Source organism: Melozone crissalis, unplaced genomic scaffold, assembly GCF_028551555.1.
Source record: "Melozone crissalis strain CALT ecotype California unplaced genomic scaffold, PUWL_Pcris_2 ptg000014l_1, whole genome shotgun sequence".
Lineage (NCBI taxonomy): Eukaryota > Metazoa > Chordata > Aves > Passeriformes > Passerellidae > Melozone > Melozone crissalis.
The window spans coordinates 13128388-13199964 of record NW_026535792.1 but is presented as its reverse complement, the minus strand read 5'-3'; the positions used below and the strand labels follow the sequence as shown (position 1 = coordinate 13199964).

Genomic DNA, 71577 nt, shown 5'->3' with positions numbered 1-71577 from the left:
GGTTTCCCAGGATCCAAAATTGTATTTAATCTGTTCACAGAGCTACATATATAATTTGAATGAGAAAGAGGGAAATGAAAGTGCCCATATCTACATGAGCTGGTAGCTGTTCACAGGAAGCAGCAATTACTGTCTAGCCTTCTTCCCCGGCAAAGCCCTCCCGACTGCTTCCTGTGCCATGGAGCTGCGCCGTGCATGGCCACACAAAATAGCAAATAAAGCACCAGAGAGCAAGAAAAACCCCTTTGGGGGGGGTCGATTAATAAGAATGACAATAATTCCCACATGAAGAGGCCGGAAGCTAATTTCAGTTGCAGTTGTCAAACCCAGCTAAGCTGGCAAGGGAAGGAATGTGTGTTTGTAATCAGTAGCTGTGCACTTGCAGTGGAGCAGGGACTTGGGCATAGCACACTTGGCCAGTCTCAGCTCTTCCAAATTTGCCCAGCCTGTACAGTATCCTGCATTTTCCCTCTTTGCTTTGTTTGGTCCCAGCTCACAGATGTGTGAATCATCCAAGGGGAAAGTTTGAGAGATGCTGTGTGTCAGGTCAGTCCAGGTTCATTCACTGTTTATCCTTAGAAAGCCAGAAACACTGGTGTGTAAACAAGGGGGGAGGGGAAAGGAAGGTTTAATAAGACAATCAGGGTTAATCTTTTCTTTCAATATTGCATGTAATTTGGCTTTCTGATTATACACTAAACAACAGTTGTATTTTCTTTAATTCAGTTATACAAACACAGCAGCCAATTAATATTCCTGCACACTCTGTGTTGTGAAGAGTGTGCAGAGAAAACCTTTGTTATTTTTTTAGTGCTAAATCTGTCCATGTTAAACCATATTCCTCTACACAGCAACAGCAAAGTAAATGACAGCATCAATTCAATCCAGAATGCTTGATAAATTGAGAGGGGTTGTTTACCTAGTGTATGAAAGAGTCCCTTGGGGATGGGTTTTATTGCAATCTGCATAGTCATCCATATTCCTGTACTGTCTGTGCTCATGTTTGTGAGTTAAACATATACAGTAATTTAGCATTCAGATAATCCCATGGCTATAATCCAGACAGATTTAGCTCAAATTTCTCTGGGATTTCTATTATCTAGATTTAGCAATGTGGTGTTGGACTGGATATTTTAAACTGCTGCAAATGCTTTTTTTTTTTTTTTGCAATAAACAACATATTTTGATGTTCTCATAATTGAAGCTGTAGATTCTTTCTGGCATTAACCACATATAAAAATGTATCTTTGTGAGGACAGTGATTACACAGCTGGAGCATGCTTTTAATGGATTCCAGCTATTTGACTACATACCACATAAGATCATACAATGTTTATATGAAAACCAGGATAACATATGTGAAAATATTAATAACAATTATCTGAGGAATGTTCATCTCCACACATTGTCTCCTTGAAAATGAACTCAGCTGCTTCAATTTTAATCATGTTTTATTACAATATATTCAGCAATATAGTAATACAGAGCCTGGCTCTCCTACAGCACCTTTCTTAAGTAGACCAGAGCATTTATGGTTTTCAGTTTCCTCAGATTGAACTTCTAGTCTTTCTCACTCAGCAGTTTTGAGGAAAAGAGGGAATCTAGGGGGAAGAAAAAGCATCATTATCCCATGAAATGAGGGGGTATTAAGCCCAAGTGCACTGGGTACCTTTCACAGCAGACCACCCTTTGTCATATGTTGCTCTGATTAAGTGCAAATGTATTCAATGGAGCAGAGCAGACACTGTAAAGAGGGTCCAAATGATCTTGTACCAAAAATGCCAGCCCTCCCACACGTGCTAGCATTGGTGGGAGTAAGAATTACTGCAGGAGTAAGAATGCTTGTGTGGGAGACTTTTAGGAGGGAAGTGTACTGTGGGAAAAATTGTAAAGCTTCTTCTTCTGCTAGAGTAGCTGGAGTGAGAGTGTCTGAATTGAGGCAAACAGGGAGCAGGGCAATGCATGCTCTGTGCTCTGCCTTGTAATTGTGTTGCAAATGCACCAAGTACATTATTCTCCCCCAGGCCAGATCTTCTGGGAAGAGGCTTGTGCACACTTGGCAATAATTTGATGCTAAGATTGTGTCATCCAGAAGTGTCCCAGAAATTCAAAATAAGCAAGCCACTTAGAAATATTTGGAAAACAAACTATTTGGAACTATTTATGGGATTTAGCAGCTGTGTGTCATATTTTAGTTCTCCAAACTGGAGGATTGAGACACCAGTTCGGTAAGTGAGTTCAGGTATGCTGCCCCTTAAAGCATCCCCATCATGCTGTATTCCAAGTGCCTTCTCTGACTGTGCATTACTGCCAGCCTCAGTAACTGTAAAAATCTTGAGAGGTATCTTCAATGTGAAAAAAGAAAGAGGATGTTCTTTAATTCAGTTGTGATAAAATTGTTCCACATATAAAATTTATTTGCTTAGTCCCCAAGCAGCAGGTTCACAAGAATGCTGAAAAAAAAAAAAACCAACATGAAAAAGCATTATGAGAAAGACTTTTATAGCTATCAACCATAATTCTGGGCAAAAACCCTCTGAAAGAAATATGCTGTGTCTGTGTGGCAGCACTTCTGGTTTCAGGCTTGCTCTGAGTTACTCTTTGCAGCACTACAGCAGCTGGGTTTCAGCAGCAGCAGAGCTCACGTTCTTGCCATGAAAAGGAGACTGTGTGTTCACTGTCCTTGCTTCAGTGCCCTGCTAAAGCAGTGGGCCTGCTCCTCTTGCACTAAAAGCTGCTCTGAGAAGTTCTATTTATGCCCAGATAGCTATCAATATCTGTGTTTGATCCCTAATAAGTCAGAACTATGAAGCTGCAATGCCAGTGAGATGGAAAAGCCATCTGATAGCTCTTAAACTGCTCTTCTTCCAGACTGTGCCTCTGGCACCAGCTGTTGGAGCTGGGAGTTTTCAAGGCCCAATTCTTTTCTTTCTCAGAAGAATTTCTTCAGGCCCCTAAAGAGTGATGTCAAAACCCCAGATGAGCAGAAGAGTTTAAAATGGACCTGACATAACTCTGTATTTGCTGCATCTTATTTGAAAAGAGGTATAAATCAATTTCAGGTTTTACAGTCAGTGTCTGAGGAAGTTGTCAGTGCACCCACAGGCCTTCTCATTGCTGCACAGAGCAGCTCCACTCACCAGACTCACCAGTTGGGTTCTGACCACCTGCCTTATTTTCTTTTGCATTTTTTTTTCATCCTATTATAGCTTGACCTCTCGTCCAGCAATTATTTTGAATCATGCTGAGGACACTTTTCCTCTCCCTCTTTGGATTCCCTCCAAATTTGAGATGCAAGTGCATCTAAAAAAACCATCTTCCAAAGTTATTACATCCAGAGCTTGGTGATGTGTACTGGGCTTAGCTGAAGTATCAGACCAGCAAAGAAAGAGCAAGAAATGAAAGAGCACCATGTAAATATTGACAGATTGTTTTTATGAGTAAGCTATGATTATCCTTCATTAATTTGTCTATGCTTTCAGAAAGAGAGGAAATTGCTCAAAAGCAGAATAGTATTTTTTGCAACAGACAACTGTGTGCTCAGATTGTTAAAATTTCTATTCAAGAAATCCCTCAAAATGAAAGAAAAGTAAGAAAATAACCCACTCTCTTACAGAGAGGCAGGTCTGCATGTTTAAAAGTAACAGCAGTGTGTTCTATATCTGTGTCTGTAATTTGAGATTAAATACACTGTGGATAAGGTTAAAAACATAATCTTTTCTAACCACCTACCAGGCATTTATGCAGTATATTGTTTCCTTTCTGACAGTTAAATTACTGGTAATGAAGCTCTGTAACTGTGCCAGGACAGTGTTTGTCCTCTAACATGGCTGTGCAACTGCTTCACCTGCTCTGAGCTGCACCAGCACTGTGAGGGCAGAATCTGGGCCTGTAACATTTCTGTGATCAAACTGTGTTCCAGCAGCAGAGCTGATACCTTTCTACCCCCTCTCTTACCTTGGTGCTGGAGGAATAAAGCAACTCAAACGAGTCAATTGCTGCAATTCTGAAAACAGATTTTCTGTGCACAAACTTGCCATCTGCACAATCATCCTTTTCCTCTTCAAGCAGCAAACAGCCAGAAGGTACTGAGCCCCCTCTCTGTGCTGCAGAGGGAAGAATCCCAGACATGGCTTTGGTGGCTGAGACCTGCTGGCTTTTTTAACCCATTGAAGTATTTTCTAAAGATGCTCTTCTTTCCATGTGCTTGGCTGGTGTTATGGTGACCATGAGTGAATATATCGAGTTACTGGTATGGGAGTAGCCCTGCCAGGAAGCAGAGGGCACGGTCAGTGCTGACTGTTTTTAGATGCCTGAACAGGCACAGCTCTAAGTTGGGTGCCTGCTAAGTTAATAAAAGGACTAAACATTATTTCTCCTACCTCCTGTGTGTGGACAGAACACAGCCTGTATCTGAGGCAAGCCTTACTCCTGGGCTAATTGGCCTTAAAACATTGTGTAAATAGCAATATTCTAAAACTACAGTTAGAATTTTTGAGTCTGAGTTCTGCAAGAATTTGAGGAGAGGACTTTAGAAAAACGGAAAGGGGAGAAACTAAGAAAAGAAGCAAACAGAGAAATGCCCCAACATGAAAAAAATTATGAACAAAATGTGATCAGTTAATTCTCAAAGTTAAAGCAAATGAGCAGAGAGAAGCTGCCCCTGCTTCCTTTCTTCTTAATGCTGAAAGAGCTCTGTTCCTTGCTTCATGAAGGAAAGAAAATTATTTGAGTCAGGAAAATCAAGTTAGGAAGGTGATCTGCCAATTTATTTATTTTACTTTTTGCATGGTGGTAGAAAAAATCCAGCTGCAAAGTGTACTGGTTTGTAAACTGAGCCACTCCACTAGAAATTGTTCAGATGAAAAATGCTGAAAAATTTTGAGCACCATCCCAAATAGTGAAGTCCAGCATTTTATTAATTATAAGCCCCATGCCTTCCTCCTATTCCCAGATCATATAAGTCATAAAGTGGTAGCTTTTAGGTAAATTTCCATCATTTCACACATAATATTTATTTAAAAGGTATTTAAATACATGAGTCATCTCTTAGGTTCACTTAAAAACAGCAGAGGACATGAAGTGGTCTCTTGTATTAAAATTTATACTTTTTTTCTTTTCTCTTTTGAATTGTTAGAGCAATGTTAGAAACCTGATAGTGTAGTAACAGCTGTTTCTTGGCTCTATGTGGTATTGATTTGTGAGAGTGGTGATACAGAATTGTTCAGCTAATTAAGACATTGATAAAGTATCTTGATAAAGGATGCCATTCTTCTCTTATCTGAACTGATTTGATACTGGGTTTCTTGCTGAGCACAGTTAGGACCAGGGGTACTGAGAGCATCAGCAGCACCACTGCCCCATTCAGTGCTGTGCTCACTGACCCAGGAGCTGCTCCCCAGCCCTTTCCTCCCACCCCATTCACAGGCTGGTGTCTGCCCAGGGCCCGGGTTCACTCACCAGCTCTCTGCTTCATCCCCATCTCACTGGTACCTCTCTCAATAGCCTAATTTTGGCTCTGAGCTACATCTAGTGCTTAGATAGGATAAGATTTCAGCCAGATGGATGATGAACAACAATTTCTTTTCAATGTTCTTGGCTCCAACCCCACAGAAGTTTGCTTTAGCCCAACAGAATAAAGTCGTGTCCTTCAGACAGCTGAGCCAGTTGCCTTTAGCACCAAGCGTAGCTGTTTTTCATGTTTCACAGAAGGCATTCCACTCACAGCTTCAGTTTTGCACCTGGAATCTGAATGTGCTGCTGACATCAGGACACCACAGTGCCTTATAAAGGCAGATGAAGGCATTAAGAATCTGGACCTTTGTACAGTATCCTAAATAAACCATCTTTCATTTCTTATATTTCATCCTGATAAGAGAATATAATGTCTGTGCTCCACTGAGCTCTATGCTGGTGAATAAAACTTAGTGTGAAGCTTATAAATTCATGCAAACAGATAATATGACTTTTCACCACCTTGATTCAGATTATAAATCAATGAGATTTAGTCCATCATTCCTCATGAGTAATTCTGCAGTCACATACTCATGCTGAGGAAAACTTTTCAGTGAGATTTTTTTCAAGATAAGTCTTTGCCAGCTTTTGGAAGTATAATCATTGCAGAGCCACTAACGTTTTCCTGCTCCATATCAAATGCATCACAAATTTTGCCCAGTATCTTTGTCAATCATTTAGAGTGTAGCAGACAAAAATAATATTCTTAGAATTATTATTGGAAGAATTTATGGTCTCTTACGAAGTGAAAGTGATTTTGATATATGAACAGCATTGGGAGGAACTGCCAGTTTGAAAACTCACAGCAGACCTGTGTGTGTAATATTCTTGTCTTGCAGGAAGTAGTGGGAGTAATATGTGAAAAAGAGTTCTTCACAAGTCAGAATCCTTAGGAGCTCTCTAGATGACTCTTCCTGCATTTTGTGATATTCTGCTAAAAGAAAGTTCCTCCTTCCCCTTCTTGAGCCTTTTTATGTCACAAACTGTGCACACAAAGGCATGTGTGTAACAGCTCACACTGGTTGCTCAGCACAGGATGTAGAGTAGGATCAGGTACAAAACAAAGGTTCCACTCATGATGGTGGTTACAACTACAAATCTCAGTGCAAAATAATGATAACTATTAAAAGAAAGATGTTCATAAAAGTGTCTCTGTTGTTAAAAGCTGATTTATCTTTCCACACTATAAGGAGATGAAGACCAGACAGGGCTTTGCATTGCCTTCACTCACAGCTTAACTGGAATCACAAACAGTTTTCATAATGAAGTATAGAGCCTGCAAAAAATTTGTATTCCAAGTGTGTGCATGGGCCCTGTTGTTCCAGACAGTACTTCTTTCCCAAAGTGTGCACTGACAAGCTCTTCAGTGTGTTTATTACTGTCCAACACTGTAAGCCAACTGATGTTTATTATTGGCTGTGCAATAGGTCAATGCAGTTTCACCACAACAAGGTACATCCTGGTACAGGCTGTGCATGAAGGGCGCTATCCCTTCTGGATCAGCATCATGGGGAGAGGAACCTGCATCTCAGTAGGGATGTGCTGAGCACCCGCCTCAGCCTCAGGGCAGAGCAGTTAAAGTAGCAAGTCCTGTCCTTGTAGTCTCCCAACACGACCATTCTTGATTTTTACCTGGCCTTTTTCCAGGCCTCTGTGGTGGAGGAAATCCTCCTCATGTCCTGCCTCACTCCATATAGCTGCACTAAGGCCAACTGCAATTCCTGGTATGTGTATTATGCAGACTAATTACATCTATGTAACATAATAAATACATGTGTATTGTACCTGTTATGTTCTTAGAGCAAAAATGCAGCCATAAAAATATGCACCAGACTGCTCTGTACAAAGAAGACAGATGGTATTTATTCCATATTAATTAATATTTCATGCAGAATTTCCTCCCTCTTTAAATATCTTGAACATCCGTTTTCAAAATTTAAATGTACACATACAGATTCTTTTTGTTTTGACAGCTGACTTGTATTTTTTCTCCATTCAACATAGGTGGCCTTGGTTTGTTCTTACAAGTGCTATCTTGTTTATCTTCAGTCTACCTGTCATTATTCTAGTTCTCCTTTCTACCTAAATCAAGTTAATCAACTGATTTAATTAATATAAAGATGGAAAGAAAACAACAGTGCAAACCCTCCTAAAATTTGGAGAATCAATAAATTAGGTTTGACAGGTTTGTGTCTGCAGGTTTTGTCTTCATTGGCCATGACCTTATTTAATAGTTTGCTTTTTCTCAGTCACATGTTTCAGAATAACATTACACATAAGGATGAAATGCAGCCACTGCTAAATTTTATTGTTCAGTGTAACTTATTCACAAATGCTCCTGGAGACACGTGGTCTTTGTCTGCCCTTGTAGTTTTACACTGGAACATTTCTGCCTTACAACTAGAGCCACACATAGACATGGCTAAAAACAAAAAAGCAATGGCACTATCATGGATATTCCAACCCCATTGCTTTAAGGGATACTTTAAAGGAAAGTAGGCCAAAAACTTGACCTATTTTAAAAGACATGGCAATCTGTTCTTTTAAAAAATCTTTCACACTTCATTGAGTCCTTCTCTGTCTCCTATACCATGAAAAATATTGTACAGTAGCAAGATTCAGAATTCTTCTCTACTGTTACCCATACCCATACAAACAAATATTGCAAGCTGAAATCTGCAGTTTAACAAATATATTTTTTTGCATCATTGATCTTGAAAAAGAAACCATCTTAGAAATTACCAAATGCATACATTGAACTAATTAGGTGTAACTAACTAGAATTGCTACATCACTGCACTTTCTCCAGTGTTAGTTGCAGTAGATCCATTTGGCAACCAAGAAATCTTAAGATCCATGAAGGATTTTTGCTTCTAGGAACTTCAGTGTTTTGAATTCAAAAACCAGAAGCAGTGAGCCATATTTCTCAGTTATTTTGCTGTTTGAAATCTGGCTGTGAAACTCTGTTTACTTTGTGTTGGACGGCCGCCAGAGGAGGCCTGGTTTTAGCAGATGGTCGTGGAGCGGAGGCCAGACGCTTCCTGCTGCGTCCTGACGAGGCACTGATAGCAGCGCTCCCAGGCGAGGCACTGCTGCCTTCAGCAGCCACCCAGGCTGGAGAGCAGGCTCTGCTGACACAGAGCTTGGAAGAGTCCATGAAGCTGCCCCTGGGGCAAAAGACTTTGTGGAAAAGAGGGTCCTGAAATGGTACTCAGAAGTGGTGGAGCTGTCACACAGAACATGAGCAGGGGAAGAGCTGGAGTTTTGACCAAGAGGAACTGAGTGTTAAGACCAGATGGGCATGAACCAGTACTGAGGAGATGTGATTGCTTTGATCTTTGACAGGACACTCCTCTGCCTTGTCAAGAAGAGACTTGAAAGAAGAAGGTTCAAATGGAGGCTTTACTGTGGTGAGGGTTTACCTGTCTGCTCTACAGTCACCATGTGCAGGGAGCATTTTCCTTTCCCCCATTTCTAGGGGTCAACTTCTCTCAGAACAAATATCCTTAATATGTCCTCAGGCTGGGTTTGATCTTTCAAGATGCTGCCTGCTCTCAAGATGGGGAATCAAAGGGCAATGCCATAATAGCAAGCACTTGAGTATCGCTGGATTGCTGCCTTGGCAATTTGCGTACAGGAGAAAATGCAAACAAATTTCTCAGGAGGCTGTATGACTTGGAAATCTTCCAGAAATCCTTCAGGCATCAGTAAGATTAAGGACATCCATAGTTTATCTGGGGATTCGGATCTTGAACCAATGTAGCTAAAATTCCCAGTTCCCATGCCATATGGCTCTGTGTTTGGGGATTTGGTGCTCTCCCATTCCCTGCTATCAGATACCTAGAACCACTGCATTAGTGTGTCAGGCTAATTTGGGTGATGATTTTGTGCAGGTGGCAAGGCCCCTGTGAACTGCAGCTGATCCCTTCCTTGCACTCCAGCCAATCTGCAGGTAGGCAGTGTTGGATTTTGAATGCTTGTGCCTTTCCAGTTTCCTTCTCAAAAGGAAAGAAATCCCAGAAGACTCATGTGTTGATTGCTTTGTTACATGTCACTTGCATATGTTTCTCCCTCCTTGGCCATTATTCACTCAGAATCTCCCTAAAACTGATTCTCAGTATAAGAGAAAACTGACAAGATCAGGCATCTGCATAGGGACCTGACTAAAAAAAATTTTCCCTGAGCTTCTACCTGCAGAGCATCAACAATCAACAATCCCAAAAATGGTTTAAAACCTCATTCAGCCAAGTACCAAACTTTGGTATTTCTTTCAGTGAGAGCCCTTCCTTCCTACTTATCAGTCTTGTACAGGACAGTCTGAATCACCATTTCATGATCCACTGTCCTCTTCTATGTAGTTTTCTTAGGCTATAGGAGTTGCTGACTTTTTCTACCTTATTGACTTCTTCCAATTTGAAGTCAAGAATGCAGTATCTAGGAACACCACACTCCATTTTTAACAGCTCAGCAGCTGAGCCCATTTGACATTACACTGAGACAAAGATTTATTGTACTGTACAGAGAAGACAATCTACAGAAATGAAGTTTCAAAGTATCTGTATCATCAAAGAACATGGATAGACCTTGGGAATTTCATCTGGTTATCATCACTTATGGTATGCAAGTGATCTCTGTCTTACCCAAGATGCAGAATGCCACATCCTCCTCTGAGCAGCCCTGGTGAGCCATAGCCAGGCTGGGAGCCTGCGCCTTGCTGTCTTGCACCTCATGATTGTCCACATTCACACAGAGGAAGGGCTCACATCCTGTTCATTAGCGCCCAAAGGTGCCATGCAGAGGTCTGAAGCCCGTTTCCATCACTAGGCAGAGGGGTGGTTAATGCTCTTCCTTTGCTAGAGAAGGACTCATGATCATGGGACCTACCTCAGACTTCCCCAGCACGTTTTTAACGTTTCCTGTTATTTGCCAAGTGGCCATACTGTGCACCACACAAAGCTTACTCCCACTCTGAACAGATGCTGCAAGACCCAGCAAAACTTAGAAAATTTCTGGTCAAGCAGGCTTTCATTGTAATTAAAGTAGCCCCCTTTTCACTGCCTGATTTGAACACAAACCGTTTTCTTCTGTCAGCTGGGATGCTGTAAATCTGAAGCTGGGCTAACTAGCTTTTTTTTCCTTGCCTTTTTTTTTTTAATTGTCTTTTTTTTTTCTTTTTTTTCTTGCTTTTTCTTGGTTTTTTTCCTTTAATAATTGAAACCACAAAAGCTGAAATTTTCATTAAAATTTGTTAGGTGAATTACTAGTTATTGCACTCTGATTTTACAGATACTACACATGAATGGAGATAAGAAAATAAACAGAACCAGAGCAAAATGTCTTGGGCATAGCTCAGGATACACAGGCGTCCCTGGGGAAGGAGAGTTGCAAAAAGGCATCAAAATGGAGTTCACTGAACTGGTGTTTAAAGCTTTTGGGAAGTGTCTTTTTTTAGCAAACCTTTAAAGTCAATTATCCTCAGAGAATGTGCTTCATGTTTGTATTGAGGATAAAGATAGTGAGATTTCATAATTTATCTGGCTAGTCCCTCTGAGCGTGCAGGTCTCTGGCCCTGTGCTAGACAGGAGGTGACAGATTCCGCTCTATGGACAGGAGAGTGGGAAAAGCGCCTTCTCTCAGTGCTGGCTGCGAGCTGGAGAAAGGGCAGCGAGGCATTCCTCCCTAGAAGTGAGAGACACTGTATTCCCCAACTGTCAGACACAATCCATTATGGAAAAAAAACAAAACAAAACCACACTGAGCTACAGCAGAGAAAATCCTGGAAAATAGGTTGAACAGTACTTAAGCACAACTTTTCCCCACGGAGAGAGAATCTGAAGCTCCAGAAATGGAGGGAAAATAAACAGAGCTTTTGGAATTAACCTGGCAAAATGGAGTTGGCTCCCACCTGTGTCAGGACAGCACAGTGGAGATCATCCTCCAGCAGACAGCCAGCTCTTTCTCCAGAGATGATCTTCTCTATTGAAGATCATTCTCAGACGAATATGTCTGTCCAGCACAGGAGACTGGCAGTGCTCTTGAGTTAGAAAAGACATGAATTTTAGCACCAGTACAGCAACATCAGTTTTCTAGACAAGTGAACTCTGCCTGCAGAAGGAGAGAGGAAGCCCTCACCCACTCACAGTCCAGCTGCTGTGCTCTTCCACAAGGACAGATGTTTGGAAAATGGGGAAGAACAGGTCCTGCCAACACTAGTCTGGTTTCTGACATGCTTAAACTTTCACACGTCTTTCTTTACAGTAAGGGGACTTAAAATTAACTCATATGTATTACTTTTGGTGTGTTTCTTATGCAGTGCTGACCAGGAGCTAAATGTCTGCATCAAATTACGGTTCTCAGAACCATTAGGCACAAGAACTCCTGCAGATGGTTGTACTGGTCCTTGGTGGATAATCCCTGGAGATGTCCAGTCAGACCATCTCATAGCTGCTCATCTCCTAGCAGTTAAATAATTCCTTCAGCATCTTCAAGTTAATTCTGTCAGCATGAGCTCTTTGGCAACCCAGTAATTCTGGATCTGTTTGTTCTTTGCTGCAGTTACACATGGCCACATAAAGTGTGTATGAGCCGCCACCATCTTTGCCCATTTTGCACAGGTGCATGAGCCTGTAGGAAACACGAGGCAAATTCAGCTGGTTGTGTGGGAGGCAGCTGAAATGGCCCCCATTTATGAACCTGTGAGTGTGTAAAGGGCAGGACTCTCCAACTGGTGTGGAAACAGGCACGTAACAGACCTGTGCCAATGCCAGGACAGCACCCAGGGGAATTACTCCTGACAGGAAAAGGCTTGTGGAGAGCAGGGAGTGAGCTTCTCTTCTGTACTTATACACAGCACAGTCCCATTGTGAAAACAAGTTAGTTTTTAATTTACTGCTAGGCCTGAGAAGGAAATCTCTTCTTTACACAAAACAGGACCCTGATCTCAGTTTGGGCTTTTGTGGAATCTTGTTTTGGGCCTGATGCTCAAACCCAGCAATAACAGGCTTATACTTGGAAGGCTTCACACCAAAGGCACAGAAAAAAAAAGGAAGTATTTTCTCTAGAACAATTGATTGATAGTGAGATATGGGAGCATAAACATAGCATTGGAAGCCCATGGACCATTTGACTACCAAGATGCAACCTGGGAGTGTGGCTCACTTGTTTAATCTCTGTGCCAGTTTAATCTCATTCTGCCCTAAAACACCTGGTGTAATTTCAGGGTGGCACTGGTGGCCTTTGGGTGCCAGCCTGGCATGGTATTGCAGATTTTGCATAAGATAAGTGACTCTTTTTTTTTTTTTTTTTTTTGGGTCACATGATGCCCATGCAGCTGTAAATAAACATGATTAAAAGGACATGTCTGGGACCTAAATGAATGAGGAACTAAATAATAAAGTTGTCTTTCAGCTGCTGGCTTAGACTGAAGGCAACACTGAAATGATGTGTATTTTTTAGAATTTATTGTAATGGTCTGTGCTCCTGCAAACATGATGCACATCTGTTGAACCTTATTCTGAGGTGTAGGGCCATCAGTTTCAATCTGGGACAGTATATTGGTGTTGGCCAGAATGATTTTGTGGCTTGGATCCTTGTGGGCTAAATTCTGATCAGGCAGATGTGGCTGAGTCCAACAAAAGATCTCAACAGAAGCAACCCTGGCTGCGTTGATACAGTTGCTATTAAGTGGAAATTGCCACAAAACTAAAAAATATCACCAAGGACATCACCCTTGTCTTCCTGTGCCAGTTTACCTGCATACTGATGTAGTTGTCTTGCAAAAAGCATAGCAATTAGGATTTAAAATTGATTACTTTTCTGTTTACTTCTGATTTAAAATTTACTTTTTTTCCCTTGTTTTTAAATGACCTTCAGAAATGTTCAATTATCATTAAAAACATTTTTAATTAGAGGCAGGAACAAGAAAGCTTAGGTTTTTTGATTCTGAAGAAAGGTTTTTTAAGGGGAAGATCACCATCATTGTCATAGCCATTAATGTTATGATTTTGGAGCAGTGGAGACGTAAGCAAATATTTATTTTTGAAAGGCCTTTGCTTCAGTTGATGACAAAATGCTCATCTCCTAAATTTAGCAATGCTGTGTCTCCATGTGTATATTTATATTATTAGTCACCTTTAAGCCCACATTTTCTGTGATCAGCACAAGCTAGGGAGTCACTGCATCCTTGTGTCAGAGAGGGTACCTGCATGTCCATGCCCCTGCCAAGTGGGCTGGGTGTGCCAGTTGTGAATTCCAGTGGGAACAGACCAGAGCTGGAGTGGCTGGGAAAAGAGGGGCAACAGGGGGGCAGCTTGAGCAGGCTTTGTTACCTTAACCCTCGAGGGAAGAGAAACAATAACCATGGAATACCCAGAGTTGGAAGGGACCCACATGGGTCACCGAGTCCAACTCCTAATAATGACTTTAATAATGGTCACCTTGTATCATCGTCCTTAAATTTAGGTATTTACCCGTCCACTATCCCAGGCTGTGCAGTTCCTCTGGCTTTTTTCATTAAAAGCCATGACCCAGAGGAGCAGAAATATGGCTTGTGCCTGTAGCTCAGAGAAAGCAGTTGTGGTAGCTGCTCAATTTAAATTTTGGGAAAATGTTTTCGCAGAAAGGTTGTGGGTAAAGGCCGCTGGGACTAATGGCAGCCCGGCCCCGTTTTTGTCTGGGGGACACGCACAGGAAGCCTGAGGGCGAGCAGTGGCCCGGCCTAGCGCCGCCCGTGCCGGTGTCTGGCTTCCTGAGCGCCATGTGAGCACGGCGGCACTTGTTATTTTGTTACGAGCCGCGGCGGAGGGCGGGCCGGGCGCGGGGGCTGCGGGGCGCACCCGGCCGCGGTGCCGCAGCTGATGTAATGCTGCTGCCGCCGCAGCGCCTTCACGTGTCTGCGGCGCGCCGGCCAGCGGGGCAGGAGCGTGTGCCGCACGGTGTGTGCGCCGTGACACACGGGGACACACACGCACGCACTCACACACGTGTTACTGGCGCCGCCGGGCCGCTCCGGGCGCACCCCGCCCCCGCCCCACCGCGCCGGGGGTCCCGCGGCTGACGGAGGAGCCGCCCCCCGGCTCGGGCTGCGCTCGCCGCCCCCGGCCCCAGTCGCGGCCCCGGCCCCGGCCCCCTCCCCGGCGGCGGCGGCGGCGCGGGGCGGCCCGTGTGTCGGGCACGCCGAGCCTGCGCACTCGGCGGCCGGGCGGGCACGGCGGCCGCGGGGCGAGGAGCGGCGCGGGGCGGGCCGGGCCGGGCCAGGTGCTGCTGCGGGGCGGGGGAGCGCGGAGCGACCCTGCGCGGGGGCGGCGGGGGCCGGGCGCCATGCGCCGAGCCGCGGGCCGGGCTCGCCATCCTGCGGCGTAGCGGCGGGACGGGTTCCGCCCGTGATGTCCCCCGGGCAGCGGGGGAAGGCGACTCACTCGAGCGCTGCGGCAGAGGCCTAGTGCGGCCAGCGCCGCTCGCGTCCCATGGCCGAGGAGCAGCAGCCGGAGGGGGGGCAGCCGCCGCGGCGGCTCGCCGGCACCCCCGCGCCCGGCGGGGCCCTGCCGGCCCTGGTGCCGGGGCTGCAGGGCGGCGAGGCCAGCGCGCTGCAGCACAAGATCCGCAGCTCCATCTGGTAAGGGCCGGGCCCCGGGCCGGGGCAGCGGGGGAAGGGCCGGGGGGCTGCGCGGGCGCGGGGGGGGCGCGGCCCCTTTGTGCGGGCAGCGCGGAGCACACGCGTGTTGGCGGGCGGGGGTCGCGGGCGGGCCGTGCCCGCGGTCGGTGCCGGTGCCGCACGGGCAGGACCAGCCCCGTGTGCGGGCGGGCGGCGGCGCTGCCCGGCTGCGGTGGGCGGTGGGCTCGGGTCACCTGCCGCAGGCGCTGCTGCAGCCCCGCGCATCTTGCGCGGCCCGCGGCGCCCCGGCCGTGCTCGTAGCGCGCACATGAGCGCCCAGCACGGCGCTGGCGCAGCGGGGGATGCGGAGCTGGGCACGAAGGGTGCGATTGTCCAGCCTCCCGTAAACCTCTGCTCTTCTGAGGTCCCACTCAGGCAGTTCAGATGTAGTTGTGGCTGGAGCTTACGATGATTTTCAAGTTTCTGCATAGGAATTCAGGTTATTTTTTGTTGATTTTTTCCCCTAAAATTCAATTTCTAAGTAAACCAGCATTTTAGTTGAGGGTTTTATTTTATGTCTATTGGGGGAACGAGGTGAACCTAGTTTAGGTTGGTGCAAATAGAACACTTTGTTGTTCTTATTTTTTGGTTTTTTTTTTTTTAGTATCTGCAAGAGGCTGTCACCTGCAGCATTTGTATTTTATGTACATTTTTAAAAGCTGCTTTTGGCTGAGGACACTGGTAAAGAGTACTGAAAGTTGGGAGTTGTAAATACAGGTTACTCATGTAATGTTTTCCTTTATATACACGCACACACCATGTGTATTTTATACATAAACTCATCCCAATAAACACATACTGATCAAGCTTGCATATTACGTCATATTACAGTTAGATTGTGTGGTTTGAATGGATGTCTCTAGAAAATAAAGAGCATCTAAATATAATTTTGCCTTCAGATTTTTTTATTGTATGGCATACTGAAATAGCTTTTATTATTAGGATGGTGGTTATTTTGTTTTTATTTATTTAAACAGCAAATAATAGTTCATTCTCCTTCATCCACACATGCTACCTTTTGTTTTGGTCTTCTGCAATGTGACCTAGAGAAGGAATATGATCTGCAGAATTTTCTGTCTTTTTGGATCATGAAATCTTCACACCCTCCTAATTTATTATGGTATTTAGTGATGGTCTTTTCATGTTTCCTTCCCTTTGCATGAACGTGCTGTTTGGAAATGAGCCTCGGAGAGCATGTTTACATTGCATTCAGATTAAGAGGTATCATGTCCAAGTTGAAGACAAAATGGCTACTAAGTAAAACCTCTGCTTTTATTGTGGCTTTCCATTTTCAAGGAAAAACAGCACGTATGTTAGCTTCTGAAATGAAAGCTTCTTGTTTGATTCAGGTGAACTTGGTGAATAGCCCAGCCCATGTTTGGTACAAAGGAATGAAGCGTTTTGCCCGGGGTCAGTGGCTTGCCTGTGGCTGGCAGAGGTTTCCCAGCACCTTGCAGCCCTGTCCCCTGGTACTTCCCAGGCGCTCCTCACCTTCACAGTGTTCCTCCTGGGTACCTGCTTCTGCACGGGCTTCAACTTCCCTGCTGCTCTCAGGCAGCATCCATTCCCTGCACGTTGTGCTGTTGAAATGCAGTATTATAATAAAGGTTATTTTTTATAAGAAAACCTTTTCTTTTGATGTTTTTAAATCTTACATTTCTCTGTTGTGATCAAGCAGTCTTCCTTTGAGGTTGGAGTTTAATGTGGATTTGCATCTTGCTGGACCTGTGGTGGTTGTTTGAGTGCAGCAGGGATGAGGAGCACTGCCAGGGGTGTTGTGCACCCCAATAAACAGTGGAAAGTCTCCTTCTGAACTGGCAGCAAACTGGGGCTTGCTCCCTGTTCAGTGGGTGCTGGTGATGGATAAACAGCAGCAGAGGTTGTGGAAGGCTGGGGTGGAAATGGCAGTGCACTGCTGTTAACAGAATGAGGTGTAATGTGCACAGCAGAGCTTCTACCTCTTTTCTCCTTCCCTCCTCTTCCTCCCCTCTCCCCTTGCCGTGCAGTTGCATGTGCTGGCAGGTTGGTGCATTCAGTTCCCCCTTTGCTTCCCTGCAGGTTTAGCACATCCAGCTCAGTGCTCTTCTCTGTTGTGTTCCCCCCACCTCCTTTTTTCCTACACGTGTTTGTACATAGTGGATGGAGGCTTTTAGTTGGTTGTGTTTGTTACAGGTTTTGTTTGGTTGGTTGGGTTTTTAAAAGGTTTCAGTCTTCAGATTGTATTGTCAGTGAAAATAGTATAGCAAAATATAGCGGCTACGTAAATACTGGACTTGAGGATCACAAACAAGTCTGTGCTTGTCCCTCCACTTCACAGACAAATATAAATATAGAGACTGATGCAGGCCACGAGTGGGACAATGAGCTGTTAATTATCTCAACTCGCACTTATTTTATTCTGTTTATTAAATTAAAATGTAGTTTGACAAAAACATATTAAATAATTGTGTACATGTGGAGTCCCTTAAATTGAAACAATAGTTTAAGCCCTGCTGGTTACATTTGCAGGCATGGTCGGTATAGATACTGAAGACTTAAAAATATGCTTTTTTAGATGTTCAGTCTAAACTGTTGGTGTTTGGGCTTTTTTTCTTGGGGTGTTTTTTGGCATATAAGGTGACCACTAGTTTGAGCTGAAGAGGGGAAGATAAGAGTGACTTAGCTGTGCTTAAAAACAAATCAGGAAGTATTCATTTGCATTACAACATCGTAGACAGGTATTTAAGTGCTGTTTGGTTACAGTGATTGAAGCTCATCACTGTCTATGTGTATTTGTGTCCTGGCTGCCCCACATGCAGCAGAGTGGTGTCTGGTTTTGTTCCCTGCTGTGTGTGTGAGGTGCTGAGGCGGTTGGATGTGTTCTTACGGTGTGGGTGAAGCGGGCAGAAATAACACTGGATGTCTTTTCCCATTGACGGATTAGAAGTCTAGACAGAGAGAACTCGTCTTTGGGAGCCCAGCCTGGCTGATTAGCGTCAGCATGGGCGGGTTTGTAAATTGCCCTGGTCTTCGCTGGACACTGGGCCTTAATCTGCCTGTTTTTATTTCTCTTTAGATTGGTTAAAGCTTTCATATTTATTAATAGCTTTTTGTCCAGACGTTGGAGCCCGAGGCGGGAAAACCTCCCTAGTCAGCTGTCTGAGCATATAGACTAATGGGATTTCACTTATTTCTTTGGGTGAGGGTACTGTATTACCAAATGTGTGTTGTTTGTATATGATGTTTCTGTACCCAAACATATGGTGGTGAAGACAGAGTCTACTCAGTATCACGTTGACTTGCCAAGGAATATCTTACTGAAGACAGCCAGTGAAGTAGGGATGTAAAAGCAGCGTGGCACGAGGATTGAGATGCAGAGATGGCCAAGGGAGGATGGTGTCAGTTGAGGGTCTGTCATTGCTGGCATAAAAGAAAAAGACCAACAGTTTTAGGCAATTTAATCCCTTTGCTCACTGTAACAATCCAAAATCCGGTAGCTGTGAACACTGAAGGAGCAGACAGGTTTGTTTTCTTGTTCACTGTTGGAAATAACTGGTGATGGTTCTGCAATGAGCACTTGTTTACCCTTGTAAATAGTAATCTGGTGCTTGCATCTGTGCATGGGTTGGCCCCGGATTCTTTCACCTTGCCTGCATCTCAGCTCTTTTTGTCCTAAAGGCATCTTTTAGGATTTGAATATAGGCATCTTATAGGATTTGATTAATTTCTCTCCTTCTCTGCCCCAGTGTCTCATGTGTAAACCAAGCTGAGGACCAGGCAGTGTGGAGTGGCAAACACGAGGCACTGCATTTGCAGCCATTTCAGCCTGGACGTGGCTGTGGGTTTCAGACCCATAATTTTTGTCCTCCAATAGCTCTTCTAGCTACAAGTTGTATTGGAAAACCACATGAGTGAGTCTGGGCAGTGCTGAAATTGTGTCCTAATGCCCAGTTGTCTCATGCTGAAGAAGGAGTAGGAGGTGAATTGTGCCCTTGTTACTTTTGGACTCTTGTTATTGTGTTAGAAAACCAGATTAACACCAATGGGTTCTAATATTTGGAAGGCTCCTTTCTTTTTTATGACTTAAAACATTCCTGCTCCCTCCTGCAGTTGCATCCATCACTCCTCATTAGGCATTGTCAGCAAGCGTGGCTCATCACTTAGCTGTTGGCAGAGCAAATGTTCTGCAACTTGGGAAATGCCATTGAGGTTTTTCATAATAGGAATTGCTACTTATTTGTATAGTTAGGTCAACAGAAAAATTGATTGACTTGATATTTTTAATAAAAAGCCTGGCAATGAAGAGGGAAACTTGGGGGGTATGTGTTTCAGGCTTTTCGCAAATGCAGATGGATATACCTTTTTGGTAGTTTTCTTTTGCAGTTGCAATGTCTGTATGTATTTTTTTAAAACAAGTATTTCTTGAGTCAGGTTGGATTAATGTGTAAGCCAATCTATCTGCATTTTCTCTCGTTCTTGTAGCTTGGGAGAGGGAGACAGGAAGTAAGAGAAAAAAAACTCTACCATAACCTATTTTGTTAAGTAGCCTGTCAAAACTGGGGAAACTCCAAATTTCCTCTGATTACAGAGTACTTGTGGTTATTCTGTGCCCCCAGCCCAAAATGCAGTGGCCATCATTCCCTCCTTCATCCTAATTAATTCATTGTTGGAGGTGGGAAACACAGGTTATCATTCTTCAGTTACAGATTACTGACTTCTGTGAGGAAAATCAAATAATTGCCATTGACAGGTGTACAGGCTGCACTTCACTAATCTATGCAACATCAGAAGTGTGTTTACCTGCTTTGAAAAAGTACCTTGAGCCCCTTAGCTGAGAGATGATGGGAGTGTAAAACTGCAAAGATTTCTTGTCACTGACTCAGTTTTCCGTGGCTTCTTGGTTCCAGTCATTCCAGGTGTTGGTAAGGTTTGCCTGTCCTGAGTGTGTTTCCTGATATGGTGTGTAAGCAGTCAAATACATAGGAAAAAATTTGAACTGTGGACCATATGTTAGAGTAGTTCCTGGGGATTTCAGGGAAGGTCACCCCTCCTTGGGCAAAGCCTTTAGCAGCTTGTCATTCTCCTTCACACTCTGCTTCCCCAAATGGATAGGAACAGAAAGTGGAATTTATTTCATTTCACTCCACCTGGTTCTGTATAAGTTCCCATGTAGTTATTGTGGAGGAAAAAAGGGCATTTCTGAGGTGAGGGCTAACTCCTAGGAAAGATGTTTCCATAAAACAATCCATCCCATCCCTTCATGTGCCGAATTCTCTGACTGCAAACAAATTTCAGTCCAGGGTGTGGTGCAGAACTCATGAATTAGGCAAAATAAATCCTACACCGTTTGTCCCTTGGCTTCTCCTGGAGATGGCCTCCATGGGTTGTTCAGAGAGTTTCCACTCCTCTGCACAAGGACCAGGTGCACCCTTTATCTGTCACTACACATTCCTGTGTGTGGAGAATGTGGGGAAGCCCCCCAGAAGGATTCCTGCTCCCCAGGGAGGGTTGAGGAGCTCTGGCTGTCCCTGCTGCAGTGCATCCCTGTGCTGAGGGGAAGCCCCAGTGCCAGGAGCGGGCAGTCAGTGGCAGGAGGAGCAGCTTCCCAAAACGGGGCACGGCCACCACTGTGGGGAGATTCTAGGTCAGCAGGTGTGGAGGCCAATTTGGTCTGCAGGCGTTTTTACAAGGTTAGAAAATAAACCTGAGTAAAACGAATGGTGACCTTTATGTAACCTTTGGAGAGCAGAGCTGAGGTTTTATTGAATATCCTGGCTCTGAGTTGGAGGGAATAGCTTTGCAGAAAAAAGGTCTTTATAAACCTGCTTTTAGGAAGAGTACATTTTTTGCTTTTGTTTGTGGGTTTTGTTTGTATTTGTTTCTTGAAACAATAGAATCTAAAACACTATATGGGAGGAAAGCACTATTCAAGTAATAAAAGATTTGGATAAGTTTTACTGTTGTTCATTTGGAATTCATTGGAGTGCATGCAATTGTTGACTTCACAGCATCAAACATACGCAATTCCTTGTTTCATAAACATTTTACTTTCCACTGCAGGAGTTTCTTCACTGAAGCAAGTCAGATGGTGTGACATTGTGGTTCAGTGCAGCAGTTCTAATGAGTCCTTAATAAGCACAGAATTGCAGGGTTGTCATCCCGGGCCTCTGTAGCTGGGTTGTTTGCCTTTTAGGAGAGTTCTGTGTTATTTACATGTGTCTGTATGCCACTGGCAAGTAGGAATCCAGATCTCTACCTGGAAAGAATACTTGGAACCTCCCCCTAAAAGTTTCTGGATAGTGTATAAATTAATCAGAAAAAGTCATTTAATTGAGTGAGATGGCAAGTACTGCTCAGGTTGGGGTGATCAGACTTATACTGAAGCACTGATAAGTCTTTTAATTAATTGGAGCTTGGGGTGGTTTTGTTAGTCTTTTCTGTGTGTTTGTGTAGTTTTGAGAGCAGGGGTTGAGCTTAATGTTTTTATACAGATCCCATAAGTTATGTATGTTGCCTTCTCTTGTTACTCTACTCAGCTGCTTGCCAAACAGAAGTATTTGGAGAAGGGCCAGAGCTGCAAAATTCAGATCAGGATCCAAATTTGGATTTTTGGTTTAAGCCTTTCTAATATCTAATATTACAAAACCTTATATATAAATAAGGAGCTCTTTATTTTTAAACTGTGGCCACGAGGACAGGGTGGTGGCTTCCTGTCCCTCTGAAGCAGTCCAGGTAGAATGCTGGACTGTGTGTTACCAAGCTGTCAGCAGGTGATTCAAAAGGTAAATTGAATAGGTGAAAAAGCAATGAGTGCACTGTCACCCAGAAAGAGCCTGAGCAAAAGGCCAGCACAAATGGATGCTTTCAAGCCAGTGAGAAGAACCCCCTAAATCTAAAAATTCTGGAAGTGGTGGGATGTTTTGTGGTGTTTCATTAGATCTTTGGGAATTTTGAGGGTTTGTTTTGTTTTGTTCTAAATGCAGTTAGCCGCTATCTCAATTTTAATGCTTTCTTGATTTAATGGAAAAAGGATTATCTCTCACCAAGTAGGATGCTTGTTATCAGCTGCTGTGCCATCAACAGGCTTTCAGTAAGCTGCCCAGTGTTTTGTGTTGTTGAACATTTAGTCATTAAGACAGTGAAAAAAAAATATTCACAACTTCCCAAATATTTTCCTTGTGGCTTCTTTTAAATTGTTTGTGGTTGCTGTGGTGGCACTGTACCTGTCAGAGGGTGGGGAGGCCGGGTGTTGCTGCAGGGATGGGGATGGGGTGGCTCTGGCTGGTGGCACCTGCACCCGGTGAGTGGCATTGTCCTCATGGCTGTGTGAGCAGCAGGCCAGGACGTGTGTCTGTGTGTCCGGGGGTGTACCTGTGTTCCTCCACTGCCATGAGTCCCACTCAGCTTTTCCCTGGAGCTGCCTGGGAGTGCTATCTCTTACCCATTGGCAGGTACTTCAAGTTTGGGAAGAAAATCTTGTTCCTGGGGAGAACTTGTTTATTAAATGAGGCATATTTGTATCTTCCTCGAGAGGAAGTTTGTGGTTAAATGTCAAGGTCTGTGATGGATGGCTGTCCTTTCTGATGGGTGGCCTCACAGGCATGCAGGCAAGCTGTATTTCTCAGTCAGAAATTCCTAGGTGCCATTATAAGGTTGTTGGGACACCTGTGGGTGAAAAAGATTGCGCTGGACAGTAGAAATTACAGTTTGTGGCTTTGCATATAAAGCAGTGGATTGTATTGTTTTTAAAGTGGTCAGCAGTACAAACTGTTGGAACTTTTCCTCAGTATGAACGAGGTTGCCTTGTAAGTATCAACACAAGCACCCTTTAGACAAACAAAAATTAGTGTGTAAGAAAAATGTGCTGGACAATAGGATGGGCAGTTTGTTCTCCTGTGTTTGCCTTGGCTCCTTCTTGCCCTTGTTCAGAAATCCCTTGAAAATACCTGGAGTAGTCTTTGTGACTTCAGTGGAAATATTCCTGGGAGCCTTCTCCCTTCCTCTTCAGAACCACTGCTACATTCAAATACAGACTGGAAAGGCAGTTAGTTAGTGCCACAAGTGGTAACTCTTGGAAGGCCTCTAAATTGAAAAGCTTTAACATTTATTAATATTTTTATGGATGGAATTTTAGCTTGGTTTTTAATCTGCTCTGAAAAAAATGTGACACCTCCTTCTTTCAGAACCACGTTAGTTTTATTGCTACTTCAGTGGAGGAAAGTACTTGAGAGGCTTGGGTGCTTGTTAAATCAGGAGGAGAATTCTGCAGGAGGATTCTGGATGCTGTGTGAATGTGGTGTCTGGAAGCAGTCTGAAATTGAAACTCAAGGTGTGTGCTGCAGGGCTGGACATCCCTGGCAGCAGCAGCTTGTTGTGTGTGCTGAGGGTGTGTGGGCAGCAGTTTCCTGGGAAGAGCACACAGGGGCCCTGCCCAGGAGAGCACCCTGTGCTCGTCGTGCTCGGCATCATCGCTCCCAGCTGGGTTCAGGTGCTTTCTGCAAGGTCCTGATTGCTCTGTGCTCCTTGTGCTGCTGCTGTGGAACCTGGGAGCTGTGGGTGAGGCACCTGTGAGGCCAGCCAGCCCTTGCTGAGAGCTGCAGCTCCTTCTGCTCTGATGGGACTGTCTGAAGAAAAGGCTAAAAATAATTTTGAACTATTTTTGCAGGAGTCAGGCTGTGCCACATAACTTTTTATCCAAGCTCTGACAAAGTGTGACAAAATTCCTTTCATTAAGAGTATATAAAAATGTGGTCAATTTTCTTTATGATTTGATTTTCTTTCTGTATTAAGCCTTTTGACATGATAAATGATGAGGGCTTACAGTTGCTATTAGTGGCCATATAAACTAAATTAATTAGTTGATATTTAAAAGACAGTCAAGTTACTCACTGGCAGTAATTAGAAGCTGCACCTGGAACCACATTTTGCTGAAGAGCTAAGCCTACTTTTGTCTCCAGGAGCCTGCTCTACAGCATTACCTTCATTATATTTGATTCCAGTGGTATAGTTCAAGTCACTGACTCCTAAAAAGTTGAGAAATTAAATGGCAGCTGGGGGAAAAGTATTTACCTATTCCTTTCAACAAGTGAGTGAAATAGGAAAGGTAGATACAGTTTTAAAATGCATGAGATATCCCTGGGGAAGGATATTTTGAGCATAATTTGTTAGTTGTTGGGAGATAGCTTGCTGAATCAAATAAAATGTTTGGAAATACCAGTGGTTTGTGTGTGTTTAATTACACTGGACAAAGGTTTGTCTAAATGCAGTTTATAGTGAATCTTCAGTTAAAAATTAATCTTGAGCATCATTTTATCGTGCAAAAAAAAGCTAAAATGCTGACCCTTAATATTTGGTAACCTGTATAATTAAGTCTGTGATCCATGAAGTTATCCAGACACCTCTCCCTTATTGGTTTCTTCTGAGTAGAAGCCAGGTGTCTGATTGCCCTGTATATCTGTGCCTGAATATATTCTGAGTAGTCAGTTTTTGGTTAAAAACTGCTAAAAAAATCGTAATAGTCTTGAGCTGTAAGGCTAAGAATAAACATGAAACCAAATACTTTGTTTTATTTAGTACCAGCGAGTTTAGGCAGTCCCCACTTGGCTTTCATGGAACAAATCTGCATGGACTGCATCTTTCTAGCAGCTTCCTTCTCTTGGATGGGGGAGGAATGTGGGTTCATATATCACTGTGGTTTGTACAGTCAAGTTGGTGACACTTGTAACTTAAATGATAAACCCGGTTTAGCTCCTGTGTGCCGTGGTTCTGTGTGTGGAAGCCCCTCTGTGAACACTCAGTCACCCGTGTATGCCCCAGGATGCTGCTGGTGAGTAGCTCCAGCTCTTCAGGGTGAAAATAATTGCAGTGGGTGAGTGTTTGCAGTGCAGGACTAATAATTGTTATTTGTCACTTCACAGTGATTCTTGTCACTTAGTTATTGCTGAGTACCTTAAGTAGCAGCAGCTCTGTGGTAAGTGTAGGCTTTGAGGCCCAGTGTCGGATCTGGAGATAGCTCGAGTGTGTTGTATTCTCCTGGAATTTGTCAAAATCAGGAATGTGAGTTACAGTTTTGGCTTGATTAGTTCAGCTCCTGAGCAAAGGAGTGGCAAAGCAGCATACAGTTCACTGTGAAAATTGAAATCAAACTGTGTTACTAATCAGGAAAGGACATTTTCATTCTCGTAATGTGAACATCTGCTCTCCTGCTGCAATGTTTACGCATGGTGTGATTCACAGGAATGAAAATCCAGACTGATCAATTCTGCAGTGCTCTCAAACAATGTCTGCTTCTGGAAGGACCCCTCAGACAAGTTATTGTGGGTACCATTAGCATGAGGCTTTTGCAGAAGCATAATTCAGTGCATTGTTAGATGCTGCAAATGTGTGGTAGCCTGCAGGTGAATGACAACACTGTTACCCTAGTGAGTACTTGTGTAGAACTGTCTGAAATATAATTCTGTGCTGTCATGATTTTTTGGATAGTCAGAAATTTAGTGCAGCTTTTCTGAAATCTGATCTAGTTTTAATCAAGCACAGCCTTTTCTGGTTTTGACTCTTTACTAAGTAAGTTGTGGTGTAACTGTGCAGCTCCCTGGGATGTTTAGAATATACATGCTATGAATAATGAATCCATGCAGGTGTTCTGTAAATTGTCTGAATAGGGTGCTAAACTCAGTGGCCTATGTGGTTGTGGCTTCAGTACTTTCTACTAGCACAGGTCACGTGCCCTCTGCTGCATTTGCAAAAGAAAACCATGACAATATGAAAACTTCTGAAATAAGTATCAAAATGCTTATGGATGATGCTGTGCCTGCAAAGCAGGTGTTTTACTTGAGAAGAAGAAGAAGATGGCTAAGTTAGGTTTTTGGGTCGTGTCCCCCTCATTGCCTGTAGAAGTAGGATGGTGAGGCAACAAACTGGCTGCACACATTGTTCTCTGTTCTGAGGGCAGAGAACTGAACCCTAACCTGTGGGGTATTCAGTGCTGGTCAGATGGCAGGGAAGGAGGCAGTGTGTGGGGTGGAGCGCTTGGTGTTGGCCTACCCCGCACTGCGCGTTCTGAGAGCTGCCCTGGAGCTCTGTGCTCTGCTCTGGAGCTGGGCTGGCCTGATGGGGGCAGCCCCAGCGCTGCAGACATGATCCAGGTGGGAGCAGCCAGTCCTGCCCTGCAGGGCCATGTAAGGCACCTGCTGGACAGAGTTAATTTCCACCTAGGAGTGAGTGCAGTTGTGTTTAAACTCCTTTTCATAAAATCCTTAAGAATTGGAGTAGCATGTGTTTGTAACTCTTCCTACTAAAGATCCTGGTTTAGGGTTTAAAACCATTTTAAAAAATGGCACATAGATTATTTTTTCTACCCCCAGAAGCAGAGTATGGAAAGCTGATGAGTTATTCTGCTTTAGCATTCAGTGAACTGACCTTTGAGATAGGCAAGAGTCTTCTGGCTACTTGCAGCTCTTTATTTGCAGAGAGCTTCTGTGTCTAGAGTGGGTGGAAGCTGATGGGCAGAGGTGAGTGAGAAGTGCCTCAGTGCAGGTGCAAGGTTGAAGGATGGATGCCTGAAAGAACCTGAGGAAGCTGAACAAGGAGGAGTCCTCTGAGATGAGAGGATGTATGGTCACCATCAAGCAGCAGTGCCGTGTTCATCCTGCATGTGTTCAGCTCTAAATTTTCACCTGATGGTAAAGTCAAGGACAGGAGAGGGTTCTGGGATGTGCCAGTGAGCAACATGGCACAGGTTGGAGAGAAGTTGCCTTTCCTATGGCAGTGAAGCCATGCCCATCTAGCAGGAAAGGAGTGAGTGACCCTTTTAGTAGGCAGATGCTTGGAGAGTGCATGCAGATACTCAGGGCATTACTCAGCACAGGGAAACCTAAGAGGTTGTAAGAATTGCATTCCATGGGAGTCAGCAATTGGGTACAGGTTCCTCAAGTGGAAAAAAGGGTGCAGAGGAGCTGTGTGGTGGGCAGCCATGAGAGGAAGGGGAGCAAGGAGAAGGAGGAATGCATGTGTGCAGAAATCAGGGCAGAAGCAGGGGTAATAGGATGTTGCCAACAGCCTTGGGAGGAGAGGGCTGGATAAAAGCTGAATTTGTTTGCAAAAAGACAGGCTGATACCCATGGGGGGAGCTGTTCAATGTGGAGGGGAGAGAAGGATGTCTGTGGCATGGAGGAGGGACAAAGAGTGTGCCAGGGAACCCTGCAGGATAAGCTGGGCCTCCTCAGTGCAGTGTCTGTGCAAGGGCCCCTGGATTGCTCCTCTGCTTCCCAGTGTGTGCCAGGCCCAGGGGGCAGCGAGATGGCAGCACCTTGGGAAGGCATTTCCAGGCTGGCAGTGGGACACCTGCAGCTGTTGGCCCTCCAGGGTTTGGGGAGGGGATGGCTGCTGTGTGCACTGGGGGAGGCTCAGCAGGGCAGGGGGTCTCATCTGCTCCTTTGGGATAAAGCCACAGAAGAGCTTGGATGGCACTGGGTTGTGGCACTGCAAACCAGATGACAGCCCCTGGGTATCAAATGAGTAGGGAAATAAAGAGGTACAAGCAGTAGCAGCAAATCTCTTCTGTTAAGAGAATGTAACTAGGATAGCTGTGGGTCTTGAAAATGTTGAAGGAAATAATGTGAAATAAAGAAGAAGAAACCCAGTTTTTATGAGCAGGCTTAAATCTGCCATTGAGGCACCCGTGCCAGCACTGGGAAACACGTGTGGTGGGAAAGCCTTGCTGCAGAGCTGCTGACACTGGAGCTGTTCTGCTGGGTTCCGCTCAGCTCTGAGCTACGTACAGTAAACACAGCACTGTGCAGATTTGTACATTCTGGGTGTGTGTTACAAGGAAGCAGTGTAGAACTCTTCCTATTTTCTCACATGGATATTATTTTACTTTGCCATCAGCTGTCTGTAGCCACCATTTCCCAAGGGAAAGGCAGCAGAGGACCAGGTCCTCCTCCTCCTCAGCTAGTTGGCTCTGCAGGCATGGAAGAGAAACAATTTTGTGCACATGTTTTATAGATGCACTGAATTTCCTGTTTGGTTTTTAAGTTCTGCTGAGGAGTATCACCCCCTTAGTTTCACTAGGCATCCTCTCTTGGAGCCATGTGGGACAAAGGCTGGAGGAAAATCCCAGTGTCTCGAGTAATAATGTTGTGATGGGGCTTCTGATGACCTCGGCTGAAAACAGCACAGCAGATCTCTTAGCTATCTATAGGTTGGATTGTGAAGCAACCAAAGGTTGATTTGTTTTTTCATAATTAGTTTCAAAACCCAGCAGTTTTCATGGTGGAATATGTGAGTTGCAATGGATGATTTGCTCTGTAACCACAAACCTGCAGGTCTGGTGACTGTTTCCATCTTTATGCTTTCAGTGGGACATTCATGAGGTGAAATTTCTACTGAAATAATCTTTTTTTATTCTGCTTTTTTGAGATTGTAGATTGTTAGTAATAAATACAGGAAGCATCTCCTCTGAAGTCATATTATCTTGCCACATCCTGTACAGAGGGCACTGCATCCTTGGAACAGAATCTCCTGCCTGAATGTAACAATATGCACTGATTTTAATTCAGAGCAGTGCTGAAAGAACCAGGGTGAGAGCTGTGTAAAAGCATTTTCTTTGTCTTTTCTCAGAGTTCATTACAGTAACTTATGGCAATATACTGAATTTAAATAAATGTAAAAAAACCCCAACCCCAGGAACTTAAATGACTGTCTTGTTGGAATAGAGCACCTGGCAGTGTGTGGTTGTTGCAAGTTCTTCCCAGTTATTTTAAGAATACTGGAACAAGCCTTTAGCATTGAATACAACCAGATTTCTTCAGAGAGCTGAAAGAGATGTTTATAGACCTGTGTTTCAGACATAGGTATTCTGATGTCTGCTGGCTAATTATTTCTTGGCAGTTCATTACAATGGGCTACATTTGAGACTTGGGCATTTCATTAGCAGCCTCATCTTCCTTCTTTGTTCGACTGTTTGTATAGTTGGCTTTATTTATACTCATAAAATGATCATAGTGTCAGAAATGGTGAAGGGATTAAATTTTTATTCTCTATGAACTATTTTAACTACATTTATTGTAGTAACAAGTGTTGAGGTCACCTGTTTGACACACTTTAACCTGCATTAACTTTAAGATGTGCTGAACCATTACGTTTTTCAGCACTGTGATATAGCATTGCTCCTTGTGTTTGATGGAAAACTGGTTTAGCCTTTTCTCTCTGGTGGAGGTGGGTTAGGTTACAGGGAGGATGAAGTAGTTGCAGCTCACCCTTCTTGTTGCACTGTTTTATTGCCTTGCTGAGTGTTTGCCTCCTGATTTTGCTGAGAAGGGTGCTTTGCCTGGGATTGAGGAGGAATCTGCTTTCAGACCGAAAGAGACAATATTTACCAGCTGGTGAATTCTGGCTTTGTTTACTTTTTGAGGCCTGAGAGTTGGATACTTTTCTGCATTTCCTCTGTTTTTATACTTCAGGGAAATAGCGATATTTCATGTGCTTTTAGGATGCAATTGTGGTCCCTGTGGCTTTAATATGGAATAAAAATATATCTGCATTTGAATCCTGAAAGACCTAATTTGTCGTGTGTTAAATGTTTTGCCGCTGTTTGCCTGTGTTTGTGGGAGGCTCGAGCGAGTGCCTGGTGCCTGGGGCAGACCCTGGGATCTCCCGGGGGAGGGAGCAGTGCAGGCAGGGACAGAGCCCCTAGGTGGCATCAGAAGCCACCTGATTTTGGCTGCTGCACGCCCGGGGGTGCGAGGTGGGGCCGGGAGGGGTTCCTGGCCCTGGGGTGCCGGGCCATGCTGGGGGTGCTTCCCTTTCCCGGTGCCCTGTGCTGCAGCTCGCACGGCATTAGCTGAGCAGTATGGATAGTCGTCATTTTGCTAATTCAAACAAGTTTCAACCTCGTGCAGCTCTGCTTTCTAAATATTTAATTGAAATGCTTTTACAGCCATTTTACTTCTTTATCACAGTGAGCCAAGCCAGACAATGTAACATGGCATATGTTAAGATGTTAATTGAGTAGCAGCACACATAGGCGGCTGTTTCATAATTTTCTCCTTAGATGATCCTTGGCTCCAGTTTAACATTTCTTTGTGCTTCTGAGTGGAAGGTTATATAAAGATATATTTAGAGCTGTTAGTCTAAGAAAGAGAAGCATTAATTCAGTAAGATTAAGAATTAAGGGCTGATTGCTGCAGGCACTGCTGGGACACAGTGCTTGTCGTGGTAAGGATGTGATAATAGTACCTTTCTGATAGTACCACTTACTGTAATGGGCTTGGTAATCCTTTTATTGAGTGGTTCCTCACAGCACACAGAGTAAATAGAGATGGTTTTTTTTTAAATGTCACCTGATGTCATCAGAGTAGTGGAATTCTGACTGAATCTTTCCAAAAGGGTATGTGGTCAGTTTAATAATGACCCTCCCTATTTTAACAAGGTTTCAGAAAGATGACTTTGCCAAAACTATCGCTGTTGGTACTTTGTAGTGGACTCTGTCTTGTTTTCCTTGGGAGCTGAAGTGGGTTTTTACAAGAGGGAAAGGGGCAGCAGGACACAGCACAGGAGGAGGAGTTCTGGGTGCTGTCAACACCCAAATGCCTCCTGTGCCTGGGAGACACAAGCCTGGCAGTGCTGCTCATGTGCTCCTGCTCCTTGCAGAGCCCCTGTGCCCTTTGCTGAGCAGTTTGACAAACAACCTGCAGGGATGGTGTGGGAGAACAGCTGATGCAGTGGGAAATGGAGACTTTTCAGATCACAGTAATTTCTGAAAGGAGGTGTGGCCAAGACACTCCTTCGGCAGACAGCTCTAAGTGTTGTCTTGGGTATTCTTCTCTTGTGGAAGGTTTGTTTTCAGGTGTGAGTAAAATGCCAGGGCAGCAGTGTCCCCACACACTGTCAGGGTTCTGTGCACTGCCTGTGAGCCACTCAGAACTGTCCTGTGGCCTGAACAGTCCCTGGTGCGTTTTTGGTTTTTCTGTTTTTCCAAAGGACGTTTCTTTATAACTTTGTAAACATTTTCTCTCTCAGATGGCTGAGAGGGTGGTTTGCAGTCTGAGGTGAATAACTAGGTAACTGTGCCCGTGGTAAGTAACTGCACAGTGGGGTTTTCCATTTTAGTTGCAACTTTTTGCTGTAAGTCCTGCATGTTGGGTAATAATGTAACTTAATACTCTAGTACTGGAAACTGGGACCCTGCAGAGGGGAGCCCTTGCTGTCTGGTCAGGAGTTCAGCCCTGCCTTCCTGATGTAAGGTTCAGTTATGAGCAGTGGTGGAAAGTGGTTTCTTTTCATCAATTGCATTATGGTTTGGCAGAAATTAATGTTTTCTCTAGGCTGTCCAGTAAGTGCCAAGCACAGGGAACACAGCTATACAGAGGCTGTTTTTGGGAGGTTTCAGTTCATGCAAATATTTGCAGTCTTGGGCTGAATGGTATACAGAGTATCTGTGGCAATTACGCAGAATGCACCAAACTTTTGATGAAAAAATCACTCTGGGCTTCCCATGTGTCACCACCTACTCAAACCATTATAAAATTCTGCACAACAAATTGTAGCTCCACTTGTCTGCTGAGTTTGTTTGAACTGGCTCTGTTGTTGACTTCCTCCTCCCAATTGAGGGATGAGTCCTCTGCCCGTGCCTGAATGGTGAGAGCCATGTCCTGTGTGATTTTGGGGCTGGGAGGTCTCCCCTGATGGACAGAACAGCGATGTCCTGGAGGTGCTGCTGTCCCCCCTCTGCCACGGACCCAGCCCAGGAGCCCCTGTGGCAGTGCCAGGCTCTGGACATGAGAGGAGCTGTGCTGCAGGGGGGTGTTCTCTGTGCTCCCACAGTGTTGGTCCTGCTGCTGCCTTCCATGGGGGCTGGATGCTCTCAGCTGCAAAGCTGCTGAGGGTTAGTTCAGTGCTGTGCAGGCTTTGGGAAGGCTCAGGGTTAACCAGGCAGTGGCTGATCAATTCAAGGGCTTTCTTTTATTTCTCCCAGCCACCTCCCTTTTTCTGGTCTCACAGACATAAGGATTCTCTTATCCCTTGTGGGTGTATGGCTTCTCTTATTTGCAACATTAAGGAGGTACTCGTGCTCAGAGCAACTGAATTCTGCCACTTCTGCTAATACAATAGTCCCATATTGCTCAGTACAATTCAGCTGCCTCTTCCTGAAAGTAAAGTGTTGCTTAATTAGAGGAAGGTTGGCAGCATCTGGTTTTATGCCACTTAGAAAAAAGAATTGCATCTCCTTGCCTTATTCTTGTGCTTTTTTCCTCTCTCTCTCCCTCAGAGCAAAGTTAACTCAGCTGCTCACCTGGGAAGAGAACACACTCCTTGTTCTGCCCATGCCAAGTCAGGGCTGTTCTGAGCAGAAATACATAAATAGGTCAGGGAAAACAGAAATGCATACTTTGGCAGAAGATAGAAGAGCAGTTTGAGGAAATACTTTCATCTGATTTCTCCCGATCTCATTCTCCCAAAGATAATTTCAGGAGTTCGTCTTCAGCCTTTAGAAGCTTCAATCACTACAGCCTTTGAAACTTACCTTCAAGAATCCTTCAGAGGTCTTGGCCCTTCCTGTAAGACTTTTTGCTGCAGACCCAAAACAGCCAACACATGGTTCTGAGAAGTTGTAGGGTCTGGGATTCTCCATGAGAGAATCCACAGCAGCTTTTGCAGGGAGCTGCCCTGTGCTGCTTCTCCAAGCACAGCCTAAGAAACCTCCTTTTCTCTGCTGTTTTATTAATTAGTAGAAGCTGGTTGCATGTTTTGAGTGGCTGGTGGGTAGGTGACCAGAAATGGCCAGGTTGATCTGCGTTGGTGGTGTTCAGAGCAGAGCTGACATTTTTGAGGAGCATTGCTGTAGACAGTACAACAGGTCTTGAGTCACTTGTGTGCCTTAACTTTGAAACAATCAGTAGGATGGCACCCACTGAATAAATGCCTCCTTGGTGGTTGGGATAGTCTGTATTTTTGATTGGAGAGGAGCACATACAAGGTTTTGATATAAAATTTTATGTTCCATGGTTCTTGTGTTGGGTCATTGGGCACAAGCTGGCAAATCCAAGGCAGCTGTAAAAGCAGCCACATTTGTTGTTGCTCACAAGAGACAGCTACCCCCAGAATCACAAATCTTGTCCTGGATAAAACTGCATGAAGTAGCCTGAATTAATTTTTGGATCAAGTAAGTGAATTAGTTTAACTTTGGGGAGACTGCCATCATGAAGAGCTGTGAAAGAGAGAGTAACACCAGCTGTGCTGCTGGGTGGGGTGAATCACAGTGAGCCTCCAGGAGGGGCAGTGCTGGCTCTGGGCTTTAGGTGCACTTTCTGAGTTTCCAATGGGCTTAGGTTCCAAACAGATTCAAATGGTTATTTTCATTAGAAGGAACATCATTCCTGCTGCTCTCCTGCAGCTGCTCATGGGTAGCAAAAATATGTGGGTAATGGCCTCCAGATGTTAGAAATGGCTCTGTGTAGGGCCAGATTCAGCCTGGTTGTTGAGATTTTTGGTTGCAGGCACTGTAATTGCAGTAGTAATTAGGTAAGGGATGCATTTGACAGGGACAGAAGCAGAGTGACTTACTTGTAAATGAAACTTCAGCTTTCAAAACATGTATATCCTGCTAGAGAAGAAGTGGGGCAAAATAAATGAAGGTGGCAGGTGTAACTGGGTTGTCTGTCCCTTTGCCACCTTTGTGACTTGTCCTTCTATCTCCTGATGTGCTGGGGATGTATCCTGCAGTGTCACCAAATGGAGTGTGTTTGTGCAGTGCTCAGGACCATGGGAAGGTCACTCCCAGTACTGTCCCAGTCAAAGGGCTCATTCCTCAGGGTTGCCACTGCTGGACTGGGATTGCCTCTGCTAGAAGGGAAATAAGCATTTTTGTCATTAGGCTCAAGCTTTATAAAATGAAGCAGCATTTACCTGTGATCTGGTTAGGAAGAAAAAAACCTCAGTTTACCACTAACAAATTTTAAAAATGTCCTCCCAGTACTCTCAAGAGCGTTGAGCAGGAGATGGAAAAATTGTTTATCAAATAGGGATCACACTTACCCCTGCTGAAGCAGTGGGACCTTTGCCTTTTAAAATGTCACAACATTTGCTTGCAGATTGGAGGACATGAACTTGAGTGTCCTTTTTGTGCCACCAGTTTACAAAAAGGAAACACAGTGAACTGTATTTCCTAGCCCTGTTATTGCTCCTCTGCTGCAGCTTCTCAGTGCTGTTGGTCGGTGCTGTAGGAGCAGAGGTCACAACTGAAGAGCCTGAACTAAATTTGAGAGTTTACATTTCCTGACTCAGACTGATACTTGGAGATAAAAGGACAGCTCTAGGGATCTCCTGCCCAGCTGCCTCCTGGCAACTTGCCTCTTTCTCTTTGCAAGAAGAAGATGTTAATGCAGATGGGCACGCTGATGCTCAGGTTGGCAGGAGGGAAGCTGAGCTGGCTGCAGTGTGCTCTCCTGAAGAGCCCAGTGCATGGTGCTGTCTGTAGAGGCTGTGTTTGGGCTGTTTCCTGTGTCTGTATCCCTTGCCCTCTCTGCACCCTTTCTGCATGAGCTGCCATGTGGAGCCATACAGGAGGTTTGGGTACAGGGATGGGTACAGGTGCCTGATTCCTGTTGCCTGCTGCTTTGTAGGAGAGGCTGTTGGTCTGTAGCAGCACAGGGACTGTGAGACCTTGCTCAGGGTTGGAGCAGTGGTGGAGCCCAGGGTGGAGAAGTGCTGCTGGAGCAGTTGTGTCCCCATCAATTTGCTCAGCTTTGGGTCAGATGCACTGGCAACATGCAGCAGGTGTCCATGCTTGGTGTCCTTTGACTTTCTGGTAAGATGGTGATTTTTGATGAGTGAGATGACATTTAGGTTCCCTTCTTCAGTTGCTGCAGTATATGTGAGCATCTTTCCCAAGGCAAGGCAAAGCTTCCATATTACCGTCCTAAGCGGTCCCTGTTCCTCAGAATCCCCAGCAGCTCTGCTCCGTCTCCTTGGTGTGCCTGTCTGCCCACCTGGTGGCTTCTCCTACACAAAGTCAGCTGAAGAGGATGTCTGCTGATGGATCTGTTTCAGTGAACTTGACAAATGTTCTTACCTGCTGAAAGCTTTTACTGTATTCTGTCACTGTGACCTGAGTGGTTCTTGTATAGGAAGAGGCATCAGTGTTAGCAGCCTCTACCAAACAGATTTTTAGACTGTCTTGTTTCAAAGTGGAAGTGGTGTAACAAGCAGGGCAACCAAGCTCCTGCCTCTGGGCATCTGATGGAACAGCAGATGCTGGTTCCTATCACCACCAGACACCAGAGCCATTTCTTTTGCTTGTTTCTTACTTAGAGTTTTAGGAGGTTCATCAGCTGCCTGACTTAGTCTAGCTTTTTTAGCATCTGTACAAAAGTAAAATAGCTTCCATGAGATGCTGTGTTGTTTAAGGAGATTGAATTATGTTTTATTTTACTAGGAAAATAATTGCTCTCTGAACTCAAAAAGTAATTGTTTGATGCTTGTTCAGTACGTGCTCAGGCTAGGGTTTTCTGTATGGGAAACCTCCTGCTCCTCTCCAGAGCAGTGATAAAATACCTTTAACTAATGCTGTCAGAGGAAGCATGTGGAGTGCAGCACCCTTAGAAACACAAGAGCTGCCCATGGGTGTGTTTAGAGGCAGTATAATAAGTTCCATACTGTTTGCCTGCCTTGGCACATGCACTGAGGTCATTCCTGGCATATTTCTATTCAATCCCCACCCAGTGCAGTCTTAATAAGCCAGCTGGGAGGTAGAGAGACTAACTTGGAAAACTCCAGAGTTGCCAGTGGAATAACAGCTGTGTGCCTTGTAGCAGCTCTTTGGAAAGCTAGAAATGCATGCCTTGAAGTGGTGGGATTTACTGAAGCATGGGGAGAAGGGGATGTTAATTGTATTTACAGATAAACAAGTCAAATGCATTTGGATTGTGTAAGAGCTACAATAAAAGTAGTGACATCCACTGCAGCTTGGGATAATAGTTGCAATGGCATTTCATTTAAAAAAAATGGAGTTGTTATGTAAAAGAACAAGCAGCAAGAATTCTAGCAAGCAGTTAAATTTGGATGACTTTCTACAGAAAAATTCCATAGACTAGCAGGATATTTCAAGTAAGATATAAAGCCTGTAGTGCAGTGATAGAAATTCTAATGTGTAATGTTTTTGTCATTGATTTTAGACTAATTCAGTATTTCTCTTTTCTCTGTCTTCCCTCACATCTAGCAAAACTGTACAATCTAAAGTGGACTGCATTTTGGTAAGTACAACTCCAGCATGCTTTTCAATATTTAATGAGCTGCAGGACCAAAATAGATGGCTCTGGAGACTGACAGCTATTATGAAGCCTTTCCTTAGCAGTATTTGAAGGTACTACCACTAAATGTGATCAAAATTAGTTACCATCTCAGGTACCTTCCCAGAAATGTGCAACACTGCAGGTCCTGTTAGCTCTGCTGTGCTGCTTAGGGCTGAGAGGTCATTTTTTGGAGCGGGAAGGGCCCTTGAATTGCAAAATCTTCATCTGTGCATTAAAATAACAGGATCTAGGCAGTGATAAGAGATTATTTTTGGGAAGCACTAGTTCAGAAAGAGGTTTTATTTGTTTCTAGTAGTGAGCGGGTTTCAAGTTTTTTTAAATTAGTCTTGAGTTCATAAATCTTAGGACTGGAAGGGATTGCTTACCCTGACTTTCTACCTTCAGCACTTCATCCAGAAGTACCAGTGGATAAGACAAAAAAGTGTCATAGGCAGCCATCTGGATCCTATCAAATAGTATGGCTGAGCTAACAGAGAGTACTCATCCAGGTCACATTATCAAAGGCTAATTCAGGTGCTACTGAATTGTCTTGCCATAAAATGTTTCAGTTTATTGTTGTATAAGATTTAAAGCTTTACTGTGTTCCAAACAAACTTTGGACCCCATTTAACCTCTGTTTAAAAGTTCTTGGATGTACCCAGTGGAAATAGGGATGCAGAATGTAATTTTTGTCCCCTTTGTTCCTTATAGACATTTGTGAACACCAGACAGGTGCCTTAAGATCTTAATTTTGTATGTGAGTCTTCAGAGGTAAAAGGACAGATTGCAAAACTGCATTTGTAAAACTCTTTTAACACCAGGTATTTCTGTAGGAAAAAAATTGGGGGAATTGGGGGTAGGTGTTTCTAAGCAGCATTGGAGAGGGAGTAAATAAGTAGGAGGCTTACCAGTCATCTACTTTTGGCAGTCTGTTTTAAGAAAATTGAATTATTCTAGGACTATTTTTGCATTAAATTCTGCAGATTTATGGACCTTGTGTGCTGAAGTAGGGATTATCAGTTTGTATTGAGAGTATTGGGTAGGTCTCATGCATTGGATTGGCAGAGAAGTCTTGGACACAAAGCAGTCTCCATGGTTTGCCCTGGAATGGAGCAGCAGTGTCCTGATGGTCTAATTTTCTGTTCCAGATGCCTCCTTGTCTGTCCTGCTGATGAGTTCAGAGGAGTTGTGTCAACAGTGGAAAAGCCACTCTAGGTTAGCAAAGGTAGAGCTAATGCTGTTCAGGTTTTAAAAAGAAAAATCCAAGATCAGAATAGCTTGAGGAAATAAAAATTTAGCTGAATTCTGGCAAAATTGTTTCAGTGGTTTTAAGTGCTTTGGAAAGCTGTGAGCTGCAAGAGAGAATCTAAAAGCACATTGGACTGAAAGGCTGTGGCGCTCTGAATCCCCCCTTTGGTAGCACCAGTCACAGCCCCATGTGCAGAGCAGCACACAAATGTTCTGGGCTGGCAGGTTCCCACAGCTCAGCAGGGAGAGCCCTAGGAAGGAGCAGAGGGGATGGAATCACTCACAGCAGAGGGCTGTGCAAAGCACCGAGACTGCAGCTGCTCAAACAAGAGTCCAGAGTTACCTGCCTTCAACTTGTTACACTGCACCCCTCGCATCCCCACACACTGTCACTTTCTGGGAGATCATAAGAAAATCATTGTGTGCTGTGCAATCCAAAAAAGATAATTAGCAAGAATTGTGGTGTAAACAGTCATTAAAAATTCATTATAACAGCTTTTTAACTGTAGTAAACATGTCTAGCAGTAGATTCTCTTATGATTTCACTTGTTATATTTGTAGCCACATATGAAGTGAACTTTTGAACCCGATTTTTAAAACTGTTTGCTCCATATATTCACTCAGCAAGAAGGCCATTTCTTTCCTTAGTGCTCTGAAAAGAGGTCAGTGCTGGATTGATGGGAACCAGAGCTGCTGTGGGGTGTGCTGAGGCCGTGTCCGTCTGTCCTGTGGCACCAAAGGTGCCACTTGTCTCTTGGGCCCATCAGGAGACAGGCAGAAGCTCCAGGAAGCCTTGGCAGCTGTGCTTGGCCACTGTCAGAACAAAGCTGCCATGTGTTTTTAGGGCTTGTTTGGAGTGTTTAGCCCGTGAAATATGTTCCTGCTTCTGCTCAGATAAAGCATATCAAATGTATTTATTAGTGCTTTCTAGAATTAAAAAGGTGTTCTTAGTATTAGTTATTTTCTGTCTTGGTGATATTTTCAACAAACCAACTGACCTAGAGTAATTCACCTTTGCTTTTTGTTTCTCTATTCTTAGAATGGGGAGATGATTGCTTGACTACTTTGCTATTTTTAGTCTGGTTGTTAAATAATAGATATTTGTTCTGCTGAAGTGCGACAAATTTTAGGGCCTTTCTGCCAGTAGGTGCAGGTTACATTGCCATTGGCACAGCCTTTTTCACTTTGATTAGAGTATAGTTGTCTATAAATACTCAAAATGTGGAAAGAAATATTAAGAACAGTCCATGCTCTCTAAAACAGTATCTTGCATAAAGCTTGCAGAGTGCCCCTGGCCTTCAGCTCCCCTTATCCAAACTTGAGGACAGAAATAACCTGTAATTCTGCTTTCCTTATGGCAATTTGGAATAGTTCAAGTTTGAATGACACTGTGTACATTACAGAAGCAGCAGCTCTTCTGATTGTTCTTACTATGTTCTTCTATGTTATTTAAAGTTTGGCCTGACTAGGTAAACAATCCAGAAAAAGCACATGGTTTTTTTTGCTTGGAGTTTTCCTGTGGTAATCCCCCTTGACAACTTTGAAATGAAGCTTGACAAATGTTTTTGACCTGACAGTAGATCAGCAGTCAGACAAAACCAGAAGGAGAGAACCAACCCACCAAGGTCAGGAACCCTAAGAGATATTCTTTGATTTTGGGGATTCATGTTCAAATCTCTAGGTTCTCTGTTTCAAGCAGAAACATGAATAAACTCTGTTTCCTATAGCACAGATTAAGTCCTTAACCTCATTTTATGCTGAATAAATCTTTGTTTCTTTATGCTGCAGAAACTTGCAGTGGCAAGTTAGTGTCTCCCAGAATGGAAACAGATTTCAAAACCTGCTATTTTCATTTAAAAAAACCCTACCCTACATTATTTTGGTCATCCTGGTTTATTTCACAGGTGTTTATTTTGCTCAATCAAAATGCCTGTTAAAATGATAAAGAAAGTTGCATCTGTTTCAGTGAAAATCTTGTTCTAGGTCTATGTTAGGCAGCAAAAGGACAGATTCATTTGGAGCAGATCTGTGTGGTTTAATTTGTTTGCTACTCATTTTGTGCATTTCTGTAGTTACCTATCTGTATTTGGTAACTGTCAGGACAGAAATAGCAGAGATGTCTGTTCCTTTATGTGTTACTGAAAGTCTTTGCTTAGCTGTGACTTGAGGTTTTTAGTTCTTTGTCCTTAGTTTTTCTGTCTCAGAATATAAGATCATGGAGGTATTTTGAGTGCTTGATAGATTGTTTGCTAAATTGAAGCCAAGTTGTAAAAATTAATATGAACACTGCCTGCTCCCCATCTTCTTTGAATCTTCCTTTGTTTTATAAGGTTCCTGTTGCAGGGAATAAAGGTAATGTGTGAAGAGCAGAGTACCAGAGGCAATGCTTTGTGCTCACCTCAGCCCTGCAAGCACTTGTGCATTTTTCTAATGCAACTTCAAGAACTATGACTTATAAATAGCCTTTGGAGAATTAGACCATCTTCATCTGATGTGATAGAACCAGTCAATCAAGGTCAGGATACTTCAGGCAGGATTTTTACTTAGATCCTTTTAAGTAGCAGTAAAGGATTCCCCAGACATTGCTCAGGCTCTGTGGTTTTTAGAACAACAGTAGCATGAGCTTTAACAGGCTGCACAAAGGGGAGTTTGTCCAGGGTGGTGCCAGCATCACATTCTTCCCTTTGATGCCACTCAAATGGCACCATTCCTTTTCTCTTCCACTCTAATGACCTATTTTTTCCACACTGTTGGCCTATTTGGGGATTGGGGTGGAAATTTGTAGAATATTTTGTGTTCTTGTTTCTTTTTATTTATTTCCATATGCATCCAGCCTAGCACAAAGAATAACACAAAATAAATTAACCTTTTTTTTCTTGGGCAGTTAGTAGAGCAGCTGAAGTGCTCCTCCAATTTCCTAAATTCTCTTATTCTGACTTCATTAAAAAATTGTAAATTCTTGATGCTTTGAACAATTGCAGTAACAGCAACTGCAGTTACTACTGGATTCACCAGACCTTTAGCATTGGGAACTGACAGATGTCAGCTGAGATTGAAGAAGAGACAGTACTTACCAAGACTGTAACCAAGTTTTGAGGGTTTCAGAAATGTGTAAAGAAAACAGCCTAAACAAAACACTGTTTAACAAATTTTAACTGAACAAAATGCAGTTTTTCCCAAATCTACTTGCACTGACTGTCACACTCCATCTCCTTGCTGCCACTTCTTCAGTTTTAAGATGATTTTCTCTAAATAGATTCAGTCTCATCTAATAAGCTTAGGTTTATCTAATTATCAGCCAGGTAGGATTACCTCTGTGAACTGCTTGTGACTTCTTTTAACTCTCCCATTATGAGGAGGTCCTGCCTTCCAGGCCTTCCCTGCTCCTGTTGCTGGAAGCTGAAGGAGTTGTGCAGAAAGTGCTGCCCAGGGCCAGGCCTGGAGAGGAGTGGGGTTTGAGTGCAGGCAGTGAGATAACATCACTCTGCAGCTGTCTCTGCAAGGATGGAGGCAGCTGTAATCCTCAGGTACCTCAGATGTAGGGATGCAGTTTTGTTCCTGGGAGAGTGACCAGCTCACTCCCATCCTTTGGAAAAGGTTCTGCTGACATAGTCCATTTTTTCCTTTGTTGTTGGGTTTTTTGTTTTGTTTTCCTTTAATTAGGGGGGTTGGCAGGTGGGACCTGTGTAGCAGAGTGGCTCAGAGAGGGCCCTTCCACACAGCCCCTTCCTCCTACCATGACACAGAAATGGATTCAGCTGCAGTGGGCACTGAGACTGCTACAGTGGATTTTGGTGAAAGGTTTAATATTTCTTCTAAAACCTTGCCTCCTGTGTTGCACTTGGGCGTAGATTTGGAAGGGAGAACTTGTCTTTCACTTCAGTGTCAGACTCATGGGGAGAGGAGGGGGGGATTTATTTTGCCTAGGATGCTTTTGTCTCATGGATGAGTGCTTACCATGCAAGGTAATCCCACCCAGACAGTGCCCTTTGGTGTGCTGCTTGGGCTTTTGCCATTTAAAACAAAAAGAGCTAAAGTTCCTTGGACAAGAGGATGTCTGATAATAAAGTACAATTTTTCTTGTTAAATTTCTGTCTTCTCAAAAATGATTAATTTTCTGTAAATTCTTTCTTTGGAGAACATTGACTTTGCAATAATGAGCTTGCTAAAGGAAGACCCACCAATTTAAATGCTGTGATTCATACAGGAAAGGCAGAACAGAGAATTTGACAAAATGCATCTATTACTAAGAAATACCTCTCTGGATACTTGGTGGTCCGAGCACCAACCACTGCTGTGTAAGCTGCTGTAGAGCCACACAGAAATTTGTGTCAGCAAATTTCAGGAGTTTGTCAGAGGAAAAAAACCCAACCAAATGTTGTGGTTTGCTGCAGCCTATAAAAGCAGCACATGCAGTGTCTGTTACCTGTGTGCTGCTGGAAGGGTTTCTCTTGGCTCTGGGCAGGTCTGTGGCATCGCTGGTGGCCCTGTTGTGTGCAGCCCTCCTGGAGTGGGGTTTGCTGGCTGGGATTATTGAGATCCTGTGCTCTCCCTGTCCTGCCAGTCCTTGTGCAGGGGCTGGGTCAGGGGGCAGGAAGTGGAACCTCCTTTTTCATATCCTGCTCTCAGTTTTGTGCCAGCAAGGACATGGCTGGGTCTGGCAGGGAGCCCCAGTTTGAAGTGAAGTTTAGGATTTTGGTTTGCCCATTCTGCTCACTGCTGAAGTGAGCCAGGTCTCGCTGCATGCTGGTCCCTCCTCTTTTCTCTTCCTTCTGGAAGATGTTACATTGGCAGTAAGACAGCAGCAAAGGCATAGAGAATTAGCAGTAATCCAGAAGCTGTGCTCTGACTTCAAAAAGGATCATGTGAGTCTCCAACTCTACTGGTGCTGCACCAGCTCAGGCAGTGCTTCTGTAGCAGCTTCCCAAAGGAAACCTCCTGTGCTTCCTGCTGCATGGCTTTCCTTGCATTGCTGCTGAGCAGGCCCTGAGCAGCTTATCACAGCTGATTTTCCTTCTATTGCATAGTCCATGCACTGGTTTCAGATGGCCAAAAGCTGATCTCTGTGTAGCAATCACTGGCTGCGGTCACCAGGTAAAACTCCCCCTCATGTCTGATCCTCAGCTGGTATTTCTGGAGGAGGAGTCTGGCATAACTGAGGTGGATGTTCACTGAAGGGCTTGTGTGCAGTAACAGTTTCAGTAAGTGATTTCCAAAGGAAACAAAAAAGTACATAGATTTTTAAATGGCTTCACAAAAGTCTGTGAATGGATAGATATTCTTACTGAATATAGTGGATTGCAGGGTCACATCAGGCATTCTGTGCTGTTACAGCATAGCTGGTTGTGATTCTGCTTTCTCAGAGGTGCTTCTTGTGTGCTCTGACAAGACCAAGTTTTCATGTTACATGTCTGGTTACAGAAACAATCCATTGTTAACATTTTTCCAGATTCTGCTTTTATTGCGTGTGAATTTTGTAATTGTAACAAGTGCTTTCTGGTGGGTGAGGATGTGCAAATAAAATAAGAAATCACATTTCTAGCCACATAGTGCTCACAGTCATCTTCTTTTACATAAATATATTCTTGTTTGAAATGATATTATTTAGGAATATACTGTCAGGTAACAGTTTTTGGCTGTCAAGCTCAACTATTCTTACTTGCTTTTTCCTCTTCTACCTCTCTCCACATTTTTTTTTTTTTTTCAAACCAAAACACCTTATTTAGCAAGAAGTTGAGAAGTTTACAGACCTAGAGAAACTCTACCTCTACCTTCAGCTGCCTTCGGGTCCCAACAATGGAGACAAAAGGTATGTGTGTGAGCGTAAAGGTGAGCAGTACTGAAAACTTGATTTACTTCCTGTGGCACTTGACTGCTGAGGAATCATTCACATCATGTTGGTAGCAGAAGAACCTTTATTAAACATTAAGTACTCTTTTTTTCCCTGAAGATCAGATGTTTGGTTTTTTTAAAACTTCAGAATATTTTATTGCATGAAAAGCTTGTGATTATAAATATCCTGAAATGAAAGAGTCATCAGAGAAAGTGTTTCACAGTCTGTGTAATTGTTCCTACACTGTTTATGTATGAAGTCATAAAATAGCAACACCAATGTGATGGTGGGTGAAAGAAAAAACTGATGGTATTTCTGGTAACACTCGTTTGACTAAAGGAAGTTCTAGAAAACCAGCCTGCAGATCAGAGTGTCACAAAATAAACCCTTTCCCAGCAGGATGGTTATAGCAGGCAGATGCCTATAGGAAGCACACTGAGTATCTCATGGGAAAACTGAGTGTTCCTAAAGGACAGCTGGCAAACTCTGGGCAAAAGCTTAGAGGTAGCCAGTAAGGAATAATAAATTTAAGAGTCACTGTGTACTCACAGCTGTGTATCAGTCAAGAACTGGAGTGTGGAATTAAATTGTGGATGAAAGGGGAAGAAACTGCTGCCCAAGGCTCACGGAATAGGTAGATCCCTGAGGTGCAGGTCCTCTGTGTGTGGTGTCTCTCCACCTGTATAGGCAGACAGTTCTGAAGCGCTCCCTAGAGCCACGCACTGATGAGCCCTGCTGGTTGTCTCTGCAGTGATCAGCTGTCCATGTCGTCCAGCCGTGCCCAGCAGATGCACGCCTTCTCCTGGATACGCAACACCCTGGAGGAGCACCCCGAGACGTCCCTGCCCAAGCAGGAGGTGTATGATGAGTACAAGTGAGTGCCTGTGTGCTGCTCTAGCTCTGTGACACTGACTCTGCATGTCCCCACTGCTGTGTGGGACACATGATGGACCATGCTGCTGTACCTGAGAGTGCAGTAGCTGCTCTGTGGCAAACTGCGTTCATTACTACTGCCCCTGGAGATAAGACTGTGATGTTTAAATTGTGCATTACATGTACAGTTGCTGAAGGAAAGGTACAAGTATTTCTTAACAAGTGAATATCAGTATCAGGTGAATGAATGAATATTGGGTTTGTTTTGTGCAGTGGCACAGGTAAAAAGCATCAGTTACTATCTTACAATGTGTGTTGGTCTGCTTGTTTACATACCTATATGACTGCCTTAACAAGGGTGAGGGGTTGAATTGTTCCCCATAGATGCAGCTGTTTTGCACATAAGATCTTGCCCACCACACCTTTCTTTCCAGAATAATGCATAAATATTGGACCTTCCTGCAGCAAACCTGATTTCTACAGAGGCACAATATATCTGAATATGTATGAAACCAGTAACCAAGGCCACTGAGAGTCTGTGTTGTCAAGTCTCAAAGCTACCGTGTAATGAGAAAGCGATTAGAAGCAAGGGAGAGGGAGCTGTCTGATGAAAGTTGGATTTGAATTCATTTACAGAACATACCCCATGGGGGAGGGGGAAAGAAATAATCATCCTCAGCCCAGTTGCCTGAAGATGAATAACAGATTTATGATCTAGTATGAATATTTCCATAATCTGAACGATTATTGTAATTTGCAGGGAGCCGAATCCCTTCACCTCCTAAGTGCCTACAGGATTCGCCCCATAGTAATTGTTATTGCAGGGCTGCCTTCTGCAAATACCTCCTTTTAATGAGGCGTGTGTGCCGAAGCGTTTTACCGCGATTGAGCTGGAGCAGGCGGCAGCGGGGCTGACAAACAAGCACACACCTATTTGCGGGCTCGCGGGGCCGGGGCGGTGCCGCAGCCGGGCAGCGCAGCCAATGGCGCGGGCAGGCGCAGCGGCCAATCCCCGCGCAGCAGCGCCCGCGCGCGCACGGCAACAGCGGCAGCTGCTGTGCGCCGCAGAGATGATGGCAGCCTTATTCTTAAATATATTTCTTATTTAATAATTTATGGCCTGCTTCAGCAACAAATCTGCTTGGCTTCCATGCTGTGCCAAGCTGCAGATGCCCGGAAATATCATCATCTACAGATTGTGGAGTGTGAAATTTGGATGGCTTTGTATGTAGCTGCATCAAGTATTTGTGTATTGTATTTTTTTTTCGAGACACAAAATAAGGGTGGTAAGCAAATATTCAGGAAAATATCAAATGTTTGGAATCTGTTCTCCTTTGAAAGCTTCTGTTCTGTTTTTAAAACATTCAGTTGCTTTGAATATTTTCATGAGCTATTCTTACCCACAAAAGGAGAAGTAGTCTTGGAGTGGGATGTGGTGAACAAGCATATAAATATGTGAGTTAGTTTTGATATGTTCTTTTTCTTTACCTAAGGGTGCTAAGACCTCACAAAATTCAGTTCTGATATATTAACCAGTTCCCATATCTTTCTTCTGTGTGCAGAGATGGATCTTGCATGAGCTCACATAAGCAGGCTTATGCACTCTGCATGTGTAAATCAAAAGTGCCAGGCTTCAGAAGACTGCTGCATCATACCAGCATCTTCATTCCTGCCATAAATTTTGATTAAAATAAATCTTGCAAAACTACCAGCCTTCTGCATCACCTTCCATATTTTCTCTATGAAGAGGGAAAGACAGAAGCTTGCACTGCACAAGAGTTCACCATTGGCAAGTGCTGATAGTGTTTTCAACTACACATTTCAGTAGCCCCTTCTCACTGAGCTTATTCAATACAATGATTCTTCTTTCTGTTTTGTTGCTCTTCAATTTAAGTGTGAAGTCATGTTTCTATCTGGATAAAAGTGAGTGGATTCTTCTTTCTTTTGAAAGGGATAAAATAAATTTAAAATGCATCACAATATAAGGCAGTAGCACTTGGGAAGGCTCTGAGAGCTTGCAGCTGAATTTTAGCAAGGAGGTAGATGGAAGCTGGTTCACCTCTTGTTGGTGCTGTGATGCTGCTTGTACTGACAGAATACATTGAGCTGTAAGAGGCTGGGTTTCTGTTGGGTGCTCAAAGTTCTTGTGCCATCTTCCTCTGGGAGTTATGTGGGAATACAGGCTGCAAAGTGTGGGAGCTCAAGGGGAGGTGCCCAGCATGTTTTCCAGGCTGCAGTCAATGGATGCTGCTTCCCGTTAGATCCTTTCAGTGTTTTCATGTAAGTCAATTTTACTTGGGTATCTTGTCCCTGTTAGAAAACGTCCTCCTGCACACAGCCATGTGTAGATTTAGCTGAGTTTAGAGAATTAAGATTTCAAATTTAAATGCAGGTCTGCAGTACTTATGCAGGAAAAATCCTTACTTGCCCACAAAATGATTTGTTGAGCCTTCAGTAAACACTTGAGTCCTCTTATATTACTTCCACTGCTGTGACGCAAGGGATGAAAGTCAGTCATATTTAAGTTTGGTGTCCTGAAGATTCACTTGATACACTTAATATGGATTAGGAGGTCTTTGAGTCATCCTGTATCTCTTTCCTTTAGTCTGTAAATCATTAATCCTTGCTTTACTGGCTGCTAGGCCACTGGTTGCCACCTGATGCATAGATTATATGCAGTAAATGTTAAGAATATTAACCAACAAGTTAGAAGAATATTCAGAAGCTAAGACAGAAGAGGGCAGTAGGTGTAGGTATACCATGTCTGTTGAACACATAAAGGACACAAGGTACATACCAATCTTGTTGGGTAGTGCTTAGCCAGGGTTTTTATACAAAATTCCCTGATAGGAATAGGATGAGACCTATTGTGTTGCAAAGTCTAGTCCCTTGTCATAAGCAACTACCCATAGAATTCCTTTGAAAGCCAATCAAACTCCACTTAAAACAGTTGTTTCTTACCTCTGCTGCTGCTCCTGGGAGTCTGACCTGCAATTCCATTTCTCTAGCAGTTTTCAGACATCTGGTTTCCATCCTACCTGATTATAAGGACTCATTTATGTGCCAGCATTATTTGTCAGCCTAATGAGAGCCTACATCTTTCTGAGGTTCTTGACTCTAACCCATTTTTGGAGACCAGTTGTTTTGGGGGTTGGATAAACCAAGAACTCTGTTTTGCTTCATTCGATGGGTTCTTTATCATTTGCTATTCATGCTGGTTCTTTCTGCCCTGGAAGCTGTGTAAGCTGGGCTGCATAGCCTCTCTTCATCAGCTTTTTGGTTAATTTTTTTGTGTGTTTTAATTCAGTGTATTTTATGTCTGGAGTACATTCAAGATTTGAAGATTTTACCCCAAAAAAAAGCCTTTTCTGCTTATCATGTAGGGGAGTTCTGTACAAAGGAACAAAGGAACCACGTGTCCGTTGTCATTCCTGTCTCTGCCCAGACCTTCCCTCCCCCCTCTGTCTCCCACCCACCCTTCAAAGAGCAAAACAGCTCCTGGGCTCAGCCATGTGCCAGGAGTGCAGGGAGCAGAGAGAAGAGCTTCGGGGGAGAGACTCCTGCTATGTCCTGTCAAGTCAATGAGAGACCACAGATGGACATGGAGGGTTCTCTGCCAAGCCAGGAGGGGGAAGGGCCATGGAGGATGATCTGTCTGAGGGCTGAAATTCCGTGATAATACTGATAGTTCTTGCTGCTAGGAAGTGATTGTCTTACAGCCGATGTGCTAGACACGAGGAATGGCTAATTTTATTCCCTTTTAATTTTTGTAGTTTCTCTTAAGGGGGAAATAATTTTAACTTTGAAGTTAATAGTAGGCCCCCGATCCTAGGGACCTACTACCTTGCTACCTAATCCTTGCTAGCTTGTCTTTTTGGATTTTTTTATTTTATTTTGCTGACATTGTTGAGTTTCAATCAAAGATACTGCTGTCTATGGCAGAGAAATTTGGAGAGTCCTCCTTTGAATGCTATTTGAGATTTAAAGTCTTGTAATCAGCATCAGTAAACAAAAAGATCCTCCATTCAGGAATTTTCAGACTGAAGTTTGAATCCATGGAGGCCTGGCAAGATGCCAGGAACAAAAAGCACACAGAGATCTATTTATTAAACATGGAGCAATGTCTGATTCCTATGAGGATACAGTCAGGCAGCAAAGAATTCCTTTGTAATAACTTCAAAAGGACATATCTAGAAACCAGCCTCTGTGAGTGACATATGTTGAAATGAAATGTGTTGGTATATAAATTGGATATAAAGTTTCTTGATGTTCCACACAGAAACTAGACTGATGCCTGATGCCAGTTGTAGGCATTGTCTCCTGGTTTGAGTGTGGTGGGGAGGCTCTGCAGGGGAGTGTCAGCACCTAAGAGTGTAAATGTTGCTGTTTGTCTTCATGAAAATCTTTAAATCTGTGGTGGTGCTCTCCAAGTGGAGGCTACCAACATACAGCCAGGGTAAAAGCAGCAGATACTTGCTCTGTAGTAACCAATATTTTTACTGAGAAAGTAAAGGTAGAGGAAGTATCTCAAGAAATTCATAAAGCTTTCTACAGAGCTACAACTTGAAGAGAAGACATTTTGACTGGCCCACCTGGATGCAGACTGTTACTAGGTGATGCTGGGGGTGAAGCATCTGTTTCAGACTGCTGCTTTTGCTTTGCATCTGCCTGACTTTCTGGGGTTGGTTTGTGTGTGTGTACCTGATTACAGGCAGCTGTGGGATGGGAAGTCATTGTTCTCTGCACCCTTGCTGGTAACCCCACTGATCATGTACACCTTTTCGGAGGCAGGTTGGTTTTGTGTATTGCTGATAGGACTTCTCAGGGGAAGGGAGGACATTGCCATCTCCTGTTGATGCTGTGGCTGTTGGCAATCTCACTGGTAAGGTTTTATACTGGTGCATTTTAGGCCACGGCACATTTGGGCAACAGTGCAGGGAGTTGCTGTCTTCGTGCAGCCTTACTCACTTCCAGAGCAGGTCCTGGTTTCCTCCTTTGCTTTATGTTTCTGATTTTCCAGAACATTCATCTTTTGCAGCAAAATCAACAATTCTTGTTCTCAAGAACGTATTTTTTAAATGTCACATATGCCGAAACAGAATTCCTTTTGCTGTTTTTGAGAACTGAAGACCAGTAACAGTGCCCATTTTAGTAGAACAAGTAAAGATGGCAAAATAATTACATTTTGTTTCTTTATTCCCCTATATCATCAGGTTGTATACTGAGCTGCATGATGATCCTCATTTGCAGCAGTTGGAATATCTGTTAATTTAGGACTGTTAAATAGGGTTGTCTATAATCAAGCAGCTCTCATAGTTCAATAGAGCCACAGTGGTAGGAGGACTGAGTCCTCAATATGTGCTTATGTTACACCTATAAAGTTGGGTCCCTGGGAAGGCATCTTTTTAAGTTTGGTTCTGTTGAGGTCTATTAAATAGAAGTTGTATATGCAAAATCTTTTCTGGCCACTGACATATCTCTTACCTACTGCTTTTCAAATATTCCTGCAGGCCTTACCACACTCAAGCTGTGCTTCTGGCTAGAACAGGGACTCTGCTTTATTATGTCCTGAAATATGTGAATTGAAACATATGCTTCAGACTGAGACGTGGAGTAAATCTCAGCTGTGCTCTAGATAGTGCCACTGCTTGTTATGTCTCCACATGACTTGTCTTTGAACTCAGTAGAGAACAAGGCAAAAACTATGATATTAATAGCTCTGTTTATACATTTTTAATGCATTCAATTCGTTGTGGATAGCTTCATTAATGTTAAATGTGGTTCTAAATATGGACGAGGATAAGTGTTTTCTTTTGAAAACCTTTGGAGTCTAGCATGTAGGCTGGCCTCTTGCATTAACTACAATTCCATTCACGCTTTCTTTCTCTTTGTTGCAGGAGCTATTGTGACAATCTTGGCTACCACCCATTAAGTGCTGCTGACTTTGGAAAGATCATGAAAAATGTCTTTCCAAATATGAAGGCCCGTCGTCTAGGCACAAGAGGCAAATCAAAATATCCTTTGCTAGAACGCTTCTCAGTAACTTGTTCTGCTCTTGCCTGGAGAACATCTGTCGTTGTGGCTTAACTACCAGCTAAATGTAGAAGTAATGTTGAATAAAAAATGCCGACACTTTTCCAACGTTCTTTAAAAATTATTAGTTGCAGTAGTGTTAGGTTGCAAGATATAACTTTGGAAACAAGTATTTAAATTTAGGTTCTGACACTCAGTTGTCACAGCAGCAAGGCATCAAAAAAATTTTATGATTTAGTGCAAAGAGAGATACTGGAATAAAGGAACCAAAACTGTTAGTGATTTTCTAACCAGTTTTTTCATCAGTCAGAATTTTTTCTTTTTTTGTGCTGAGAATTGTATCTTCCCATGAGAACCCTTAGAAGCCGTGTGAAATAATGTCCTACCTGCTGCATTCCCCAGGGCTGGCTCTCGCTGCATCCTGACGTGCTGGGTGGGCAAAGCCCCTGCAGTTAATGGGGGAGGGAGAGCATGAAAAGGCTAAAAGGCATTGAGGCCCTAATTAAAACCCACTCACAAGAAGTAACAGTAATGATATGGATGTGCTGTGATAGTGGCCTTTGCCAGGTCTCACTTGAAGCATGCACTTAGAGAATTAAATGCTAGCAGGCAGCCCAGAATTGCTTGTCTTCCATTGAGGGGAAAAACCTTCCATGCTGTTGTGAATGGAGCAGTTTTGTGTCAGTTAAACTGTTTCATAAAATACAATGTTGGATTATCTAGCAGTGAAATCTGAAACTTAGTGCTCATGTTTGGATAGAGCTAGAGAAGTGTTAAGGAAGAGCTCATGTAATTGTAGCTTGACCCAGGGGATCTCTTTAAGTTCTATTTCCAATGTTTCTAATTCAGAATGATTAAAATGTGACCTTGTCTCACACCTACCATAATTCCCAGGCTCCTTAGATTTCTTTTACTGTAATTATGCTCCATTCAGGTTAATGCAAGCAATTGCAAACTACATGGCCTAGGAAAGAATCCAGACATGTTTACAGAATTTGAAAAACTAGTGATCCTGGAAAGGATTTGTGTGTCATGGAGAAAAGATGCTGTGTGTGAACTCCCAGACTGATGCTGTGGAGAGGAAAAAAAAAGGCTGATTTGATTTTTAGACCTATAAACAAGTGAGTACAGATAATAAGGGGAGCATATTTTTGTGTACCGATTTGATGAGATCAGTGTAAGAAAAAGTCTGGGTCTTTATATTTTCAAAGAAAAATTATCATGGATGAGGAGAGAGTGCCTCAAAAATAGTGTGAAATCTTAGGAAGAAATGCACTCATTGGGCACTTTATCTTGTCCTGGGAAACTTCAGTTTGAGGAAGTCCTTCAGAAGAAGGAAACAAAGTAGAATCTAATTTTGAGAATGCATTTTTTAATAGTGATTAACTTTTTTTCTTTTTTTTAATTAATTCTTCCATCTTGTTTTAGAAAGAGAGTTTAGTCAAAGTTTATGTTCATGATTTGAATATTGAGTAGCTTACTGAAGCTGCCTGGAATGGTTCTTTGCTTGTTCTAAGTCATCAAGTGAAATTAATCATACCCAGCATCTCTGCATGGATTGAGAAACCCAATGACCTGGCCAAGAATGCAGCCATGGATGGACTTCTGATTCTGACTGGCTGGGAGATCATGCTAATGATAGGAATTCTTAGTTCTGTGTTGAGTTTGCTTTTGAAGCTTCTGAGGGTTATCAGAGGAATTACTGCTCTTCTCCCCTATCCCCCAGCTAACAAGCAGACAATGTAGACCTTAATTGTTGCTCACATATTGCTACAGTGGACTGAGGAAGAAGGCTTTTGTGCATATGCCAACACTGCCCAACCTTGACTTTCATAAAACTGGAGATGGGGTATGATATATATTTGCTTATTTTTATATATTTCTGCAAGTTAGCATTTATTATGCTGTTTTTCTGTCAGAACTTTTCAAAACAAAGTGAAGATCTATGCAGCTTTTAAGATTTTTCTTTATGATTCTTATATTCTTTATGATTCTTATTATTTTTGAATCGTTCTTTAATTTTTATTCTGTAAAGTTCATGATGAATTGCAAACTAATTTAGGAGGTGAGGTAGACATCTACAGTGTTCCTATCCACCATATACATATTTTAAACTCTGATTCTGTTTTGCTTTTACTGTATTTTTTTAAGTCAGTGCTAGGGAAGAGATACCGCCAGTGAAAGAAGCAGTTCCTGGGTAATAGTGACTAATGAGTTGACAAGACCCTAAATACAGGGGAAATGAGTTGTTGGTACTCCAAATATTAGGATTCTGTCTGTGATTTTCTTCCAGAAATGTCAATTCCATATAATGCCTTTGGGAACAACCCACAGATTATTGTTAAGACATTTAATTTTGAAAGATACTGATGTTGTGATCTCATTCTCATAATTTCATGTAAAACTATGAACACGCTACTCCAGCTTCTGGTGTGATTCGGACAATAATTTGCTTTCTATTTTTGTTATCATGCCTTAATGACCCTTGTTAATGTAAGTAACCTTTCCTCCTGTGTTTGTTTGGTTTAGTTGGATGGAGCAGAGCCATCGGGGCAGCTGCAGAGTGCCGATGAGGAGGTCGTGTCTGCAGCCTGCCGCCTCGTTTGTGAATGGGCCCAGAAAGTGCTGAGCCAGCCCTTTGATACAGTGCTGGAACTGGCTCGTTTCCTTGTCAAAAGTCACTATATTGGTACCAAGTCCATGGCAGCTTTAACTGTAATGGCAGGGGCACCAGCAGGTAATGAGATAATGCTGAATGGTGAAATGGGGGATCTTCCTGCAGAGAGTAGTAACAGCTTGGTTTGACAAAGCACTTCTCTACTCTTCAGGGCAAACTTTACCACTGACTCTGAGCATTCAGCATTCATTTATGTGATTTTAGTCACATTGCTGAAAATTACTGTTCTTGCTAGTAGTCTGAGTAAAGATCTGAAAATCAGCACTGGTCTCAGGTTTAGGTGGTGATCCTCCCATTCCTCTGGTGAGGATCCTGGTCTTCTAAAGCACTTCAGGGTGTGTGAGTAATTGTGCTGAACTCACGTACTTGGCTGGAACAGGAGTTTGGTGCTGCTACAGTGCTGGTTTGTAGATAGACTGCTGGTGTAGCTGTGTTTCTGTCTGCTAATTTGCCCTAGTTTGGAAACAGTTTTCTGTCAAGAGCAGGTTTTTTGGTGTGGTTTGTTTCCTTCTGCATGCTCAAAATCAGTCACTTAATCATTTAGTGTGTTTTGGTGACCGTGAATAAAGTAAATTACAAAAATGAAGGATGAGAAGGGAAAAGCAGGTGCACAACATGGCCCCAGATTTGCCTCTGAGAAGTTCTGACTAGGCCTATCAAGCTAAATAGTCTTCAGATCAAGGCCAACCTCTTGAGACAGTTTTAAATGGAAAGTGTTCAGGTGACCCCCTTGCGGATCATGTTCTTCTTCCTTCCAGCTCTCTTTGCTTTGTTCCAGCTTGGACCTCACAGGTGGCATTTGCTGCTTGTGTGCTCCACTGTGACCTAACACCTTGGCTGCATTGGTCCTGCCTGCCATGCTGCTGGAAGGGACACTCAGTGTATGGACAGCTCTTCCACTCATGGAGCTTCCCCTCCTCACTTCCTTCAAGGAAGATGGCTTCCTTCAAGGAAAAGGGCAGTTAGCTCCAGTGCATGCCTCTATGGCTTGGATGGTCATTTTAGAAGAGGTTCTTCCTAGGATGACAAAAATAATTCCATTCCTCTTGCAGGGACCTACAGTGTTTCTGTGCATTAACTGAGAAAAAAACAACTTTTACTCTCAAAGAAAAGTTTGAGGGTTTTTTCCTTATCAATATTACTTGCCCATATGGAATAATTGTGTGCCAGTAGTTGCAATATATTTGGGCATTTCACTGCTCTGTGAGGAAGAAATTGTGGAAGTGCAGACATGTTGTGACATTCAACCACTCGTGGTAGATGCAGAATGCTGCTGAGACAGTGGGCTTCAGATCACAGTTCCAAACCATGTGCTGGGCAACAAAACCAAATACTTGGGTTTAATATTGTAAAATTTGCATCAGTAAAACTAGTAATGTAGTAAGATAGTGTTGATTAATTTATAATTAGGAGTAATTTTAAAACTCTGTAACCTCAAAGTGTAAATGGAACAATGTTAAACCATTTCTGAAGGGGTAATTCAGCAAGGTTATTTGGTCTCTAAAGAGCATGCTAATCCTCTTGACTGTTAATAAACAGAAGATCATAAATATGATGTGATTTTATAAGGGAAATTAGTGCTAGCTGCACAGAGGACACCAAGTCTGTTTTCTCCATGAAAGCGGCACTTGCCTGCTTTGTAACCAGTAAAGTAATTTCTCCAGGAAAAAATGCTCTCCCATTCTAATTTTCATTGTTTTTTGAATTTTTTTCTTCTTTATTTTTTTTTTCCCTGAACACCTGAACACTTGTCCTTTTGCAGTTTTCCCCCATTATCCTTGATCACACAGAGGTTTGGATCCATTCTGATGTTAGATGCACGGTATTTAATGCCTTGGCCATTAGATAATGTCACATACTCAAAACTGCTCCCCTGTGACACAGACCTGCAGCTTTCTGGAAGCATTTTTCATTCAAAGCTGCCTTAGAGCAGGTAACAAAACCACGGCAGGTGCTGATTTTAAGGGCTCATCTGAAGCGTGCCCGCCGCCCTCTGCTGCCAGTTCAGTGAAGAGCACCGGGCTGAGATTGTGCTGACACACAAGGTGCCATTTCACATTATTAGAAACAAGAGGCCCGTATGGAGTGTTTTGGCAGCTAATGCCCAGCTTTCCAAAAGACAGAGATTTTGTCACAAATGTGGGAATAAACTAAAGCTGAATAGATTGAAGCGTGAAGTGGATGGGAGCAGCTCATGGAGGAGGTGTTCCCAGAATGGTTTTGGAGATGCCTGCCAGATATTCTCTGTTAGATGTAGAAGTGGCACCACAGCAGACAGGGTATGTTTGGTTGTAATTAGTTCTCCTTCTTTTGTTTTCAGGAATAAAAGGGATCCCCCAGCCCTCAGCTTTTATACCTACTGCTGAAAGTAATTCTTTTCAACCCCAAGTGAAAACTCTGCCATCTCCTGTTGATGCTAAGCAGCAGCTGCAGCGTAAGATCCAGAAGAAGCAGCAGGAACAGAAACTGCAGTCTCCTTTGCCGGGAGAGTCTCCAGTAAAGAAAACAGAAGGCGCTGCCACCAACGGTGTGACCAGTATATCTAACGGGAGTCCTGCCATCCTGTCCCCTCCACCTATTGGCATTGTTGTGGCTGCTGTCCCCAGCCCCATACCGGTAATGCTCTCCAGAAATTCTCTAGAGAATCCACCCTATGAAAGGTTGTACATTGCCAGTAACCAAGCAGAGGTGTCAGTGGATTAGAACAGTTTCCATTCAAAGGCTGGAGTGCCTTGATGCTTTTCTGTCTGTGTTGTGTTATAGCACGTTAGTTACAGGGTTGATACAGAGGCAGCAGAATTCTGATCCTGTAACATAGGCCAAGTTCATCTTTGAAGTCATTAAAGTGAGCCTTGACATGAAGTTTAACCAGATGAGAGAGCTGACCCCAGTTGTGTGGGTCACTGAGGCTCTAATATGGAATCTAAATTGCTTTTCATTGGCCCAGTGCATTTAGTGACAGGTACAATTTTATTTTAAATGAATGTCTGTTGTATAGAACATTTTTGTCTTTCAGCCTTATAAAATTGGGCTAGGGAGTACAGGAACGTTATTTGGTGTTAAGATGTTCACTGTGCTGTTCATTTTGATAGGTAAGCCAGTTTTTCTGCCTGATAGTGAGTTTGTATTTAACTCAATTTTGAAACGTTAACAATGAGCAGTATTTTGAACACATCCTCTCCTCTTTAGCCTTTGTATGTCAATCTTTTTGTCCCAGGTGGTGAAGGATTGTATGAGAATGACCCTTTCATTAGCAGAAGAGCAGACTAGTGTATACACCAGTGCCTCATGCCTTAAAAGTAGGAGGCATATGTCTGTCTACCAATCCTTAGGCAGGGAAATAGAAATTGTCTTGGCCAAGTAGAAGAGCTTATTTTGTTTCAAACTGATATTCACTAGCTTTGGTGTATTGAGCTATATTGCCTTTCACTTTTGAAGTGCTTGGGGCTGAGATCATGTGTGGGCTTGGGGACCTCTGGCTTTGTTACCACACTTTTTCTCTCTTTACAGGTGCCAAGAACCAGGCAGTTGGTGACTTCTCCAAGTCCTATGGGATCGTCTGACAGCAAGGTCCTGCCGCTCAACGTTCAGGTGGTCACTCAGCACATGCAATCAGTCAAGCAGCCACCAAAGACTCCCCAGAACGTTCCCGCTAGCCCCGTTGGTGACCGCTCTGCCCGGCATCGCTACCCGCAGATCTTGCCCAAGCCAGCAAACACCAGTGCTCTCACCATCCGCTCTCCCACCACGGTGCTATTTACCAGTAGCCCAATCAAGACTGTTGTGCCAGCTCCACACGTGAATTCCTTAAACGTGGTAAAAATGACAGCAATATCTCTCGCCCCGAGCAGCAGCAGTGTGCCCGTCAAACAGACGCCTTCGGTTAGCACTAGTGCAGGAGCAGTGGAAGAAGGGAGGACTGGTCCACAGATTAAAAATGGATCTGTTGTTTCACTTCAGTCCCCAGGATCCAAGCCTAGCACTGCTGCAGCTACACCTGCAGTCAAGATCAAAACAGAACCAGAAGCATTGCTGGATGAGAACTCTGCACAGGGCCAAGAGAGTTCTGATGTGTCTAAATCCATAAAGGCAACCCCTGACCTGCCTCCTGCACAGCTAATTAATTTTGAGGTTGCAGCCTTGAAGGTTTCAACGGATGATGTCATGGAGCTAAAACCAGGTAAGGGCTGTGATCAGGAAGCTGAAGAAGCAGGGACCAAATATAAGACACAGTCTGATGAAATCACACCAGTTTCTTCAGCAGGCAATAATCAAAGCACTCTTAAGCTCACAGTTGCCAGTCAAAACTTGTCCAGCACCAGCATCAATTCACCTCCTACTGGTGAGTCTATGATTAAAGACAAAACATGCACTAAAAGTCCGAGAAAGAGACAACCTTCCACGCTTCAGGATTCCCAGTTACCACCTGTAAAGAAACCACTAGTGGAGCAGTTTGCAACTGGCAATGCCATGGAGGGTCAAAAAGCGAACAATGTTAAGAAGGCTCTGAAGGTTGGATCAATAGCTAACAGTGACAACACAGCAACGCTTGCTCAAGTTCCCATCAAGGTACCCGTGACAGTACCTGTACCTCCTACAGCTGCTGCAAACTTAGCAACAGACCTTTCTTTGAGCACCAATTTAAATACCTGTGATCCTGCTTTAGAACAGCAGCTTGCATCAGCATCATCTCCAGATATAAAAGTAAAATTGGAAGGAAACTTGTTTATCATAGAAAATGATTCAAAATCTGATGGCAGCTTTAACCCAAATACATGGCACCATATCACTAAAACCTCTGATTTTGCATCTGTGAATTGTGATCAGCAGCAAGATATCAGTGTTATGAGTATTGCTGGGCACTCTGGCTCTAGCGACTTACAGGAGTCAGCGTGGGAGCCGGTGCACTGTGAAGGTATGCAGCAGGATGTGTACAGCCAGCAGTTACAGAGCCAGATCCAGGACTCCTTGGATCAAATACAAGCACAGTCTTCAAATCAGTTACCTCTGCAGTCTGAGCTGAAAGAGTTTGAGCATGCAGTCCCTCAGTCAAATGAAAACTTCTTTTCATTTGATGACGACCTTACCCAGGACAGCATTGTGGAGGAGCTGGTGCTCATGGAGGAGCAAATGTCCATGAATAATTCCCATCCTTACAGTGGTTGTCTAGGAATGGCGCTTCAGAGTCAGGCTGCAGCTCAAGGAGCTCCCGTATCATCTCATCCAAGCAGCACGCACTTTTACCATTCGATCCATAACAACAGCACTCCAATTCACACTCCCACCCCCACTCCCACCCCGACTCCCACTCCCACCCCGACTCCAACACCCACCTCCGAAATGATTGCTGGATCTCAGAACATGTCTCGAGAGAGCCCTTGTTCAAGGCTGGCTCAGACGACGCCCGTAGACAGTGCCCTCGGAAGCAGCCGGCACACGCCCATTGGCACACCCCATTCCAACTGCAGCAGCAGTGTCCCTCCGAGTCCTGTGGAATGCCGAAACCCGTTTGCATTTACTCCCATCAGCTCTAGCATGGCTTACCATGATGCCAGCATCATATCAAGTAGCCCTGTGAAGCCGATGCAGCGGCCTATGGCTACCCATCCTGACAAAACCAAGCTGGAGTGGATGAACAACGGCTACAGTGGGGTTGGTAATTCCTCGGTTGCCAACCATGGCATCCTCACAAGCTACCAGGAGCTGGTGGAAGATCGCTTCAGGAAACCTCACGCTTTTGCAGTTCCCGGCCAGTCATACCAGTCTCAGCCGCGCCACCACGACACTCACTTCGGTCGCGTGACTCCTGTTTCACCTGTGCAGCACCAGGCAGCCCCTGTCAGTAGCACTACCAAGCAGGAGGGCTTTGCTGTTCCTGCTCCTTTGGACAACAAAGGAACTGGTTCATCTCTCAACAACAGTCTGAGATGCCGGAGCGTGAGCCCCGCTGTCCATCGCCAGCGTAATCTCAGTGGAAGCACTGTTTACCCTGTGTCAAATATACCACGTTCTAATGTGACGCCTTTTGGAAGTCCGGTGACTCCCGAAGTTCACAATGTATTTGCTAATATCCATGCAGACACCAGTGCCAATAACATAGCACAGAGAAGCCAGTCGGTCCCGTTGACTGTGATGATGCAGACGGCCTTCCCGTCTCTTCAGAAACAAACAAACACTAAAAAAATAACCAGTGTGTTGTTAAACAAACTTGATTCTGATAGTGATGATGCAGTGAGAGGTTTGGGAATGAACAACATGCCCTCAAATTACACAGCCAGGATGAATCTCACTCAGATTTTGGAGACATCCAGTGCTTTTCCTAGTGCCAACCCACAAAGTATGATCAATTCCAGCACTTCAGTTTATGAATTCCAAACACCAAATTACCTCACAAAAAATAGCAGCACCGATCAGATCAGTTTTCCTTCTGGAGATAACCAAGCACAATCAGACATCGGAGAGCAGCAATTAGATTTTAGCAGCACTGTAAAAGACCTTTTAGGGGAGGACAGTCTGCCAACAAACCAGCAGCTGGTGAATCAGGTGGCATCAGATCTCAATAACGTTGCATCTGTCTTTCCCAGCGACATCAGGTTGTCTTCCGAGCTCTCAGGCAGCATTAACGATCTGAACACTTTAGACACAAATCTACTGTTTGATCCAGGTCGTCAGCAGGGACAAGATGATGATGCTACACTGGAGGAATTAAAAAATGACCCCTTGTTTCAACAAATCTGCAATGAATCCATTAACTCAATGACTGCATCAGGTTTTGAGTGGATGGAGAGTAAGGATCATCCTGCTGTTGAAATGTTGGGTTAATCTTGTTTTATAATATGTATGTAGCACACTGTATCTAAAAGACAGACGTATTGTATTTGTCTTAATGGAAGTGCCTCCCGCAGCAGAAACACTTGCTATGTATTGTGGCATTTTTAAAAAAAGTTTGCTGTACCTGTTGCTCATTCTTCAGTAAGGAAAAGGCAGTCTTAGCAATTTTAAACAAATCTCTGAAGGTGATGGGCTATCAAAGAGCCAGTATTAAAATTTGAATTTTGGAGTGTTTCCCATTCAACATTTCTTGTTTTAGCAAATAAAGAAGTGGTCAATGGCAGCCAGTGATGACAGCTATGGTTGATGCTTTGGGAGGGTTTTAATTCAAGCTTGTTTGTAGGCTTTCCATACTTTGTATTGGTTGTTACTTCTTAGTAGGTGATCTTTACTGACCTTTGTCATCCAGGTTTGAAATGCAGGGTGCCTGCAGGTAGGTAATGTGGTGGGGAGTGAGTACAAGTGGACCAGGTGACATGCAGATGCCTGATCATTGTGTAGCTGTCTGGAGCACTGCTCGATGGTGAACCTGGGGAAATCTCTGCAGCACTGGTGCCATTGGCATCTCCAGTAAAACACAGAGATGGGAAAAGCTAACAGGAATGATCAAGGAAAAGATGCACTAAATTTTTTTATTTAAGAGAAATAAATCTATGTAGTTATTTTATCCATTAATATTCATGACATACTTGATATTTTAGTTCTCATGTCAATGTTTTTATATTAGGTAAAATTAATGCAAAAAGATTTTGAGCACTGAGATTTAATCTAGAGATAACCCCCATATATTAAAGTGATAGGGACTGTGTATCAATGCTAGAGAAGGAACATGATATTTTCCCTCCTTTTTCCTTTTTTTTAATAGAAAGCTGCTGGAGCTCATTAAAATACTGTTTCTAAAAGCTCCTTTTTTTAAGTTTGCTCTTTCCTAACCTAGTAGAGGGCATAGGAAGATGGTATTTTTTTCTATTTCAGTAGGTTGAGCCTTTCTGTCTTTCTTGCTCCCCCTCTTTCTCTCAAACAAAAGATTATTAAAATATTAGAAAATGTGGTTAATCTAAAAATATTTCATATAGAGCCATAATACTGCCAGGCACTTTAAAGATAAACAGTAAGACATTTGATCATTCTTTTGGTAAAACTTCTTTTGAAAGTACTTACTGTTTTAGAAGCCTGAATTCAGTTTTCAAAAGTGATTTGACAGGGTTGATGAATCTGTTGGTTTTTTTTTTTAAAGGAAAAAAATGCTGCCCCTCGGGAAAATGAGAATTAGACTCCTGTCTCACTGGTTCACTCAAACCAAAAAGACCTTTTATTTTATCAGCATGGCATACCTGGATCTCTGATGGTCAAAAGGGAGAGGTATTTACCCAGCTATGCCTTGATACTAGAAAGAGGACTTGCAGAGGCAGATTTTTTACAAAAGAAGTAGTGCACTGAGTATGCTACAATACTATCCCTTAAGCCTAGTATAAAATTGATTACTTTTCCTGTGACCTGACACAAAGCAGAAAATAGAGCAGGAAAAATTTTCTTCTTTTTCATTTCTTTGATGAGTGGTCATAAATTTACAAAGGGGGAGGTTCAGTAAACCCCCCCTAGATTTCTCTAAGGGGAAGATGCTCAGATTTTTCATGTGATTAGTGTTTTTCTTTAAGTGACTTGGTGGTCTTCTATTTCTTCAGTTTTTGTAAATGACTTGAGATCCCAGTACTGGTCAGTTTTTTTGGCAGTGCTGATTCAATTTGTGCTGCTGCATTGGCACTGGAGGTGCTGGTATATCATGGCTTCTCTTGCCCTTGCCCCAGTTCATCACCAGTTTATGGCTTCTAGAAGGACAAACAGGTGTGCCAAGTAATAGCACCTTGTGGGGGCCTGATTTCACTGTGCTTGCATCAGAAGTTTTGCCACTTCATCAGGAGCGAACCTGGGGAGTTCTGATCCCTCCTTGAAGCACAAGGATGTTGATTTGCTTTAAGACCAAGTGACTCTTCCAAGGTGATGCGGAGGAGACTAAAAGCTGCATAGTAACTTTCTGCTTGTTGTCCTGCCAGGTGTGTGTCAGTAAAACTTGAACCATTTTTCTTGTAGACTGAAGTTGCTGAAGGCAGGGCTTGAATTCTGTACTTGCCCATGGCCTTTTGAGAGGATGTGTTGAACATCCCCTCACCCTGGTAGGAGGATGGGTCTGAGAGACACTCAGCACCTTTTTGTTTCTGTTCCTGACCCTGTGTGAAGTGCCAGCACTACTGTGAATAGGTGAAACCTGCTTTGATGAAGGGGGAGGGTCCTTCCAGCTCAGCTCTTGTGTGATGCTGTGACTCAGTGGCAGCTGCAGCAGCCCGTGTCCCACGGTGGGCTGGCCTCACCTCGCGTCACAGACACTGACAGAGGGGCGCCTGGGGGAAGGGAGATTTAGCCTAACTGCTAGATTTTCTAAGATTTCTCACAAAAGCAAAAGTAGATTTAAAGTTGATGCATTCTAAATTATGCAGCCATCACCAAAGGTTTTTAAAAGTGCGTTTAAAATTCTCTTTTAAATGCAAGCATTACATTGGGCCTAACATGTGATTTAATTAGCAGAAATATTCTATAATCAGTGGGTTTAAAGCAAATATATGTTTAAAATTAAAAGTATTAAATTTGATAAGAATTATTTCAAGTAAAATCCAAGGCACAGGCACAGCTTTGTACATTGGTATGTATCATTCTAGAGATGTTTGTGTGTTGGTGTTATAATTAATGTTAGGTCCCTGTACTTAGTGCTAGTTAGTTCTTTATGATACATTGAGACAGAGCACTACTGCACACCAAAGTATGCAATACCCAAAGGAAAATTCTGTGATCCTAACAAATGGAAGCCTGTCTTTGTCAGATACTCCAAAACTTTGAATTTGAGACAGTTCTGACCCCTTGTTTACATTATTGGCTTCCTACTAACATAAGAAATAAATTATTTTGATAGCAGTTTTTGCTAAAGTATACAAACTAGTGAATTTGTACCCTGTGTACAGTATTGCAGCAAACACTTTAAATTTGATTGCTTGGTTAGTCCAGCAAACTTTCTGGGTTCATATATTGCACTAAAATTCTGTTGAACCTGTGGCAGGCACATTCCTTAGGATAAATGCAACAAATACGGCCCACAGATTTAAAAAAAAAGGCAAAATGAAAAAAAAAAAACTTTTTAATGTGTTTCATTATTAAAAGGCAAAATGTCATTAAAAGTGACAGGTGAAATTGTCTTATGTAGCAATGTGCATTGATCTCAATGAGATATTTCTATTTTTGATTCTCTTACATGAGAATATTGCAGCAGGAAAAATTAAGTTTAGTTTGCTTCACCATGTTAATACATGATCACAAAACGTGCATGAGTGTTAATGACTTAATCTTGTACAGTACTAGATATATTCCTGTAACCACTTTTATTTTTTTTATTCTTTTGCTGTATTGAAGCTGGTTCAGTGTTAACCAGGTGAGCATAGTTATTCACAAGTTATTTACTTTTTTATGTTAACTAATTCAGCTTAGTTATTGTTGAATATGTTCCTTTCTTGGATTATTTTTTATTGTTCTGGTGTTGAAAAACATTTTTGCATCATTTTATCATGATAAGAATTCATGAAGTAAATAATTTGCAAATAATTGCAATAAGCACTGACTTCCGAACTGAAAAGAAGGAAAGCGTTTCTTGTGCAGTGCATCTGAGGATCATATAATAGTCTTGTACTATACTGTGCTTTATTTACTGCACCATAAGGAAAGAAAAATCCCTGTTCCACATTTTCATTTAGTGCAGGAAATCCAGTTTCTCCCCTCTTCCCCAGTGTTTTGTTGTCTGTTGTACTGCTGAAACTACAGTAGTTGAATATTGCAGTAGCATTTCAGTTATTTTTTTTATTGAAAGTGCTCAAAAATTGTTTTTTAAATGTTTTCAAAAACAATAAAAACATTTTGTATTAAAATTATTTCTGGAGTTTTTTCTTTATATGGAAAATGTGCTTTAGGGCTGGCCTAAAATACAGTTTGTGCAATGACAGATGACAGCTGCCCAGTTGACCCTTGCTGCAATTGCTGAGCCCAGTAAAGCTGAGTGTGAAGGTGAATCTTCCTCACTGGGGTGCCTTGGTCAGACTCAGCCCAAGTGTTGGTTTCATGCCTGGGTGCCAGCTCTTGCAGTTGTGACATACTTGCTGCTGTTGCCATCCACTGTATTGGTGCTTGCCTGGTTCTGCTTTCCATAGTCATAAGGCACTCTTACAAGGTAGTGTTAGTGTGGCTTGAGTTGCTGACACAAAGGGGAAATGTGTGCTTTGGTCTATGCAGGCCTTATTTGGATTGTGAAATGGCATGTAAACCCATGAGTGTGCCTAGCACAGTCTGTGAGAACAGGATGGAAAGGCATTGCCACAGAGCAGGAACTGGCTACACAAAAATGAGAGAGGATAAATATTCAGGTTTTCTTGCCAAAGAGAAGGCACTTGTTCAGATTTAGACTACATCCCAGACTATTGAGGTGCTGAGATGAGCTGGCAGGTGACAAGATTTGATGTTTGCACAAATCCCTTAGGCTCATCAACAAAGAAAAAGAATTATCACAGAGACATAAGACAACATAAATGAAAAAGAATTGGAAAGATACAAATTTTAACATATTGTGGGAGGAAATACTATTAATATATCTCACTGCATTCTAAACATGCTTTACAAAGAGTTCTCAATGAACAATTGACAGACACCCTTTATGCTCCACAGTTATAAAAGTACAAATTAAAAACTCTCAAGGTATGAAATGGAATATAATGTAGAAGATAATAGAAGCTTACTTTAGAAATTGCTGATTCACCTGAACTAATAATGGGTTTTAATTGGAACCTCTCAGCTGTAAATTTGAAAGAATTTGTCTTAATGGTTGGTAAAAAGGATCGAAAGATCCTTTTTAAACAAACAAATCTCTGAATGGAAATGTCCTAACAGCAAAGATTTAAGAAGCTAGAAATCTTGGAGCTGAAGTCATGAGCTTTGTAGATTTCAAATTATTAGATGCTTATATGCTTAATAAAGACATTTACAGGAAGTCCAAACAATTGCTTTGAAATATTTTGACATCTCCAGAAATACCAGTCTGTATGTGTGAATGCAGCTGGTATTCCAGTAAACAGAATTCCACCTCTGGGGTTAGGGATTGCTGTGCCAAATGAGGCAGTGGTTCATGTAGTCCATACAGTGTCTGGCAACTGATACCTCTTCCTTCTCTAGAGCAGACCTGCATTATTACGTGGTCACAGAATAAATGGCTCTTTGGAAACTGTTCTAGACTCAAGAGACAGAAGCTCCATCTGAAGTTAGAGTTAACCAATGCTTGGATCTTGCTGCTCTCCTCTCTCTCTTAAAAATGGTACAAGTTGAGCTTGGATAAGGAGACAAAACTGAAGAAAAATACATACTGAGGCTTACAAATTGGAGCAACATTGGGAAGTTATTCCAAACTTAGGAAGGAGCAGGGACCTGACTGTATGCTTAAGATGTTTCTGAGTTGGGATCCACAAAATAGTTAACAATTAACCTGAATGTGCCCAGGCCTGGGCTGTGCTGTCCTTGTGCTGTGCTGTGTTTGTCTCTGGCTGCAGGAAACCTTGGCCAGGTAGCCACAACAGAGGAGCTGCAGGCAGCTCCCACTCAGTGCTGGCAGTGATGCCACTTGGGTGTCCTTGCCTTTTATCTCAAAGTGCAGCTGGAAGTTCTCATGTGAACATCCTTTCTGACTGACCTTTGAAGTAGTGAGCAGAGGTTGTTTTCTGGTAGGAAAATCCTGTAAAAACTCAAATAAGGTGGCCTTCCATAGGCAAGATGTGTGTGTGGATTGGAGCCCATTCTGTGCTGCACAGCTGAGGGATCTGAAGGGATGTGAGACTGTACTGTCCTCGCTTTGTAGTGCTCATTCCAGCAAATGGCATTTTAAGCATTACTTCACGGGATCTGAGTGCCTTTGTTACTGCTTTTATAACAAACCAACATCTTCTACTGCATAGTTAACATTACCTGATGAAATTGTAAATCTTTCTGTTTCTTTTGTTCTTCTTACCCAACTTGTTAAAAAAAGAGAAGGGGGTGACATACAAACTCAGGAAAGCCAGATTAATTAAGTCAGAAGTGAACTGAGGATATGGAAAAAATTGTTTAGAAAGCATGTAGTGCTAAAAAGACAGCTGTTTCTTGCAGATTACAGTGTTTAAATACCCCAAATAAGAGACTGTCTGATATGCAGAATACATAACTGAATTATTCTAATTCGTGATAGGTTATAACATTTCTGCCATGGGCTTTGGGTACGTAGGAAATATCCTACCAGTGATGTAAATGCTTGAAATGTGTTGGAACATTTGCATATCTATTCTCCAATGGCTTTGTCGTGCCTCCTCCTGAGTCTGTTCTTCCTGGGCCTGCCTACCCTTTTTCTATATCTGGTAATACCTCAGTTCTGAAATCATTAAAAGGCTCCATTTTTGTCCCTGTGGCTCATCTTTTCTCTGCTGTCAGCTTCCTTTGAAATAAACTGCTTTCATATGGATTATGATAAGTTATGTATCATTGGAACTTTGCCTATCCACACTACCTAATTAGATGATGCCTATTAGAATAAAATTGCAGTGGATCTCAGGCTGCTGGTTTAAGTAATGTTAGCAGTATCTACTGATCCAAAGCAGAGGCTGCTGTTTGTGTAGGGGGGCTTTGAGTCAAATGTTAAAATTGTACTTGAAAAATTGGCCCAAGGACTGAAATGAGCCTCAGCAGCTTGTGAGCTTCATTTTAACCTACCTATGCATACAAGGGGCCACTTTTTGATGGAACTGTTTTTAAAGTTGCATATATATTATACCAAATAAGCTAAATGTGCTTTTAAAGCCTTCATATGTGGTGAAGGTAGGAAGAAGAAGATACATGGGAAGCTGGAAATACATTTCTATTTTTTCAGGAGTTGATAGCCTTATGTTCACTTATTAACTTCTTGTAGTGCATTTTTATGATGACTAAACAGAACAGGGCATTACCTGCCTGCTGCTGGAGCTGAGTCCATCTGTAGCCTCAGGTCTTTGAAGCACTCTGTGGAGGAGGTAGCTAGTGGGAGAACCTGTCCTTCAAGAGAAGCTGTCCCTGGAGCCTTCCTCAGGTAGCCAACCTATCTATGCCTTCAAATCAGTACTTCTCAACATACTTACTTTAGAGAGCTATAGGGCTCTCTTTTTGCAAATATTCTTTTGTTTCTAGTATGGATGGGAAAACACAGCACTGTAACTTATCCTACATTATAAATTAACTGATAAAGACTTGGTCATCTCCTTCCCCTATCAAGAATATCCCTGAGTGTTCTATTTGCCTGCTCTCTATCAGTACTTCAAAAGGACACTTGTTCCAAGGGCTATGATAATCATTTCCCAGAGGGATCATGCCCAAATCCTCCTTGCTCTGAGACAAGAAGAGGCATTTTGAAATGTGTTGTTTACAAAGCTGTGTATAAGCAATGATTAATTCTGACTGGAAAAAAATCTCCTTGATTCTATTTAAAATTGCTTTGAAAAATTAAAACCATCTTTCCTGCTACATATGTATGGATGTGAATGATGATGAAGTGCCTGTGTCTAAAAGGCCCTGCTCAAAGGTTCTTGGTTCTTGCACCAAAGACATAATGAAAATCTGCTCTGACAAGGATTAATTGTGGACAGCAAAACTAACACAAGGGCCTAAAATGGCTATCTCTGAAAAACCAAAATAGCAGATCTCAGTGCTTATTAATAAGGAATTGCTGGAGACCTGTTATGAATTATCTGAGGTTAACCTTTTATCAAAAACAGTAGCTGTATGATAATAGGATATTTGCATTTCCCTTTGCTTTTGGCAGAGGTAATACTCTAATCATTAATAAATATCATTTTACAGCATGTACAAAGCTCTACATTCTTGTCAGTCAGCCTGGTTTTTAGAAGCACCTTCTTGTGGGACTACTGTTTATGCCAGGCAGACCTTAAGATACGTGGACATTTCTTGGATGGTGTGCTATTAATTGTAGTTTGGTATCATCAGTAATTAATTCCCAGTGACAAAACTTTCAAGATCATTGGAAGCCAATCAGTGGACCAAGGATAACACATTGAAAATCTGTGTACTCAAAAATATTTGAAATTAAAAACACCTCAGAAGTAATTCAAACCAACTAATAACAGCAATTATTTACTATTGTCGTTTTCCTAATGAAATAAGAGAGAAACACTCTAAGAAGGAGCGTCTTGTGTGAAACTGAGATGTGGGAAGATGAGAGTGCATTAGTGATGCTCAGTCACACACCATACCAGAACACAGCTTCTCCTGGTCTTAGCAATGTTTTAGGCACTGGCAAAGAGGATACAGCACATACAACTTCATACACATATGGACAAGGATACTCTCAAGGTATTTAAAGAAGAAAAGCCCAAATATGTAATCCCTGGAAAGTTCTTACTTGTCTAACATTGCGACGGGTTGAGCTGTTAGCAAAAATATCCATAAGTAGTGTGTTAAACATGGGATCACCGGTGGATAATTAATCTGGGAGCAGTTGGCTGGAGCTCATCACTTCAGGGTTTCTGTTCTGGCAGCTCTCCTCCCCCTCAAGCTGAAAATAGAGAGAAGAAGATGACATCTGAGTGGTGGTGATTCAGACAAGTGTTTACCATTTCATTCAAATGCATATGCACAAAATGAGTGTGACATTCCACCTCCACTATAGTTGCTCTTCCTACTATGCAGGTTTGCTCATCAAGACAGAGATCTTTCCAAAAGAAATTGCTCGTAAACTGTTATACAAGTCACAAAAATTAGGAAAAACATTTTTTATGTATTTCTCTTCTACCCTGTGAGAGTTGGAGAGCTCAACATCTTTCCTGGGAGGCAGGGAAGGAAGGAGCTGGCCCAGAGCAGGTGTTGGTGCCTGGGGAGCACAGGCCCACGCTTGGAGAGCAGTGTGAAATTTTGTCTGCAGGTTGTCCTGGAAAGGAGCTACTTGAGGAGAGAATTTCTGGTTCACATCTGGTCTGTCCCTGGGTGATGGTCACACCTCGCTGTCATCCTGCAGGAGCTGCAGGGCTTGAGACTGCTGGAGGCAGTGGCTTGGCTGCAGGCAAAGCACATGTATCCAAACAAGGATATGTTTGCTTTTAAGGGAAAGAAGAAAAGCTAAGGAAAATAGAACCTGTGACTTTGGAGAAATGAGAGTGAAAAGGAGTAGGAAGGGGCTGATGAAAACCTGCAAATGAGCTAAAAGCAGCCCAGTTGCAATGCAATGCAGAGACAGCTGCCAGCCTGGAGTGACTACCAGACTGAAGAACTTGCTTACAAAATATAAATATAGGCCTTCATGTTTGGATCAGTTTTGCATCTCGTTGTCATGGTGTTTGAAATCAGTATTAATTGCCAGGATCTGGCCTGCATTTAACAGTAAAGCCAACAAGAGTGTTAAGTGTTGGTCTCATCTCTGCATCAGTCTCTTTACTGAGACATTGCCTTAATAGTAAAGAAATTGAGATTATTAGAATAGCAATAGGTGTTTACTTCTCTTAGTCATAGCAATGACTCATGACCAGTATAATGTTTTTCTATGAATTCCCTGTTGTACAGATTTCCATTTACCTATCACTGTGACATTGTGAGTGGTTCATAACATTTTCTATTGTATGACTCGACTCAGTAGAACAAAAGACAATAGGACAAAAATCTGTTTCTGCCATTTGCATCTGGTTTTTTTTTGTTTTATTTTGATTTAGGGTTTTTTTGTTGTTGGGTTTTTTTGGTTTTTTTGGAGTGGTTTGTTGGGTTTTTTGTTTATTTGTTTAGGTTTTGTTTTATTTTGTTTTGTTGCAGTTAAAATGACTTCTATTCCTTTGGTTTAAAGGAAGAGCAGCAAAGATAATGTATCCAGTTTGATTTAAAATCCTCTGTAGCAAAAGTGTATCCTACATTTCATAAATTAAAACATACTTTGCTGCTACTTGATGTCCTAGCTTTTATCACTTAACCATCACTACAGTGAACATATATTCTTAAATCAAAGGCTATTGTGATAATCCTTTGCAATTCTGAAACAAATGTCCTTTATCCACATAATTTCCTCCTTTAAAAGCCAACACTGCTTTGTTGATTTTTTTTTTCAAAGTAATTCAGTATTATAGTGTAGAGATTCTCTTTGGCCTAGGAAAAGCATTTATGATAAAGAAAAACACAAACCATATTACCATTAAATGTATATAAAATTCAAACCACAAATTGGATCTATCAGGATGAATGCCTTCAGCTTAGAGATGCAATTTTTTTAAAACTTTGTAAATTTTTAATCTTTCATGGGACTGAAGGTTAATTTAGGTGGCAAGAGAAGTCAAATTTGTTACCAGATAAGAACTCACTATTGGGATGGACTAATAAGATAAAATATTAAGAGATTTTTAATGGTATGGATATACAAAGTGTTCCATTGCACTTAGATGATCCAAATTCAGGTTATTCTCTGCAACTGAAAATCAATTATTTGCTTTCAGAATATCTCTCTTCCACTAATAGTTTGTAATAGCATAACACCATAAAATATTAAATGCTGGAGATATATATCTAACATAAGAACTGAATGTTTGTTAACAAACATATCATGGTTTATGTTCCCCCATTTTTAAGTAAAAGGGTAATTTGGGTGAAGTGATAGATATCTTGCTGGAATATTGGAGATAACTATTGATCCCACTGAAAATGCACATAGACCTTACCTTAATGTATGGATGCCTCTGGGTATCAAAGCCAGAAACACAAGTTCTGTGTTTCAAACCTGTTCATGGCAGGTCATCTGCTTATGGATTTGGGCATTGACTGACTAATGCCTACTCTCACTAGAGGTCTTTCCACACAAAAAAAGAGTCAGGGCTGTGTTACTCTGCTACTTAAAAAATGTAATATAACAAAATGAGTATGTTAATGTCCTGTTGTAAGTTTCAAAAGGGCATTATTTTAAATTTCAAAGTTATTGAAATGACACATTACTTAAAATTTAATGTTTGAGTTTTGATGTCCTACAAAAAAGCCCAATAACTAAGGCACCAATAAAATATTCACAATAAAGCCTTTATTAAACAGGACTTTGGGATGCTTTTCTTATAGCCCTTACTGTACAGAAAAGCTGAGACTGAGACTGCAGAAAGGCAGGCAGAGTTCTGGACAGTGAGAGTAATGTGTATAAAGATATTTATAGGGAGAAATAAAAGAGTATCTTTTAATAGACTACAATCATGGAAAAAAATACAAAAAACCTCAGCTGTAAGCTTTTGGGGCTCTGATGCCTTTTCTTTTACTTGCTTTGTACACTCTAGCAGAGCATGAGACAGCACAGCAAAACCCAGTGTTGGTGTTTGACAGCCACAAACCCACATGCTTTTTCTAGCAAGCTGTAACAACAACTTACTAATCATTGTTATACTCAATCCCAGAAAAACCTGGACCTGGAAGTCATGCCTGCTGTAACTTAGGCAGATTTTCCTTCCTTGGCTGTTACTCAGGACCTTCAATTGGGACACACTTCTAAACTTGAAGACTGATGTAGGCAAAGCTGAGCCAAAGGAATTGGAAACTT

General features: G+C 42.8%; 1 protein-coding gene across 1 annotated transcript; it reads left to right on the top strand.

Annotated features, from left to right (window-relative positions):
• The first annotated feature begins 15074 nt into the window (after positions 1-15074).
• On the top strand, positions 15075-63901 carry RFX7 (regulatory factor X7). The gene is made up of 9 exons (XM_054273137.1): positions 15075-15127; positions 36363-36396; positions 43410-43492; positions 44268-44390; positions 50287-50407; positions 52191-52271; positions 52952-53159; positions 55420-55715; positions 56610-63901. The coding sequence occupies exons 4-9, from the start codon at positions 44281-44283 to the stop codon at positions 59919-59921; spliced, it is 4128 nt and encodes a 1375-aa protein (XP_054129112.1). The 5' UTR covers positions 15075-15127; positions 36363-36396; positions 43410-43492; positions 44268-44280; the 3' UTR covers positions 59922-63901.
• Positions 63902-71577: the final 7676 nt, after the last annotated feature.

What these genes read in the sequence shown, in the direction of transcription:
- RFX7 (XM_054273137.1), top strand. Translation starts at nt 44,281, where the DNA reads ATGTCGTCCAGCCGTGCCCAGCAGATGCACGCCTTCTCCTGGATACGC. An exon ending in CAAGAGGCAAATCAAAATAT is followed by an intron (nt 50,408 to 52,190) that starts CCTTTGCTAGAA and finishes TTGCTCACATAT; the next exon opens with TGCTACAGTGGACTGAGGAA. An exon ending in AATGGCAGGGGCACCAGCAG is followed by an intron (nt 53,160 to 55,419) that starts GTAATGAGATAA and finishes TTTTGTTTTCAG; the next exon opens with GAATAAAAGGGATCCCCCAG.